This window comes from Nannospalax galili, unplaced genomic scaffold (assembly GCF_000622305.1).
Source record: "Nannospalax galili isolate Female #2095 unplaced genomic scaffold, S.galili_v1.0 scaffold550, whole genome shotgun sequence".
NCBI lineage: Eukaryota > Metazoa > Chordata > Mammalia > Rodentia > Spalacidae > Nannospalax > Nannospalax galili.
This window is the reverse complement of record NW_008329138.1, coordinates 448,902-512,864: the sequence shown is the minus strand read 5'-3', so window position 1 is coordinate 512,864 and position 63,963 is coordinate 448,902. Positions and strand designations below refer to the sequence as shown.

Below are 63,963 nucleotides of genomic sequence, written 5' to 3'. Positions count from 1 at the left end.
TGTTCTGATAGTTATCAAATGTGTAAATTTATTGAAATATATGTATTCATATACTTTAATAATTATATCATATGATATACTTTATAATAACTTCACCATTTTACTTATTTTTTAAGACAAAGTTTCCTGTAAACTGAGCTTTCATGGAACTCACTATGTAGACCAGGTTGGCCTTGTTCTCAGAGGGCTCTGCCTGCCTAATTCTTGTTCTGATAGTTATCAAATGTGTAAATTTATTGAAATATATGTATTCATATACTTTAATAATTATATCATATGATATACTTTATAATAACTTCACCATTTTACTTATTTTTTAAGACAAAGTTTCCTGTAAACTGAGCTTTCATGGAACTCACTATGTAGACCAGGTTGGCCTTGTTCTCAGAGGGCTCTGCCTGCCTCTGCCTTCCCAGTGCTGAGATTAAAGGTGTGCACTACACCTGGCATACTTTACTTATTTTTATTCAAGAATACATTTTGTTGAAGTTTTGTGAACTTCATAAAATATGGTTTGATTACATTTAGATCCCCTTCCTTATCTGTATCACCTTAACACCCTTCACCCAATTTCAAGTAGTTTAATAGGTTTTTAATTATTTTTCATTTTATCATTTCCCAGAAAACAAGAGGAATCAAAGCAACAAACCGAGGTGATGGCGCCACATTTTGTACTAAAAATGGAAATTTTTAAGCACATCTTTACTTTTCATTCTGATAGCATAATTTATTTTTTAGTTGCACATGTAAGCCAAAGGGCAAACATTACAAACCTGAGGTGAAAATTAATGGTAGTTTAAGAGACAACTTACAAATCAAATCAGCTAATAATATTCAGTTAAGTAATCAGTTAGATGAGCACAAAGAATTAAGCTGAAACTTTCAGAATTTGTGATCTACTGGGAAGGTTTGTCTGTTGTGTTTGTTTTCATGGATTGAATTTAAAATCTGGGAAAATTCATTTTCTATACTCTCAACAGGTGTGTTCTGGCTTCTTCATCTTTCATGTTTGTTTTAGGGAAGGAGCCACGTGTCCCCTGAGCCACTGCTGAATGTTCAACAGAACCTGGCTGAATGTGGCTCATGTAGCTATGTTGAACAAGCCCATCTTTCTCCTGCATGTTATAGTATGTTTCTTCCTGACTGCTCCCATATAGTATAAACATGAACACGCCTAAAACCCTTTCTATCGTTCCATGCATGGACCAGATCTATCAAATTACCTGAAAGCCAGGAAGAGCTTTCTTCCATGCTTTCTGCTAAAAGTTCCTGAGTGAGTTTCTGCCCTGACTTCTCATAATGATGGATTATTAGCTGGAAGTGGGAGCCAAATAAATCCTTGCCTCCTTTAAGGTGCTTCCGGTCAGAGTGTTTTATCATGCACACAGAAAGAAGCAAGAACATACACCACCCACTTCTCTCTTCCTTCTTTTCTGTCCCTCCTTCTCAGTGGTATTCATGGGATTTTCTGATCTCCTAATTAGATGCCATGGTCATGAACTGGATGCTGACCCTGTAGCATTTCTCAGCCATTTAGCTGTGTGTGAGTGTCTTAACAGCAACAGACAGAAGCGTGGTCAGAGGAAGCAGAGAGCCCAACCCCTTCCATCTTCCTCCTTGTATTCTTTCAGATCTGTGAGTTTCTTACATGTTCCACATTCCCCACCTGAAAGCTCCCCCTGTCCTTTTCTACAGCAGCCTTTAACATGCCTTTCAAAGCTCAATTCCATTGTTTGAATGAAGGATATTTTCCAGATTTTGATGAGATGGTTTTGATGTGCCTACTGTGTATTCTTAGCAAAACTAGGACTTTCTGTCAACCTTTTGTATGTCTTTTACTAAATTATAACTTCCAGAAAGACAGGAGTCAAGTCACAGTAAAATATATCTTCTACTACCATGTGTAAAACACAATGGGCTCTCAAGTGAATATCTAAGTTGAATGTCATTTTTTTTCATTTCATTTTTATTTTCTTAATTGTGGAATAATTCTTAAAACCAAAATTAGAAAACAACAGAAAGAGGACGTTTTTCCTAGTTAGTTTTTCCGCAAATTTTCATTAAATAAACATACTAAATTATGACATGCAACTCACATTTCAGTAGGATGCACACTTAACAAGTCTATTTTAAAATCCAATCAACACACTTGCTCATCCTTTGTAGCCTTGAAATTACCTTTTACAATCTTGTTTGCACAGATGTTCTTGTTTAAAATCAGTTTGATTTGTATATAAAATTACTGTGCCTATGATGAATTTGCATTTGGTTTTTATTTTGCCACTGGAGATTCTCTGTGCTGGTTTGGAAGCTCACAGAGAATGAGAAGCTATGTGAAGATCTATTTCCGTGTTCTATGTGTCAATCTCCATTAAACCTCTATAAAGATACTTTTTCCCTTCTTGAAGAATTGATCGCAGTAGCCCAGCTCCAGAACTCAGCAGAGAAAAGTCTAAACTCAGCTGTTCCTCTATTGAAATACCAATATACCACAGAGATGTGTGAAAACCACCCCAGCCTCCAGAGTTCATTTCACACTGGCTGTTATTTTCACCCTCATCCCATTGTCTGTCTGAGCAAAAGGCTAGAAGGCTTCCTGGGTGACCTCTGTGAAATACCAAAGCACAGAGATATATTCAGGCAAGAAATGCTATTGGTCTAGACTAGCTCAGCTCCAGCTTATTCTCACTATTTAGCCACAGATGCCTCATACATATCAGGCAGATAATTACAGATATTGTGTTATCATTAACAAAACATAGGAGTCTGGAATCCTGAAGTTCATGCACTCAGAAGCAACCCAACTTACAAATACGTTGACTTTAATGAGTAATTGTAGCCCTGTAACTTTGTGTGTCAGATAAAGAAGAATCATAAGAAAATACGGAAGAATTTTAAGTATGATGCTAGTGTGTTTATAAATGCTAAAATGCCGTGTAACTGAAGAAAGACAAAGTTATATCCATAAATAGTTTTTGAACCATGTGGTTTTTAAGAGCAAAGTTTTCCTTTGAGATCTATGCCACCTAAACTGAAGTGAAATTGTGGGCCTTTATGTTAAGTATTATTTTAGCCTGAGCTTTTACAGGCAGCTTTTAACAAAACATGTCCAGATTGAAGTCACTTCTCATTTTCTGTTTTCATAAAGATGTTGCCAAATAAAAACTTCTTAACCCAGCCTGAGCTTTAAGGCTTTCCTCAGCCTCATGGCACACCTGCCAAATATTAGTTTTGTAATAAAAATAAGCAATAGTAGCATCAGCCAAAGCTTATGGACCTGAGATCACTCTTCCTATGCATCCATTGCTGAATTATAGGGATTCTTTATTTTAACTGTTCCTTGTTTTGCTTCATTCTCGGCTCATCATACAAATTCCACATTGCATTACATGACTTTATCTTTTCCCAGCACTGTCACTGGTTCCATGGGTGCCTCTCCAGGCTGTTCATATCAGACATTTACTCTCTGCATTGAGCATGCAAAACCACACATCACGGTGTTTATTCTCCTAGCAGCATCGGAGGTTACATACATACGGGCTTTCATTGATTCTGTGCAGAACAGGTGCAGCCCACAGTACAATGTGAAGTTCTGGATGGGACAGTGCATGTCTGCACCATGATGTCTGTGCAGTGCGCTCTGATCTTTTGCACATGATACTCAGTTTTGTGTACATTTTCACCCATTTCCACTTATGAGCTGCCTGAGATCATGAACAATACTTAGAGTGGCAGCTCTCCTTACCCCCATTCTTCCAAAGTGTATCTAAGATATATTATCATTAACTTGCAGTGGTTCGGGTCTCAGTTGACATTCAGTGTATTCGCCACAAAACTGCACAGTTGCACTGTGACACCTTTATCAAGTCCACCAAGGTGACTGTGTAAGAAATCCAGATCACACTCAGGGGAGGCGTCTCTGAAACCATTTCAATGTTTTTCTGGCAGCGTTTTAGCACATTTGATGACAAGCATTTTGGGCTTATTAGAAAACTGAAGCTATTAAAAGTGGCTGCTCAAAGTGATGGGATGAGTGAGGGAATTGACATTCTCCAGGTCTGCACAGCCCCAAGGTGTGCAGGTTAACTATCACAATGAGCAGCATTAGGAAATAACCAAAGTTCACTTTCCCAAAGGCATAAGTAAATGCAGAACATAAGCAGTGTTCAGGAATCCAAGATCATTCCCTGGCCACTTCATGTGTCTGGATGACAAGTAGTTCCCAGCTGATTTCTATGAACAAGTATAGAATAATAATAAAGAGATGTGTAGTTTGAATTTAAATTCACCTGAAAGAAAAGCAAACCAGCCAAAGAGACATGTTGATTACTTACAGTGGGAAATACTGATGACTAGAACACAGTGAATGACAGTGTAAAAGAGTCTTTCTGGTTTTTAAAAGTTCAAAGTTAGGTAAGAAAGTGATTTGTCAGTAAACATCTTTAGAACTAAAGGAGTTTGTAACTGATACTGCCAATAAAACTTTTCTAAACAGAGTTGATCTATTTTTAACAAAATGATTGATTTCTAGGTTAGTTTTCATAGCAATTAATCTGACCAGGCTTATCAATTTAGCCTGGGTCTCCTTGTTCTCAAAATTTGAGTATTTTGGATAATTTTCAAAGATTTTTTTAATCTACACTAAGATCTAAGGCTAAATAAACAAAAGAATAGCAGGTATTTTAGTAAAAGAGTATTATAAAGTCTGGTTTCATTTCCCTTAAGTAACATTTTTTTTACTAATCTGATTATAGCGAATCCTGTGGGTGAAAATTTCTCTATAACTCAATTATTTAACCATACCACTGCTTTTTTTTATATAGAAAGTTACACTCTGAGAAACAGAAATTCCAATGCATTATCTCAGTTCCAGGAATTTTTTTTCTATTTAAAACAAAGAAGTCTGTCTTGAGTTTTTTATTGCGAGCTCTTAGATCAGCAAATGGGCCTTTTTACGTACTGAATGACTGATGGGAAAGGAGAGGTGGTGTAAAGATTTCATGTTTTGTGGTACAGTTGTAAGTGCTATTTTGGGAATTTCTGTGACATTTACAAAGTTTGAGATGACTCTTGAGGAAATGGGAATTCGACCTTCTACTAGTGAGCTCATAATGTTTGGGTTAAATATTTCAGTTTTATAATGGGCTTCCTGCATGAGGATACACCTCAGTGGTTGGATTCCCAGCGTGAGTGAGTGGGGTGTTCCCTTCTGTGACCCATCCTCTCTTAAGATAGCAGCATTCTAGCAGGCAGTGATATAGACTGGTTAAGATGGGGAGCTCTTCAAAAAAGTGATGTTCCTTTCCTCTTTCCCTACAGATTCTGGTACAATGGTGTACAGTACATGTAAGTGAAAGAAAATATTTTAGTATTCACAGAGATGTCATTAATTACCAAGGCCATCATCTGCTTCCCTTTAGTGTGTATCTTATTTTTCTGAGAAAAATGGGTCACACACACACATACACACACACACACACACACACACACACACACAAACACACATACACACAGAGATTTAGTGCTTAAAATGTGTATTACTGAGCTTTTTGATGGGTGTGTAGATGTTTACATTCATTGAACAGGTTTGTTTGGCTGTAATGGAAGTCCACTGGTATGAATGAAAATTAGTGTAGAGGCACTTTCCTTGCCATTCAAGGTATAGAGCAGCAAACCTTAGTATGATAATCACATGTTGGCCCTAGATGTGCCAGTGAAGGTCCTTATGAGGCATGATTGGGCACCGTGTCTGCCTCTATGGTGAATCCTACCTTACAGATTCGTTTCACCCTTTATTTTCTCATTGGAATCTCCAATAGTTATGTGAGGTGGAGAGAATAGCCTTCTGATTCATGTGTGAAAAATCAGAGGATTTGGAAGATCTTGGCTCACTGGTATTAGGATGGGCATTTTGCACTTTTTTGACAGTTGAATTCTTATAAAGTGTTAGGAATTATGTTCTGAATAATGTTTTAGAAATAGTAAATTCAAGACTCCATGGAATAGTCATAGAAAAGATGAAACAAAATCCCTTAAGAGGAGCTCTATTTTTACATGAAATTCCTGGCTTTGCATCAACTTTAGAAGCACCTCTTCAATCAGATTAAGTTTGTATGTTTCCTTGGAGAGGAGAAACATTTAACTAGTTTGTCAGGAGGGTAGATATTTAAATACTATCTATTTCACCAGACAGAAGCCCTGAAGAAATGGGGCATGAAATGATCCAGTTTAATTGTGTAAAGAAAGTTCTAAGTAATACCTGTATTATGTTGAAAATGGTTTTAAAACATGGTGCTGTGACACAAGTTCACTGGGGTAACCAGGTAAAACTTCTCAGGGAGGAGTGGGAGAAGGAGGGCCGTATTCAGTATCAGTATATTCTTACTTGAACATTGGCTAGATTTTTATGTAGTAGTATGACATAAAACAAGTACATGTATAAGCTTTAAATCCTCAAATGACATAAGAATTGTGTTTTTTTTTAAAGAGATAGCCTCAGTCTGTACATCTTGCTGGCCTGGAGGCCACAGAGATCTGCCTACATCTGCGTCCTCAGTGCTGGGATTAAAGGAGTGGGCAGTCACAGCAGGAAAGTAAGAATTGCTTGTAAGTAAGCTCTAACAACATGAAGGCAGTGACTCAGGCCCTTCACTGGCAAGCTAGTCGTTTACCACATGAGTTCTGTGGTTTTTCTGCTGCACTGGGAATCAGGTGCGTAGGGCTGCCTACAGCTCTGGCTAAACTTCAGATCTGAGCCATGCTGTTGAAGAAGAGGAAAGATTCCTGCACTGGACATGACCAGTGGGGAAATTTGTTAATATGGGGCAGGTGATATATAAAATAAAATGTTTGAAAAGAAAACTGAGCCAGGCATGGTGCATGCCTGTAGTCCCAGCACTTGGGAGGCAAAGGCAGGCGGATCTCTGTGAGTTCAAGGCCAGTCTGGTCTACATAATGAGTTCCAGGACAGCTCGGGCTACAAGAAGATTCTGCTTCAAAAAGACAAATAGAAAGAAAGAAAGAAAGAAAGAAAGAAAGAAAGAAAGAAAGAAAGAAAGAAAGAAAGAAAGAGAGAGAGAAAGAAAACTGGGGCTGGAGAGATAGCTCGGCAGTTATGAGCAGGCTTGGGTTCAGTTCCCAGCAATAACATGCTGACTATAGTCTGTAACTCTGGTTCCTGGTAATCCAGCAATCTCTTTGGCCCTCTACAGGTATGATAGTATGATACACATGTCATATTTTTACATACATACAGGTAAAACAATCATGCATATGAAAATATAAAAATATATTTTAAAAATTTGTTCAAAGGAAATCAATGAAAAATAAGAGGAGATGGGTGCCCTCCTGTCTGAGTCCCACTTCTTTCAGAGGGGGCTTCTCTTTGAGACAAGGTCTCTGTATAGCACCAGCTGGCCCAGAACTTGCTATGTAGACCAGGCTGGCCTTGATCTCACAGAGATCTGTCTGCCTTTGACTCCCAAGTGCTGGGACTAAAGACTTGCATCACTGTACCTGGGTATGAGTCCCATTTCTTAGCTAACTGTGAGAACTTGTGGAAATTTCCCTTGTTTTTACCAATTATCTCTCCCCGTGATTGGTTCTTTGGGAACTCATAACAACAAACACATTTATACTGTTAACACATGAAAATTAAAGCTTCACTGAACAGCAAACAGTCATATATAAAAATCTCTAAATCTTATCAATCATTCACTGTCTACTATGAAAATGGTTTAAAAGCTTGGCACGGTGGCACACACCTTTAATCCCAACACTCAGGAGGCAAAGGCAGGCAGATGGATCTCTGTGAGTTCAAGGCCAGCCTGGTCTACATAGTGAGTTCCAGGCCAGCTGGGGCTACAGGGAGACCCTGTCTCAAAAAAGACCAAAAAATGGTTTCAATATGAAATATACATACAGTAATACAGTATCAGTATTCATATATGAACCAACAGTGTATAAGAACATTCTTATATCCTGCAGATTCCTTATCTCATTGTCCAGGCAATTCTGCAATATAATTCCTTTACTCAGGAAAAAAAATGAAACAGAGACACAGAGACAGGGGCTATAAATTTTATATTTTGTGTGATCTCCCCAGTCAAACAAAATTGATAATATATGTCTGTTAAGGTGTCACTGGGTGTACCAAAACAAAGCAGAGGGCTTCTTTTGATTTTCACTTTTCTGTTTTGAGTCAGGGTCTCATGATACCCAGACTGATCTTGAACTTACAATGTTGCCAAGAATGAACTGATAGTCCTGCTTCCATCTCCCAGATGCTGAGATTACAAGATGAGCATTAATATTTATTTCACAGGAAAGTATAAAGAAGTATCTTGACTGTCAGCAACAAGAAGCAGTAAGAAGCACAGATCGTCCTGCTGCTACAGAAGCACAGGTGTAACCTCAATACACAGGCAGAGTATTTGTGAGGACTCTGTTTTAGGATGAGAAGTTATAGCACCACACTTGCATGAAACTCAGAGCAGACTAAAGCCAAAAAGTTAAAAAAAAATCATCCACTTGATCTATCCTTAGATTATGGAAGAAACCAAGAAAATTTAATCCAACCTGAGACTCTTACTTTGGTGCGAAATGAAGATGTGAACTCTTTCCAATCTTCTAGTTCACCTAAGGGTTACTTGAGGGTCAGCTTATATATTTCCAGTCAGAGTCCTCACAAGATCAGGGACAGAATTTGGAAACTGATGAAAGCTGAGGTAACTACCATGCTAGAAAATTAATTAAGCCAATATATGTCAAAGGGAGGAAAAGATTAGAAAAATTTTAAATAACTTCTAGCTGTACTCCCTCACTAGCATGAAGCCAGGACGCAGAGAATTAGAGAGGTAGTCAATTTTCAAATCCCAACCGAAACAAAAGGTCAAGGCAGGCAAGGAAACGAAGAAAATGAAAACAAACCAACAGAAATGCATGGTTTAATAGAAGGGCTAAAGTACAGCTCAAGAAGTTAAATCTAAAGAAATGTAGGTTAGTTTAGTTGATAAAAAATAAACTTAAAATATAGACTACATGAATGTCCAGCAAGCTATAGAGTATGAATAAACAACCAAACAAGTTCAGAAAAAATTGACTCATAAATAAAATAGAATGTCAACATTAGAAAGAAACAAAATAATTAAACAAAAGTCTTACATTATATTAATATATCAACTGAACTGAAAAATTCATTAGAAGTGTTCAATAGCCAACCTGAATAGTCAGAAAAACAAATTGGTAAGCTTGAGTACAGGTTATTTGAAATCAAATAAGAAGGAAACAGAGACTGAGGTAAATTAGGAGATTACTGGACACTGTCAAGGGAAGGAACACTCATGTCATAGGAATGTCTATTATAATAGAGCACAAGGTAGAGAGGAATGTGATGTACTGGTACTCAAATTAAGAGTCCTTTAATAACCAGAGGCCAAGAGTGGGCTAATGCCCAAAAGAGCTCTCAAAGACAAGGGAGACAGACTAGAATTTACAAAACATAAAATCAACATTACATCATGCCAGAGGCAAAGCCAATAACCTTAGTTAAATCAGATGACCACAATTTCATCAGGCCAGGGGTAAGTCAGCTAATAAAGATGTGTTCAGTTAATAAAATGTTTCTAAGCTCAGTTAGGAAAAGCAAGTTTTTCAGAATTGCGGAAACAATAGGCTCCCTCGAACTTCAGGCACAGCTAAATGAGGAAACATTCTACCTGGTGAGTTATGTTTCCCAGTGTTATAGAAACAATGTAGTACGTGCATGAATCTGTTCTGACTATATGCAGGCAGAACACATTGTGAGCAAATGTCAGCTAGAATAAAGTGGAGAAAGGAGAGAGCTTTGAATGGATAGTGACCCGAAATGTCCCAAATCTCAGAATAAAATGGATATACAGACTGAAAAATCTCAATAAAATAAACCTTCCTAAAACAAAACTAATAGAAAGCACAATGAGAATTACTATAAATAAGCTATAGAAAGTTAAAATCAAAGCAGAGTAGAGCTGGAGAGACATCTAAGCGGTTAAGATCACTTCCTGGTCTTGAAGAAGACCTGGGTTTTGTTCCTAGAACCCACATGGCAACTAGCAACCATCTGTAGCTCCAGTTCTAGGAAATCCAAGGCCAGGAAATTTGATGCCCTCTTCTGGCCTCTGCTGGCATTAGGCAAATATGTGATTGTACATACACATATGCAGGCAAAACCCTCGTACATACAAGTAAAACAAATAAGTATTTTTCTGAAAAAAAAATCAAAGAACCAAAAGCAGTGAATCAATTTTTCATGTAAAGGAGCTTTCCTTTCATAAAAGTGGAATTTAAATTGCAAAAGTCAATGCAACTTTAACATAAACTGAATCAAATAAATTATGTTCTTCCATTGATTGTTTCAAATGCAAGACCTAAGTCAGTGTGAGAAGAAGGCAGATGCTGGAATCAGATTGCCTGGGTTTGAATGCTATTGACTACTTTGCCACTGAGTATAAGCTTTGAAATATCCTTTGATGACTTTGTGTTACTCTGTTCTTTCATATAATGACTAATAGAACCAACTTTTAAATTTGTAGTAACTAGTCCTTAATACATGTTAGAAAGGGAGGGTATATGTACTAAGAAATATTTCCACTTTAGCTGACCACTGCTTCAGATACATTCTTTTCTGAAGATTTGCTACAACAAGCAGTAGATTTAAACTTTACTAAATAAACGTTTCTATGTATCAGAGAATCCACTTGGCTGAACAGGGGTCATAGAAGGAAACAGTACACACACCTAAAATCTAAAATCCTAAACATGTAGGGAACCATCAATTTTGGTATGAGAGACAAGAGAGCAAGCACGGTATGCTGGGTAATTGGGCAGTATTTGTGGGGTGACAGCTGAACAGATTCTTAGGAAATAGATTTGAGTCCACATATTTCTGGGAAAATCATTTGTGTTATCAGCAAAGAGTAGCACTTGAGCTATCCCTGGGAAGAGAAGCTAGCTATACCTGTGCATGACTTAGAATGAGATGAGGATTGATTCTAAATACAAACATTGACTTTAAACTAACAATACCAGAAGAAGCTACTGACTTATGGTCCTGGCCAGCTCCTGGCTCCCATGCACTCTGTCACGTTTGTTAAGTTAAACTAAATTCTTATGTGAAACTTTCTGCTGGCTCCCCAGAACATAAAATTCTAGTATTTCATTACTTTTTGGGATTTGTTCCAGAGACATTTTCTGAAGAGACTCCTCTGCCTCTTCCCTGCCCCCCACCTCTAATGGCTGCTACTTATCTCTCTCATTATCACTCTTAATGAAGCTCTTCGCCAGCATTAAAGGAAAGTCTGTCCATATATTTTATTGTTTCTGTCTAATGTTCTTTCTCCCACCTCGAGGCCCTTTTTCTTAATAAAATGCATCTTTTAAAGAGAATTATGAATCAAGTAGCTTTTCAGATTGACCTCTGCTACACTTCTTTTGCTGTATTTAACAATTTCTAAAATGATACCAGTATGGGACAGAGAGATGGTTCAGGTAATAAAGTACTTACTTTTCTTCCAGAGGACCCAGTTTCTATTCCTAGCACCCACATGGTAGCTGAGAACCATCCTTAATTCTAGTTAAAGGGATCCAATGCTCTTTTCTGGTCTCAGTGGTCATTGCGTGACACAGGCACTTACATGTAGCAAAACACTCATACACATAAAATAAAAACAAATCAATCTTAAAAATAAAAATAAATTAAAAAAAACTGTGACACCGTGTTGTGATTTCTGAATTATCCTTCTTAGTGTGGTAGCTCATCCCCAGGACTCTAGGCCCAGGAGACCCTGGAGGACTTTCTATCCGATGGAATTCCAAAGTATGCACATGTGCTGAGGGACATTAATTGTTTTCTTAATGTCCCTTGCTCTTTCTGAGGGTTTTCTAAGGTGGATGCTGATAATACTGTTTGTGTCTATATTTGTTCCGCTTAGTCCACCTTGCAAAGATTGTCAATATTCATGTAACTGGCAACTGTATTGTTCAGGTGCTTGGCAGGGAAAACAAAGCAGTGTGTAGATATGCTGAGAAGCCACCTGGATTGGAACTGTTAATGCCTGCTGTGGCATCCATTCAACCCTATCCAACTTTGAAGTGGTTAGTGGCTCCTTATTCCTCAAAGAATCTAGCACTTTATTTTAGACTACAAACACTTTGGAAAGTATCTAGATGATTTCCTTGAGATCATATTTTTTTCTCCTAATAACTGTTTTCAAAGGTATCTTGGGAAGGCAAAAGTGGCTAATTAGAAGGAATACAGAAGGTTAGACCCTTTTTGGAATTCAAAGGACATGAAGGAAGTACTTTAATATCTTTAGATGAACATCAACAGCTAACTTTTACAGTTTTGGTGAAAATTTAGTTTTATGGTTGAAATTTGTTCATCACTCCATAGGATAACAGACATTATCATTATCTGTACATATTGCAAAGAAATGATTGAATGCCAACAGTATACTGTGCATGTTATCAAATGCAGAATCTAGGAGGACTGTGACTTAGATGCTATTCTCCTAAGCCATGCCACAATAGGACTTTAACATCTCCCACTTCCTTTTCAGGATTTCTTTCCATCTTTTCTAACATCCTTTCTATAAATTATTGTCAGCACCTAAATTCACTTTTCAGTGTGTGTAAAGCTAGAAGCTTGAACAAGTGATTTTTCCTTAAGGACTGGCAGTATTTTCTATTATTTTCTATTTTTTTTAGAAGCTGACGTTCATAGAAAAAACTTCAAAAGAGTAAGTCCTGGTGGAACAGCTACTTAATGTCCTTTCAGACCTTAACATACATGACAGAATGCGTGAAATCTGGTGGGGGCTGTGAGGAAGTGTAGATATGGGATAGGGTCTAAATATGATTAAGATGTATCAATATAAAATATTCTCTCTATATATATATATTGTAAAAAATATTTGATTTCTTATAACATGGTGGCCTAGAATTCATCACAATCCTCCCTCAGCCTCCCTAGGTCTGCGGTAACAGGCTTGTGCCACTGTTCCTAGGTTACTCCACTGTTATTGTCCAACATCACTCTCTAGTGCCATGAGCCACTATTGGATCAGGAGGCCACAAAGCAACACTCCCTTATTCCGATATCCTGTTGTTATCAAATGTGAAGCGAGCACCCTTCTGCCTTTGATCATTTTCATAAGCTGTGACAGCTAGCCTCCTTTTGTCTACATTCAAGGCTTCTTTAGCCTTGAGGCAATTCATGTGGAATAAACAGAGTATGAGGTTGAAGAAGGCACATTTTTAAACTTAATTTGGAGAGCCAAAAACAAAAGAAAATAGGCCAGCAATGGAGGCTATGCATTAGTTATTTTCATTAAGATGTATAAATTATAAGAAAATTAAAATAGATAAAACGAGGAAGCATTACGACAATTCAATGAAACCAAAACAATTCACCTTTTCAAGATTGTGTTACTTTTACTCACTGTTCCTTGCTGAATGATGAGAAAATCTTGCTTTGTATTTTGCTTTATCCTAACAGTTTATTTCAGCACACTCACCGTTTTTCCCAGTTGATTCAGTCTAATAAAACAGACCTTTTGTGGATTTGCTGCCTGGTCCTTTCCCTCATTTCTTTGTGCTCAGCAACATATGACAAGTTCACAATGTAATTTCCCTTTCCTGCTCTGTAAGTCTATCTTTTGTTCTCTCACCCTTACACATTAGTTCAGGTCCTTCTACTGCTCTTCAGACATGCCAATCATATTTCCTCACAACATAGCAAACATCTCCACCCAGGTTCTTATTTTTCCCCTCTACATGTTAGGTTTACCTCTTAGCAGCAGCTATAAAGTGTGAATCATTGCAGTCTCAAGAAAACATTACTATATACTTTATGGACTCTCAAATGTCCTTCCCAAAGTGTCTCTTTGAAAGTCCTTGCCTCCCCGTATATGTTATCACCTCTCCTTCTACGTTATTTCCAGGATGTATCCTTAATTAGAAAGAACTGCATTTGACAGGCTAGATTAGGGAACTCAAAGTTAGACTTCTGAATTGATTGCCGTGGGCAGTGCTGAGTCGTAGAACCAGATGCTTCCCACATCTTCTGATCCACTCCAACTCTTTCCTCTTTATTGTTACCTTGATTGAAGCATCCCTGAGTGGCAGAGGAGGAGTGGGGAACACCCAGAAGCATATAAGACAGATATGTGTACAGCCGTATGTGTTATCCATGGGCCAACCTACTATAATATAGCTCATAAAATTCATTCAGAGAAAATATACCAACTCTGTATTTTGAACATCTGTGCTTAAAGCCGAAACTTTTTAGCTATTGTAAAACAAACATTTGGAAAATAACAAAAGCTTCAACCAACTTCTGCTTTTCTACCCTCCCCCAATAGCGAAGTAAAATACATCTAAAGAGTAGTGTATATAATTTCATTTTATAGATTTTCTTGTGTGCAGCCATCATAAGCAAATTTAAATACAAGAAAGTGGGAAAAGATGTTTGCAATGCAGCTAAGCAGCAAAACTTAGAATTAAGGACAGAAATAATTTTACAACCTTAGGTAGAGGAAATTCAATAGAAAAACAGATAGACATTTTAGCTATGTTCTCTGTGCTCCAAGTGGCAAGTTTCTGTCTAGATTCTACCATACCCACAGGCAGGTGGAAGGGCAGCTGTTCTGACACTCTATAAACAGCCTTGCAACAATGTACAGGTTTTGGCACTTAAACATCCAAACCATCAGCCTGCATTACCATTCCTGTTTATGCAAGAGGGAACTCAATTCTGAGGAATTCAGCTCAGAAATCTCAGGTTCAAGAATGGTTAGTCTGAAAAGGCACTCTAAAATCTTTCAGTCTCCTCTGAGTTAGTGGGTCCCAGTTGCCAGTAGATCCTATAAAACACTAAAAGATAAAAATGCATTTGGTTTGGAAGACCAACATTGAATACATATATATATATATATATATATATACTCTTTTTAAAAATATTGTATTTATTATTTTTATTTTATGTGTATGAGTATATTGCCTGCATGTATGTAATTCCACCCGTATCGTGCAATGGCGCGAGGTCAGAAGAGGGCTTCAGATTCCCCTGTAACTGGAGTTAAGGATGGTTTGTAGCCGCCATGTGGGTGCTGGGAATCGAACCCGGGTCCTCTGCAACAGCAGTCAGTGCTCTTAAACACTGAGCCATCTCTCCAGCCCCACATTGAATGCATTTTAAATTCTTTAAATGCTTTAAAATGTTCAAAGTCAGGCTTGGTGACTCACACCTTTAATCTCAGGGAGGGAGAGTCAGGAGGATCTCTGTGAGATCAAAGCCAGCCTGGTCTACATAGCAAGTTCAAGGCCAGCTGGGGCTACAGGAAGATTCTGGGTCCAAAAACCAAAAATAAATAAATAAATAAACAAATAAATACAAATGTTTGTATATTTGTTATATCCTTTGAATATATCTAATGTGTAATAATAGGATAAAATCAAATTTACCACTATGAAATTAAAACTTTGCACACTGATGTGAGGGAAATGCTATTATATTTTATGACAATTTTCTATCTATGCTCATGTTGGCAAGACCTGAACTATTGTCTGTTCACTTCTGATAGGGCATTTATGACAGAACAAAGCAATGAGTCCACCAAAGTCCAACTCAGTGAACCAAAAGCTTATTGAGCTTACAAGGCAGTGAAGGGAAATACAGGAGCAAGAACAACCCTCAAATAGCAGCATCACTTCTATTCCTACTCCAACATGCTTGGTGACCTCTTGGAAGTGGCATCATAGTCATTCACCCAGTTAACTGTTCACTCCCTACGTTCTAGCATCTCTCAATAATCACTCGAATCCAAAGTGAAGTCCTATGACCTTCATCTCCCTTTTGCTATCAGAGAGTGTCAAGAGCTTCATTGCCATTACCACAGACCTAGCACCACTCTTCTGTTTGTTCAATTGGCTGTATTGACGTATTGACTACCTGGCCAAGGTAATCTCTTGCTCTCAAATGGAATGGGATCATTATGTTATACCTGGAGGAAAAGGCCATAATACAATTATTTATTCTATTTTCTAGCTCTTTTTTTCTGTTCCCTCTTCGATGATGTTTTCTGAGCCTCAGAAACGATGATATTTGTACGATCCCTTTCTGAATATGGACTGCCATACCACACTTAACAGTTACAGTTATATATTGCCGGAAGTTTAACCACTTATGAGTCTCTCCATCAGTAACTGTTTTCCATTGTTAGAAATTTCCCTCCACAGCCAAGGCAGACAGCAGCAGCAATCTGTGGGTGTAAACACAAATGCTGAGAAGGCAATTTCACAGTCATCTCACATCCACATAGTAAAGCAACAGCAATTGCTCTGGAGACTATGACATTCCCAGCCACGGGTTTATGTCTTGGCTTAGAATATTAGACGTGAATTCCTTCCAGTGGCATAGGCCTTAAAACCATTCTTAAAGGGATGGTTGATTATAACAACTGTGCCACTATCTCCCCAACTGGCATATTGTGCCTAGCATTTTGGGTATGCAGCTTGCAGGGTGCACAGTTCTCCACAGCAGGCTGTATAGCACCTTCTAGCATGACAAAAGCTGGCCATAGAGAAAGGACTTCCAGTTCAGTCCAACCCTGATTTTGACATGTTCTATGACCAAAAAATGAATTGTCTTCAGAAATAGGGACCTACTATATAGCTTTGGCATCCAATAAACAGCAGTGGCAATGATCTTCATGGTTTAGGGACTCATTTAGACCACACTGATCAAACTACAGGGAGGTATCTTCTCCCTGGCATCAGAATTTTCATTTAATAATTTATGGCTTCTGGGGTGCTGAAAAGTCCTTCTCACACAAGCAGTTCAGAAGGAGAAAATTCTTTGTCACTATCATGGTCCCTTAACCAAGGCATCACTGCAGTTCCTATCTGCATGCTGATTCATGGATTCATCATTACAGCCCCTGTCTGCATGCTGAACATGGATATTTCTTTCTCTACCTCTTTTTGTTTCTCTTCACTATTCAACTCTTCCCTTAGGTTCCCATGTTTTTGGATTTCAGGAAGAGTTGTTTAACAAAGATCTAATTTGTATTCTTTTCCTGATAGGGTTCAGGTCCAGGCAACCCCAGACGCAGAAACCATAAGGCCCCTAGTAGGAACTAAGTCAGCCAACTACCAGCCACCTACAAACTGACAAAACAGCTCCAGGAATTGGTGACCCAATGCATTGTGATCACAGAGCATGCTCCACAGGCTGACAAACAGGTTCCTGGAACCCTATAATTGTAAAAGACATGTTTTATAGTAGATGTTTTCCTCAATAAGTTTCACCAGGTACAGACCCCACACCCTCCCTGAACAGCCCCCAAACAGCCCCAAGCAGCAGAAAAATATTCTCTTTTTCCTCATTCTTTTCCCTTTATAAGCTACCGCCTGCAGCCATTAGGCTGCTGGCTTCACTCACTCCTGAGCTTAGTCCCAGCCCTGCTAACCCCAAAATAAACTCTTACTTTGCTAGAGTCCTCTCTGTTTCTGTTTCATGGCGATCCCAACCCCTGCCACCTTTTTATCTAACACTTTCCTTTCCAGCCAGCTAACCAACCTTAAGCATGGCAAGCTGGCACCTCCATTTCATCATCTTTTATACAATTTACCTACCAAACTGAAGGCTAATATAAAGTGTGACAGCTGTGTATCTCGTGCCTGTTTTAATACCTCTGCTACACAAGCTAGTTCCTTCTGGGCAGCCATCGTACCTTGGTTGAGTATCTTACTATGTATAGCAAAAGTCACACAGAAGTGTGACAATTTACAGTGTTGCCCCAGGAACGGCAATGTATGCTCTAGACCATCAGCCATTTTCAGGATGCCCTTGTACTCATGTGGTAAACCCAACCGATCAAGAAGGTGCAGCCATTCCACACCACATGAAGATGACAGTCACCTGGAATTCCCTCATGGACCTGACTTTCAGGTGCCTTAGGCTTAGTTACACGCCTTACTATACACATCAGGGCTCATGTGACCATATACCAAGGACAGCTATGTGAGGGCTGCCCCCATGGGTGCTCACTTTCAGAGAGTCCTGCCTCTGTGCACACCTTACTCTCCAAAGCAAGGACTATGCAGTCACTCCTCCCACACTTATTTTTGATTCTGTAGCCATGAACTTTCCATGGGGACATGAACAAATGTCTGTTTACCTCAGACATGGCACTAATAACAGACCAAAATAATGATTACAACAAAGTTTATATGTGTGACTTAATGGAGTTATTAGGCTTATATACAGAACAAGGTTGAGGGGTAAAATTGAGGCATGAGTGAGCTCAAAGCAGCTGTATTACTAAGAAGTCTCACCCCATCGTGGGTGACAGCCTCAGGAAAACTGCATCATCACAGGTGGTATGGAATGGCTGCACCTTCTTGATCAGTTGGGTTTACCACGTGAGTACCCTGTCGTATACTCGGTCATGATTATTGTCAAAAAAAACCTTTTTGGATTGTAGTCGTGTATCACTTTCGTACATCTCCAAGGTATATGCAAAAACATGTGTGAGATTTGGGAGGCAGGGCTGATGATTGCCTGTGGATAATAAATACAAAGTATCAGAAATACGGGGAGAGAGAGAAAGAGAGAGAGAGAGACACAGAGACACAGAGAGAGAGACAGAGAGAGAGACAGAGAGAGAGACCATGACACCAGGCTCTTGAGGAAGCACCATGCTAGAGTCATAAAAGACAACCTTCAGATCTGTACTTTTAATCCTGATACTGGATGATTCTCCAGTGTAGTAGTGGGAGTTTTTCTTGAAAATAAAATGTATTTAAGCATACTGCATTTGGTGAAGCACAGTCATAGAATCTAATCATCATACCAAGAATTATTACTGACTGTTGGAGAGAATCTCAAATGTATCCTGGTTATTATCCTGCACTGTGGTACTTATGGTCTTAAGCAATTACTTCCCTCTCCATGTGTTTGAGTTGAAACAGCTCTGACTTTCTGCTAGCCATAAAATATAGGAATGGTCACAGGATGGTAATCTCATTATAGAGCACAGTGATATCCATCTTACTAGCAGACTTTCTCTTTTGCTAGCTTTGGTAAAATTTCCATGCTGGGTCCTTACATGGAAAGGTTAGGTTTGGCACTGATGCCTTTGAGCAACAACATGTGAGAGTCTCAAATTCTACCATCAACCACGTGAGCTTGGGCATGGACACCTCCCCAGTCAAACTTTTGCCTATAAGGCAGTGGGACCACATTTATGGCTGACACCACAGCTTTAATGGTATGAAAAACCTGGATTACAAAGACACAACTAAGCAGGCTCAGACTTCTGACCTAAAGAAAAAAATGAAATAATTATGCCTTGTTTTAAACCACTAGATTCATAGTAATGTGTTACCCAGCAACCAAGACTAATAAAGCACTCTAAAAATAACAAGAAAATATGTGTCTGATACCTAGTACCTGGTTATATCAAGACTGTAATTAAGTTTTACAGATTTTGTGATGTGTGACATCATTCTGATTTTTATAATTTTTATATTGCTATGTCTGTATTCATTCCAATAATTAATTAATGATTTATCAGCTCTTAGTAACTAATCTCTACACAAAATTGTTTGACACATAGTGAGTTCTTTGAAATTTTATCTGTCACCACACCAGGGGTAATATACTCCAAATTATGTTTACATATAACGGATTCCTAGCAATGTATGCCTCTGTTTCCTGTAGCTCACATCAATGTAATATAATGTCATCTCCTATCCCTTAATTGTCCTTATGTTCCACAATAAATTGAATTTAACAGCGTGAAAATTTTAGATGCCACAGTAATCAGAATGAATATGTAGTAAAAAGCCTATGGATACTTATTATCCTTGGACAATAAAAATCACCAACTCTCAGAGAACATTTAATCTCCCGAGTACGTAGCAAATATTAAGAGATGTAACTTTTGAGTTCTAGACACTAAATTATATACTGCCAATTTTATTTTTGAAAAACCTAAATTTGACCCAATATACTGCATGCAACATGCTATCTCTAGTTCAGCATAATATACCACTTAGGGAAACGAGTAGCTTACAGAAGGATTTGGCATTCTTCTTGCAGTATAAAATCCATTCTTTCATCTCCAGTAGCAGGTGTTAATGTAAATTTGCTGCACACTTTTGGAAAGGGGGAAGAAGCTAAAGGTTTGGGCTGTTTGCAAATCGCCTGCTATTGTACCTCTTTAAACTACTCTCTTTAACTGCATGAGGCTTTGATAGCTCATCTGCTTGCAATAGCATGAGCGTAATGCTGCAGGCATGAGGCGATTGGGGCAGTGTGTTATTGACAGAATCTCTTGAATGATGATTTATTAGGAACATCAATGGGAACAACACTTGTTCTTTCTAAAAAGCCTGTTTGTTCCTCCTGCCTCACCTGGGAGGAGCACTCTGCCCAGGACTGAGACACTGTTTGTACTGTTATTTAGCCTTTTCTGTAGCAGTTACATTTTGACTGGAGTTGCTGGGGTTTTTTTTTTCTTTCTGTCTCTATGGTGATGACTTACCAATCACTTAGAATTGTGACATGCCTGGCAATATCTGAAACCAAGACAGTTTGGCATGGAATAAATACAATAAACAAGAAATGGTCTCACAATAAAAAGCATTTTGCCTCTGGCTCATAGCTGGTATCTCAAAAAGAATAGGAAATGCTTATAGAATAAGAGCATCCATGCAAATATCATGCTATGAAACAAAGAATCTTATGTATCGTGTGTATTCAGGCAGGCCAAAATACCAAACTGATTATTACGTACTGAGTAGCTCTAAACACAACTGTCTTTGGCAACTTCCTGAACATTTAGTACATCAGTTTAACTTGGTTGCAACCTGTTAAGCATACATTTATTTCTCTCCTAAATCTGTTAGATAAATTGAAGAACCACATTTATTTCTCTTAAATCAAATTTATAAATCAAAGAAGAATAAATCTGTTCTTATATGTAAAGGCCATTTCTCACTTATAAGTAAATTAGGCTTTTATTAATCAGAATTGCAAATATTAAAACAAAGTGTGATGTGCAAAGTTGCAAATAATAGTTGTTTCAAACTGCTGAGAGAACCAAAGCAAAAGCAGTTTATGAAAGGAAGTAATTCATTCTGTGGTTTAGACACCATAAAAAGTTGGCTTATACACATGCACACATATTCATACCTTTATGCTTCTTCCCAAATGGGAATTATTTTTCTTTAATTTATTTATTATCATTTTGTGAATATGATGTGGGACATGTGTGTGCTACAATGCAAGTATGGATGTCAGAAGACAGCTTTGTGGAGTCAGTTCTTGCCTTCCATCATTTTTTTTTTCTTTTTTGAGACAGGCTCTCACTGTAGCCACAGCTGACTTGAAACTTACTGTGAAGACAAGGCTGGCCTCCATCTCATAGATATCTACCTGCCTTTGCCTCCTAAGAACTGGGACAAAAGACATGTTCTAACACATCAGACTCTCCTCCATCTATACATGAGTTCTGTAAATGAATTTACATCATCAGGCTTTGAATCAAACACTTTTACTTGCTGAGCCATCTCACAGGCTCCCAAATGGAAATTCTTTATTACATTATAGTTCAATATAAATGTCAATGAGGAATCAATGTTTTCTTCTGAGTGTTGATAACTGAGCATAAATGCTGGCCGAAAATTATAGAACTACTTATTTTTCATTCATCCTACTTAAATAGTTTTGTCAGGTGCTAGTTATAAGAAATATCACAGTTAGGAGAATGTAACTATTACTGAGTGAGGACTGTGAGGGTATCTATAATCAACTATTTGATAGAATTCATAGTTATGAAGTGTGCTCCCCATATCTATAGCATTTGGATCTAGCCTCAATATATTATTTTTTAAAAATACATCTTTTTACTGTTAAGTCATAAAGATGTATCAAAATTAAAAGCAAAATTCATAGGGTAAGACTTAGGGAAATTGGAAGTGGGCACAGGGCAATTATGAGTTAATAAACACAGGAAGGACTGGGAGAGGGAGAGCAGTGAGACTACTGAAGATCTGAGGGGATGCGATCTAGTACACTTTTGATCGCTGACAGGCGCCTACCTAGGTAAAGAAATAACTGCCTCCATCTTCACCATACCCTCATCTTTCTCCACAGAGATACTGCTCTCTCTGCTCCTCTGACTCTTCATTCTTCATCTCCACTGGGGATGAGAAGGGCACATCTACTTCTTTGCTTCTTTCTTTCTCAAGTTTGTGCAGGCTTTTCAGTAGAGAATACATGTTTTGTTTTATTTGAGTCAGCTCTTTCTTTATGGTCTGAAGGTCATCACCTTTCATTTGTCCAGACTTGCAACAAGATGCCCATTGTTCACTTTTAGATTTAAAGTCACTTTTGCCCCTTCGTGAGAGGTTTCCAGACACATGGTGGCATTTATAGGGCACTGCAGCACCAGCAATTGGAGGAGGAGGAAAACACACCGGGTAGCTACAGATCCTGTTCTAATATCCCGCTAAAGGTCACAGCTCACATCAAAGTGGATCTGGGTAGAGGGGTGGCAGAAGGCTGTTCTGGTCTGCACCCCCATTCGTGCCGTAGATCCTTTCACACCTTCATTCCTCGGTTCACTTCTGACTCTGCAGCCCAATTGCCATCTAAAACCTGGCCAGAAATGCTTCTGCCATCTTCTGTTCTAATATCCTGGGCATTTAGCTTGTGAACAGACTGGGCAAATATCAAGCCCTTATGCACAGAGAATCCCACATTTTTGCTGGACTTGGAGAACACTGTCTCCACAGTTGGCTTCTTAACTACAAGAGTGCTGAGATTCCCAAAGGATGCAGGAATTCATGGAGTGAGGGTCTGTCTTCCTAGCAATTTCCTTTGATGATAAGATGCCAACAAAACTGACAATGTAGCTGCAGATCATAAAAGTCTGTGGAGGAAGAGTGCAAAGACATTCTGGCTCTCCTACTCCAAGGGGGGCTCTACCTGGAGATGGGAGCTGCAGGAAGAACACTGAGAGCACCAAACATTCAGGCTTCACTCTTCACAAAGTGGCTGCCTCAGATATCTCAGTACAACCAAATGATGTTTCTAGAATCAAGCCTCAGATCAGTGAAGAATAAAGCTATGGCAAGTCACAGATAGTCACAGAAAAAAAAGCTACTTGTAAGATCCGCCTAATGAACATTTTTCCTTCAATATGTAGAATAATTCAATAAATAAAAGCAGCTTATAAATGTGATCTAATTCTGAAGGCAAATGCTTCTCTGGTCACATTTACCATGTTCAGCATTTCAACACTGAGTCAAGATGTGATTCAAATTGTTGCTCTTCATGAGTCCAAGGTATAATGTGTTGATACGGAGGGTCAACTTTTCTATTTATCAGGCAATGACTTTTTCTACATTTATGGTCCATTATTACAAATCCCAATTTTCCTCATGACTTGCTGAATAATCTTAGACTCACAAAAATCTTGTATCCCCCTTTATAGATGTTCAGTCATGAAATAAGATCCCAGCAAGCATTTCTTCCTCACAGAGCTACCCTCCTTTCGTTACAAATTAAATGAAATTGTATTGTTTCTCCCAATTTAGTATGAAGCATCTCCTCAGCCATATCTAATGGCAACTGTACTTTTTGTATTTTTACATAGTGACAGTTAATCTTTTTTTCTTTTTCTTCCTTCTTTCCCTCCCTCCTCTCCCTTCTCTCTCTCTCTCTCTCTCTCTCTCTCTCTCTCTCTCTCTTATTTTGGGACAGGGTCTCACAAAGGTCAGGCTAGCCTTGAATGTCACCAAGGATGACCTTGATTTCCTGATCTTCCTGCCTCCCCCTCTGAAATGCTGGGATTGCAGATGTATACCAGCACGACTAGTTTAAAATCTGGATTGTCCACTTGACTAGATTGAGAGATACCAAGGGATTATCAGAGCACATTTTTGAAGAGGACTGTAAAGGAATTTTCAGAGAGAACTGGCATATGTGAAAGTCACCAACAGGAGAAGATTCACTTTGAATAGAGAGGGCGCCATCCGTAGGTGACGGGCCTAGAAGGAGCAAAAGTGGAAGAAGTGATGGTCGGTCATTACATGCATGCTCCACTGTCTTGAGTGAATCTCTCTTCCTGCTGCCACTGCTTGTGGCCATTTAACTCCAGCATCTCCAGCTGCCAATCTGTCAATGCAGACTCACATCAACCACTATCCAGGGTGTATCTATGCCTTCAACCTTCAGCCTCAGATTGGGACTGCATCATTGATTCCCATTCTTCTGAGGCTTCATTTCCTGGACCAAGTAGCTGCCAGTTTCTCTGCCTAGTGTGTGTGCATCTCACTTGCCTGTTCATCTGGAGAATCCTGGCTAATGCTAAGTGCAAGCAAAGCACACCCTGGTCATGAGCATTGTTTGATGAAGACGCCTTCTATTTTGCTGTCGCATATTAACTTCTTTGTGCACTGGACTTCTGTAGTGTCAACATGTCAGTCCTCCAGCTTACAATGAATTGACACTTGCTATGGAAGACAGTGACTTACTTCAAGAGAAATGATTTTGCCTGACTTTAAATTTTGAAAAATCATTAACAGCTTTAAAATGTTGTATAATATTAGAAACTAGGGGGGTAAATGAAACTGACCCTCTAAAATTGAAGGTTTTTGATATTCATGTTTTTAAATGTCGACCACATTTTTGAGTGATAAGCATTATTATGTGTAGTTCCAACTCTCTCAGCACCTTCATCATATTCATGGTGCAGTCCTCCTTAGTATAAACATGAATGATGTCATTCTCATTTTTAATATCTATTTAGTAGCATTGTGTTAAAATTTATGTCTTTTAACTAAATAACTATTACCATGAATTGAGCATTGTATTAGCTTTCTGTTGCTACATAGTATGCTACCACACTTTGGAGACAAATCATAGACATTTATTATCATACCACAGTCTGTAAGTCAGAAGTAGTGGTGAACCTGGCTAGACTCTCTCTGCCCAGGGTTTTACAAGATGAAAATCAAATAGCTAAGCTGGCTGAACTCTTCCACAGACGTGCTGGGGGAAACACTGTACTGCAATCTCATAAAGGTTTCCTGAAGAATTCCATGGCTTATGCTTTCAGGACTGGAGTTCCTTTATTTATTTATTTATTTATTTATTTATTTATTTATTTATTTATTATTTATTTTTGGAATCGAGTGGCCTTGTTGCTTCTCAAACTTCCCATATTCCTTCTTATCGGCTTCCTCCATGTTCAACACCTGCAACAACACACCAGGGTTTCCTTGGACTTTGTGTTTCTCTGACTGCTCTTTCTGCTGAGAACAGGAGAAGCTTTCTGCTTTGAGGCTGCCATGGGATCCCCTCAGGCCACTCTGAAACATGAGGGTTCTCAGGCCAACATAAAATACACATATAGAACCATGTCATAAATGGATAGATTTGGGAGAATTTTGAAAGATATGCTAAGGAATGCTTTTTAAAATATATCTACCATTCAGATCTATCACAAAATAATAGAGGACACATACGAATACTTCAAAAGCAAACATCAAATGAACATGGTCTGAAAGTACTAGGTGAACCCAAATAATTTTAACCTCTGTGCAAGAAACTTCAGGTGTGACTAAGAGTTTCTGAGCAAATGTGCAACACTGAAGACTCTTGTATTTAGAACTTGATATTTCTGTAAAATTTACCATTGTTCATACATGGAAGGTTGTAGAATAGTCATAAAATTGTTTATCTGTCTTTCCAAAACAAATCATCCTCTATCTAACTTGGTAGACAAGTCTCCTAGAAACACTCATCTAAATATTCATGATCCATTTTTCTTGCTGATCTTCACTGTCTTTCAACATTCCTACTGATATTCATGGCTAAATTCTCACCTGTAAAGTCATGCTATACCATACTTATTTCTCTGCAGTGCCACCTAGAAAATAAAATTTTCATTTTGCAACTGAATTTTCAGAAGTTTTACAAGTCATACATTAGTTGATCTCATAGTATCTGCCAATAATGATACCTACTCTTATTTCTGATGTTAAATACAAGCCTCTTTCAAATAATCTTGATATTTCAATGATGTTTGTTTCAAAACTTCTTTTAAATATTTTATATTGAGGAAAATCCTATAGTAATATTTTCTTATTCATTGACATTTTAATCTGTGCTCTTTGGAAAATAATACTTTAATTTGATAGCCCTTCTTGTGAGGATTAATTATAAACAAAATAGAAGGAACTCTATCAACAGTGAGTAGGTGACATCATGAGTAGATGAACCACGTGTATAAGCAGTTATTTCACATGAAGATCAAAGGTAATTTTTTCAACCTACATATGACATAGTGCTTCATTACTCAGATAAAAATAAATGTGAATGAAAATTTTGTCAATCTCTTACCATCAGTGGAGAATTCACAGGAATCTGTTGACATTACCTCGGTACACCATTCACTACTTCTTTTACTCTGACACTACAGATCTGACACTACTAAAGTAGTTACTCCCAACAGTGACTCCGCTGGCCCCTCTTTCTAGCCTGCACAAAGGAAAGAGCAGAAGTGCCAGGAACTCAGCATCCTCAGGGGGATGGTAGTGAGAGTTCTGGAAAAAAAAATCTCTAAAGTAATGATGAGCCCAATTCTTTAACAAGATGGTGCAATTTCTATGATCAAGTCCACTCTCTTCATTTCATAAGCAGTTCAGAAAAAGGGGCTCTAAAGATAATATAGGCAAAATAAGTCATTGTATGGAGAATTGCTACAAACACGTTTGTCACTTGTTCAACAAAAAGACAGCATCTGCCTTATCTTGAATTATATACAGAGATGTTACCAGAACTAGCAAAGTGACTTTAATCCTCTGTAATAGTTATATTTTGAGTACTGTGATCAAATACATGATAAGAACAATTTAAAGGATAAAGGATTTCTTCTGGCTTGCATTTCATAGGGATATATTATTCCATGGCAGGGAAATCATGGTGGCAGGTGGAAGAGGCCAGCTGATCACACTGTGTCCTTAGTCAGCAAGCAAAAAGAAAACAGTAGGTGGGACTGGGTTATAACAGCTCACCTCTAGTGATCCACTTCTTCCAGCAAGGCTCTGCCACCTAAAAGTCCTAAAGCCATCCAGAAGTACCTGCTGGGAACCAAGTGTTCAAACACATGACCCACGAGGGACATTTCACTCTCAAACCACAACACTGTGAGACACACATCTCTGTACAGATCATCATATTAAGAAACTGATGTCAGTCCTACTGCTCACTAAAGGCATTGTAAGATGTACACCCAAAGTTACAGTATGCCCAGAGCAAAACAGGGCATAGGTACGCTATTTCTGCCCAATTACCATTATGAAACAACACCTATTCATAACATAATCAAATCTGTCACATGTTCAGTGAAGACGAATGTAGACAGAGTGAGCAGCTCAAGTTGGGTGCAGCAGGATTTTGTTTAAATATTTTCTCAGTTTTGTTTTGCAATGTGAATCACAAAGGCAGAATGAAAGTTTGAATAAACAGCATGTATTATGTAAAAGACTGAAACATATTTTGCTGTTTTGACCTTTTGGATATGGTTTTCACACAGTTCTATCCTCTATGCACTTCTCTATGTCAGTTTCAGGTAGATGGAACAGGAAGTGAGGCACCAAAACATGAAGTATGCAAACCCTGTTTACGTACAGTGTCTGAAAAGCCCGACACAGCCATAATCTTTCACAGATTCAACTGTACAGGTTAAAGGGAAATCAAAACTGTGAGATAGTTAGGCAGCAAAAGGAAGAATGGGGAGTCAGGCATTGAGAGTCCCTGCCGGTCTCTGAGAGATGATAACCTGATTCCATTATGTGTAAGACTATTGGTTACGCTTAGCCTCTGAGATCTCTAGCTTTTGGACAAAACAAGTTAATGTAATAAATCAAAACAAGTATTTTCATGAGGGGTTACTTTCTTTACCCCAAACTTTGCCAGAAGAAAAGAGGTTTGTCATCAGGGAGAGAGCTTGGAATCTTTAGACTCACTTGTCTTCCAATAGCCAACAAAATACATCTCTCTCAGAAGTCATCGCTGCCAACACAAATTCACTTCAGGCAGTATGTATTTCAATAGATAATAAACTGAATGGATTAGATGCTGGAGTTGCTACGTTAGGAAGCCAGATGGAAGCCCAGATCAAACACAGAATGGCCAGGAGGCATGGTAAAGACAGAGGCAGAGGAGACCTCCACCTGCCTCTCTCACAAAGCTATCAAAGGCAGAGAAGTCTTTCAGCTTTGGAGGGAAAGCCCAAGCAGAAGTGAGGGGAAGCCATAGCAAGTGCATGTACTTTTTCTCCCTTGAATTATCCTGTCATTTTCAAAGAACATAATGTTGTACAGTGAGGAAAATCCTATATATAAGGTACATATCATCAGTTAAAATTAAATCAACCTCTTAACCATCATTTTCAACCTCTACTTTAACCCATAGTTTATATTTTTCAGATACAAAGTCTCTTTTTTTTTCTTTCTTCGCCCCCTATATATTTTTGGGGAAAGGTGGGTTTGGATAGTAAAATAGTCAACATTATAGAACAGGAAAGAGAAATGGAGTGAATTGTAAAATTCAGAAGATAGAAACGTTACAGAATTTTAATTGGAAGAATATGTGCTCATAAGGAAGTACTAAAGGGAGCCAGGCATTGCAGGAACACAGGGTCTCTTTCAGCATCATGAATAATGCTGCTGTTCGAGTCTGAACACAAAGTGGAATTTCCCTTATTGACTATTCCAGTGGTCAGATAATATTTGCCACTGTAAGCCCTTCATGAGTGAAGAGGAAGCCAAATAATAGATTTATCTTAGACAAAGTACTCCGTTTATTAACTTTGTCTCCTGAATTGTGACAGTCAATCCCAGCAGATGTTTGAATTTTCCTTGTTATCCATCACGCAGACTTCTACATAAACCATAGCATCAAACACTCTACATATGCATCCATGTGTTTTCTTTTGACTCTTTAATTGGAATGATATTATTACTATACTCACTTAGTATTTCTTGAACACCCACATGAGTGCATCACACAGCTGCAGAATATAAAAAGGCATTCTAAATACTATACAGATATCTGATTTTTTTTTCAAATAACAAAACTGCCTTTACTCACATATAATAGGTTATTACCTAAGAAATGTTTCATTTGTTTAGTCTTGCATGGTTACTTATTTTACAAAATTAGATCAATTTTAATGACTCCATTAAATTGCAGTCTCCATTTAGAAAATGAACAAAATAAATCTATTTTTTAAGTAGTTAAAAAGCATGAAAATAAGACTTGGCAGAAGGCTCAGTTATTTCTATAGAGTGTGAATAAAAACAGAAATAAGAAAGAGACATGTAGTTAAAATCCAGATGTTAGTAGTTTCAAGGGAAAAAAAAAGTTTCCACAACAACATAATTTTAAGATAAAAGAAAAAAAAGTCAGTAAAAGACAAATATCACTATGATAATAATCAGAGATCCTTTTGCTATGTAAGTATCAAAAGGCATGCGGCTAACTGTTGGGTGCCACTCCTGGTATTTTACAACATCCACATGGGTCTCTTCCACCTCCTGTTAGGAGTACTCATTTGATGCCCTCTGACTCTTCACAGATCTGCAACCTGTGAGTTCTTTACCAGGGATTCTAGTTAAGCTACATCCAAGCAGGGATCTAGTTCATTATGTTGCACTTAATATAAATCATTTTTCATTATTTCTCCTTATATTAGAATACTGTCTCTTTTTTTCCTCAGTGATATATGAAGTGGCCTTATACATTGAACATTTCTGCCTCATTCAAATTTCTGCATGAAAACCTAACTGCCAATGTGACAAAGAATTCAAACAGGACTCTGAGAACTGACTAAGTAAATCTTAACAACTCCATCTCTGTGAATTATATTAACTCCCTTAAATATAGATTCAGGAGATGGCCAGCTCCTTTCCCCTGGTGGGGATGGAGCAAAGAGAAAAATCTATAAAAGTGTATGTTGTCCAGAAGAATGGCATCAGGCTTGTTCAAAATAAAAGTCCTCCAGTACCAGCTTTGTTCTGTTGGTCAGTTCCTGCTCATATCTTAGTTCTTGGGTCACAGATGAAAACTGAATTTACAGAACTATAAAAGAATATTCTATATGTTAAGAGATAGGAAGTCAAAGGGAGAAAGAAGCAGGTAAATTTGAATCCAGTGAGGGTGAGGGTGAGGGCAAATTCCACAGCAATGCATTGGTCACACAAGGATTTTACATTTTTATCTTCAGGGCTAATGGAAGCTGCTAAACCATTTTGAGAGAATGAATGATGTAATCTAATTTAAGTTTTAAGATCACCTGGGCTGCTGTGTGGAGAGGAAAGGGGATTTGAAAAGGAGAGAGAGCAGCTTGGGAGACCAAACTGGAGATTACTACAGCTCTCTAGGTGCCATAGCCTTTCAGGAGTATATCCTTAAAAATAATCATGAGCAGAACATTCTAATTTACAAGGATGTTCTTCCCAGGATACAAGGATTGTCAAGACCTCAAGAGCAAAAAGTGACTTATTAATATTCTTTAAAGTCATCATCCTGTCCCCTAAAATTCTCCATTATCTGGGCTAGGGATAATGTGCTTGCCCCTCCTGGAACAACTTCACTCTCCTCACCTGCTCTGCCTTGTTGACCGGCCCATACTAAGTGATTGTGGGCTCATCATTAATCCAGAGGGCACCTATGGCTCTTCTTTTCGGGGATTGGATAAACAGGGGTAGGAGGGATGAAGGAAACTATTGTTCATGTTTTCTCTTGCTCTGTCTCAGGGACTTTACAAGGTGAAGAATCTTTGTCTTGGGGTTAAATACTCTAAATGCACCTGTTCTGGCCCTGAGTGGGCCTTTTGCATACCCACAGAGGTCATCAGTAGAACAGATGGCTATGCCCAAAGAATGCATCCTCCCCATTCTGAACTACACTCCTGGTAAACGAGGCTTTGTGATTCCTTTGTATCTAAATCTGCTGTAGCTGGGCATTGTCATCTCAGCACTCTGGAAGGCTGAGGCAAGAGAACTGATACAAGCTCAAGGCCAGCCTTGGTGACACAGTGTGTTCAAGGCCAGTCAGGTATACTCAGCAAATCCCAATCCAATAAATAAATAAATAAATAAATAAATAAATAAATAAATAAAGCATCTCTAAACCTCCTAACTTCTCTATGGTTCCCAGATACCAGCCTACAGGGACAGAAAGTATGACTTAGAAAATCAGGAAACAACATCAGTGCACAGACTTGTTTTTCTTTCTAATTAAATACACATACATACATATGAAAATAAGTCTGTTAATATACACAGAAAGCTCCAAAACTATTGTCTGTAATATTTTTCTTTTATTTTCCACTGCATTTTTTCTGTTATTAAGTTATAGAATTCACAATCCAATTACTTTTAAGAACAATGGAGATTTGAAAACATTTTTAGCAGGTATTTTAGAAATATCTAGTACAGGAAAATGGCTAAAAAGAGACAGACCAAGAATACAAAGATGCCTAAATAAAACATTGCCAGGAAGCTGAGAATCAGATTTAGTAAGTGCTTGCCATCCAAGCATAAGGACCAGAATTTAGAGTCCAGAACTCACATATAAGAGTGGGTGTGGGGCTTGAGAGATGATGCAGCAGTTGAGTGTTTATTGCTCTTCAGAGGACTCAAGTTCAGAAACCAGCACGCACATTGGGTGACACACAACCACCTGTAACTCCACGTCTGGGGATTCAACACCCTCATCTGGCCTCCAGGACACCTACATACATTAAACATATAAAAGTACACGTGCAACATAAATTTTCAGTTTTTTTAAAGCCTGGGCATGGTGGCATGCATTTATAATCCAAGTACCGTGGAAGCATAAAAAGGGAGCTCCATGGAGTTCACTTCTCAACCAGCCTAGTTTACTCTTTATTTTTATTTTATGTGTATGAGTGTTTTGCCTGCATGCATGTAAATGCATGTGTCATACAACAATACCTGCAGAAGCCAGAAGAGGGCATTGAATCCCTTGGAACTGGAGTTATAGATAACTGTTAGCTGCCATACAGATGCTGGGAAATGAAACCAGGTCCTCACTGAACCATGTCTCCTGCCCTGCCAAGCATCCTAGTTTAAATCTCTGAACCTCAGACCAATGAGGGATCCTGCCACCGTATGCACATATATGTGCACACACACACACACACACACACACACACACACACACACACACTCACACACACATCCCACACAAAGACAGTCCAGCTCTATCATTTTAACAGAAAATGCCATTAGGGCTTCTAGCACTTCTGTAACACCAAACTCTGTGCTTAGCTTGTTCAGGATTCTATATCCTGTACATTTAGAACACTTTCTAAGCTGCTGTGGTTTAGACTCTCATCCCCACTGTGATGATGCATAGATCATTTAGGAGATGAGTCTAGAGAGATGGCCTTCAATCATTGGTGGTACTACCCTTAGAAACAGTGTCTGTACTTTAGGGCCACCCTTAGAAGCTCTTGTGAAAGGATAACTATTAGAGCCTGAACCTGGAGCTTCTCAACTCTCTGAAATATTATACGGAATTGAGGTCTCCTGCTCCCACCTGTGCTCCTAGCATTGCCACCAACCATGCTGTGGCTTAGCCAAGAGGGCTAGAACCCAACCTGAGCTGATTCTACAGCATGCCCTTGAACCTGCAAAACTACTTTTCTTTATGAAGTTAGCATTCTCAGGTATTTTATTATAGCAATGGAAAACTGACTGTTACACAAATGATACAGGAAAAATTTGGTTCCCCTCTTATGGTTCTTGTACATATTAAATAATTTAGTAATGAACTCAAACATGAGCTTGAGAGCAATTTTATTAAAATACAAAAACAAAATACTTGGGGCAGGCAAGCTGCAAGTTTCATCAGCTGACTGGAGGAGAAGCATGGAGGAGAGAAGAAAGAGAGTGCAGTCCTGTTAAACACAGTACACAAGCAGCCACAAGGTGGGAAGGGCGACTTTACAGGAAGAGTCAGGAAGCTCAAAATATTTAGGAAGCCCAAGTGTTAGGGAACACATGCATAAAATCCAGACAGAAAGAAAAGAAGTTGTGCCTTTCTGAATAATTTAGAAAAGTAGGCTGACTTCCAAAGCTGCATGGCTGGAACATGGTGAGCTAAGGCTAAGGGGTGGGAACTTGGAAGGAAAAGTACATTAAAAGTACATCTCATTGTAGGAAAAATTATTCTGCTATCTCTTCAGCATGACTTAAGGACTAATTTTCTAGGGGTGGTTGGGTCTCCACCCAGACCAGAGTTTCTGTTCTCTTGACCAGAAGGAATTTTCTTTTAATGGAATTTTACTGCTATTCTAACACAGGTATTATCTGAATAATGGAGTTCACAAAGTTCCCAAAATATTTACTTTCAATTAATTACATTACACAAATCATTACTGAGTGGCCAACTCGTATCAGACATGATTTTGTAGTACTTATAGAGAAGCAATGTGCAAATCAAAATTCTGCTTTTAGAGTTTATGTAATTTTTGAGAGAGAGTAAACAAGTAAGCAGGAAACGGCTAAGTTCATGTAGTACTGATTATAGTGTTAAGACAAAAGATTGAAGTGCCTGAAAAAAGAATGACTATCAATTACAGAGTCAGCAGAGTCCTTTTCAATTAGCTGTCATAAGTTGAGCCTACAACATGAATGTTTATGGTAGATAGAATTATGAATTCAAATTTTCTCAATGGAAAATGAGTTTCACTTTTGTAAGCATCACAGAGAAAGGATATGAGAATAGGATGCATATTCTGGGACTAACTCACAATTGGTTGTGGAACCCCAACAGGAGTTCAGAAATCTGAAGTCTTTAGTAAAACACCAAAGATTCAACAATAGATCATAGAAAAGATAACTGGCCACATCCTAGGTATCAACAAGATTATATTGTACATTGGATTCTCTCTGTGCCAACAATCCCCAAAGCTAGTGGTATGGAAAGAGGCTGCAACTTGCTTATTTATGTCTGAAGCATGACACGGAGCCAGCTTTAGCACCACATCTAGGTTTCACAGATTGTTTGATGGCATGTAGTTATCTACCAGTGTGGTTAATGGTTCGGATAAAAATATGACAGATGACAGATTCTAAGGGCATCAAATGGGTTACATGAAGAAAGGGAGTCAGGCTGACTTAAGGATTTTATTGCCCTGGGAGAGGATTTATTTCTGGGGTTGAACTCAAAATTCATGTACATACATATGAAATGGATCGATTATTTCATAAAGATTTTTCTTTTGCTACAGAGCTGTGAATTATAATATTGCCTTTCCTTAACCAGTTTTTCTCAGAAGCTACATTTGAATGGAAGGAGGTGTCTTCGCAGATGTATGTATAAACCCTTCCTACTAACAGCCTCAGAGGAAACAGTGAAGAGCTCCTGTCATCCACTCTTCCCATTTTGCCTTTGTGTCTTTTATTTCCACTTTGTGCCTGCAGGCTAGACTTGATAAATCAGCACTGTAGATTGAAGATAAGAAGATACGGCCAGCTGATAGGATAAAACTGACTGTTTTTCATTTTCATGTATTGAAATTCATTTAGGATGTAACTAACTGGTCTCATGGACATGGAAAGTTTCTTAGCAATTGGTTCTAGATTAATGGGCTGTTCTGCTTGCCAAAACATATTTATAAAGATTACACTGAATTTCATGCATTGACACATCATCTTTTTGATAGGCATATCTAATGTGTATGCTTTTTATTCAAAGGCAGACAAATTTGAAAAGGAATAAACATTTCCTACATTGTCACTTGGTGATACAGTATCAATGTTTAACTGTAAGTGATGAGCTTTTCTTTGAAGAAATGATACTACTTAGAAGTGCTGTGTTAAAGTCATATGAAGTAATTCTGATAGTAAGCTTTTTTTAAAAGATAGAAAGTGTTAAAGGGATTATTGTAAAAGTGATCATTACATAAATATAAAAACATATCACTGAATTTAAAATACACTGCACAGATTTTTAGAAATCATTAAATACATGTTCCAGAAAGGCCCCCAAATTAAACAATAAATATATAAATAAATAAAAGCATAATACATGAATGGTTATGAAACCATTAGCCTCTCTTCTTTGATCAGAGAATATTATGAGACTTAAAAGAGCAGTCGACAAAGTACTCTATGGAAGCGTCTCTGAATTAGGACACAGGTGGTCTTTGTCTCTTCTTTATGGGTAGTTAACAAATTAGTTATATGTCCTTAAGAATTCTATTTAATCTAACTGCAGCACAATTACCCATATCTATAAACCATCTGGGAGTAGAATTTAGTCAATTTTTTTTTATTTCACATTTATCTGGTGCTTCCACCTTCCCCTAAAAAGGTCACATTTGAAATGTATATCTTATAGCTCACAGTCAGATCTGTTGTGCCCACAAGCAATAATATGTGCAGTAGTCTTCTAGGGTTGCCATAGCAACACATCACTGAGTGAGTAGCTAAAGAACAGACATATGTGCCTCACCATTTTTCAACTGGAAAGTCCAGGAGACGGATGTTGGAGGGCCCAGTTTCTCCAGGTGTCACTCCTGCCACTCTGTTGGACTTTTCTCTGTTTACACATATACACACATCCTGGTTTCTATCCTTTCTATTGTTAGTGAATAAATCTTACTGAAGTAGGGTCCACCCTTATGATTTCTGAACCTTAATTAAATCTTTAAAGACTCTGTTTTCAAAGTCACTCACTTTGGAGGTTACAGATTCAACATCAGAATAACTGGTGATATATTTCAATGTATAGAAATAAACTTTAAAAAACATTTTATTTACTATTTTTATTTTATGTGTATGTTAGGAAGGTATTGCCTGCATGTAAATACACCCATGTTGTGGAATACCCACGGATGTCAGAAGAGGGCATTGGATTCCCCTGGAACTAGAATTAGGGATGGTAGTTAGCCTCCATGTGGGTGCTGGGAATAGAACCTCGGTGTGCTGCAAGAGCAGCCAGGGCTCTTAATCTCTGAGTCATCTCTCCAGCCCCAAGAAATGCACATCTTCTTTTTTAATTACTTTTTTTAATTACTCCAAAGTGAGGCAATTTTTAAAACACATTTTTCTAGAAATAACTGGAAGTAGGTTACATAAATTATATATATATATCCATAAATATTTATACACAATGAAGTTTAAGGAGGGGAAATAGGAATAAGAAATCAAAGACCAAAGGATTTGGCAACATATGGTCAACTTCGATGGAATAATGAAAGTTTCCATTAGCTCTGTTTTTTTTGTTTTTACATCCTAACAAGTTTATTGGGCTTGCTAACAGCATGGGGTGGGGGCTTATTTACAGAAGAGTGGGCATTCCCCCATTTATGTCTGCACTGGACTTCTAATAGACCAGGGATACCATAAAATTTCCAAAACTCTATACTTAGGTATGTAAAAAAACTTTTGTATTTCCATTTTATGGTTCTGCATATGTACATACAAGTGCGCACACCCATTTTCACTTTACAATTGTAGATCCCTGTGTGTGTATATGTATATCTGCATATTTTATTTTTGGATTCAAGTTAGGATTCCCAAATTGATCATCCTGAGATCCTTGAAGTACTGCCTCCTTAAGGGACTTGACATATGATCCTAAATTTCATAAGTTCCAGTTTCAACATATGAAAAAGAAAAAGAAAAGCATCCCAAATCCACAAGTTATAATTCAATCCTAAAATTACCTGATTTGCATTCTTATTTGTGTAATGTGGCAGGACGGGAAGCTAACCCCTACAGTATTTGCAGTAAATACATTCCAGCAGCTCACCTTTCTCTTCATAAGTCTTGTCTGTGAGGCATGGTGGTCTAGCATCTGCCAGAGGTTCTGAAGAGTGAATCTTTGCCATACTTCAGCATTATCTTTGATTCTGGAATTCTTCTGATTTTGGATGCCCTTCGTAGTGGCATTACTTTGTAAGGAATAATAGTTGTCAGCTTCATGGTCATCAGCTAGAACTCTGCACCCTCCCTCTAGTCCTGTGGCTTCGGGCATTAGTGTGCACGGGTGTTGTCATCCTTTCTACATGTCAGAAACACTAGTGAATATTCTTGTATCCACAGAATTTCAAATGGAAATTCTCAGTAGTGTTCTCAAGCCCCTTGAGGAAAGCTCTCGTTTATGCACACTTCTCAGAGACCTGCTCTGGGCACCTGAACTGTTCTGCTTCAAGTGATGGTATGTTAAAAGGCAAGCTGATTGTAGTGCTTCTGCTTTTTAAAACAGCACAATCTCATAGTTCTCAAATGTGCTCCGAAGTGTCAAAGGATCTCACCTTTTGACTGAGATGGGGGCAGAGCCCAGCGCTCAGTAACAGTGAGCAAAGACACAGATACTACCAAAGTTCTGCCAAAACCTCAACTCTTATCTAAATGAAGCCATCCCCCCAGAGATCCTCTTTATTCTGGTGAATGAAATTGGCTAATGAGTAATTATATTCCCAATTTCATGCTATCATTACAATTTGCACATTGACTGTAACCTGTGTTATGTGTGTAGTCCTTGAAATGTGTCCAATGCAAAAAATTTTTAAATGTATAGCACTGTCCAGAAGCTGTGATATGTCATAATTCACAGATTTCTGTGGTAAGCTCTGTCTAGGCAGTTCTGCCCTAATGCCAAGCATAAGGGAGGACGCCATTTGAGTTCCGGTTTGGAGAGCTAGGATTCACATAGGTCACTGTGCCTGAAGTGCTAGTGGAGAGAAGACTCTTCGTCTCAGAACATAGTCTCCGACTATTTTTTCCCTTGTTTTTTTCATCTTGTAGTTGTGAATTTATTACTTTTGCTTTATGGTAACATATCTATCTATAAGGCAAAAAGAAATGAAAATTAAGTTATATAACAGCAGTTATATGCATTCCTACCAATATTTCAGCCACATCATTCAGTTTAAGATCATGTTATTGGTTCTTCTCTATTAATTACTTTTTAGGTACTTTTTCTACAGTTTGTTCTTTAGCAATTCTGTTCATGTGTATAATGCAATCTGACTGCTCTCTCCTTCCAAACTCTCACCCCTAGCAATCTCCCCTCATCCCTACCATTTCGCAGACTCATGACTGTTGGTGCTGTTTTGTCCCATTGGGTTGGGACCATCTGTTGGAACCTGATGGGGTCAACAGTGAGTTCACAACTGAAGGCAATAACTTCTCCTCCCTGAATGTACCAATATCAAACAGTTCAGAATCTATCAGTATCAAACAGTGAGCAGGAGAGTCACAAATCCCTCCTCCACCCATCCAAGACTGTTGATGGGCAGCTGTTGTCTGCAGCTGCTGGGAGTTTGTGATTGCAGTGGCTGTGTCTTGCCCAGAAAAATGGTGTTCTGAGGCCTTGCTCCCTGTCTTCTAGCTCTTACATTCTTTCTACCCCCTCTTCTAGAGTGTTCTCTGAGCCTCAGAGGGGATGCCGTAAATATCTTGTTTATCACTGAGCAGTCAGCCATTATTCTCAAGACCTTGTATACCATATCTATAGGTGTTTTCATTCACCACCACTCACAGGAAGGAGAGGCTTCTCTGATTAGGCTGAGAGTATTAATCACCTATGACTATAAGCATATTCAGAAGGCGGCATGCTGCTATGTCAATGTCGCTACATAGCAGCATTCAGTCCCCCTTTACCACAGCTTACCCTCCATGATTTTTTTATTACACTTTATTTATTATGCAGCTGTATTTGTGCAAGTACCATAGTGGATGTGTGAAGTCAGAGGACAACTTATGAGATCAGCAAGAATGTATTCTCTCCATTTACCCTGTGGGGGTGCTGGGATCAAACTCGGGTCATCAGGCTTGGGAGTAAGTACTTTTACCCACTTAGCCATCTCAATGACCTTTGCCAAGGGTTTTTAACCAGGTTTACAGTTCCAGAAATGGATTCTTTCCTATGGCAAGGTCCTCAAATTAAATCAAAGAACAACTGGTTACTCCTAAAACAGTAGAGCCACTATTGTCTTTATAAGTTCTTTGCCGTCTCTACTCGGGGGAATGAAATCTGAAACTGAACCAAAATAAACTTCTCCCAGAAGCAGTTTCTGTCAGAGATTTTGGTCCCAATAACCCAAAAGCAGTTAAAACAGTTTCCATTTAGTAAAGAATTAGAGAAGAGACAGAGAAAGAAGGAAAGAATATATAGAGGGATATTTGCTGAAAATTAAAATACAAATATTTTAATCTCGGCTACATTTGTTTATATTATTGAGACCTGTACTTTCATAGCATGAGCCTCACCTTTCGGTCTGTATTTCTGCCAGATGTGTCACACATCTGAGAAGTCTTTGCATCCATAAGACAGAGAGGCAACCCAGCTTAGAGACAACTTTAGTGATCGGTGGATTTCCTTAATGAACATGACACTCTTTGGCTTCATGGTATAGTAGGCATACATAGGACTTTTTCATGGAATCCAAGACCAAGTTGATAAAATCTACCAGGAGACATATATGAACAGCTCGTCACCATGGAAGATCCTGGGAACAATCCTTGTGCCTCACAGAAATGGAAGAACGGTCTAATAACTTGTGTTTTGGCATGCCCCACCAGTGAATAATTGCGGTCACAAACCCACCTCAGAAGTTGCCAGTATATAGCAGTGTGGCCGTGTTCTTACTCTGGTTCTGGAGTGGTCTTGGCAGGTGGCCTGGTTAGTTTTGTGGTCAACTTGTGAGGCTGGACTGTTTAAGAAAGGTAGCCGAGTGAAAAAAGAGCGAGCCAGTAGACACTGTTCCTTTTTGCTTCAGTTCTGGCCTCCAAGTTCATGGCGCATTTCCTGCCTTGGCTCCCCTTAGTGATGAACTGCAGCACATAACCCAAGATGAACCCTTACATCCACAAGTTGCTTTTGGTCACAATGTTTATCTCAGTAACAGAAAGCAAACTAGAATAGTGAAAAGCAATGTATGATCTCAAGGTGTTGCACAATTTGTTGACATGGATAGTCCCAAGCGTGATGTAAGATCCTGGGGCTGACTTCTGATTAGGTCTGGGTTGTAGCCTGAAATGCCTGACCACAGGCCAATGACTTCACATATCTTTGTAACCCAAGCCTCAGGAAGAGGCTTAGTGAGATGAGCATTTCATGTTAGATACTTCCTTACTGTATACATAAGGCACAGACAAGATTTTGGACAAAGCTGGCTTAGAACATCATCGAGTACTAAAAGAGTAACAATATAGTAGCATTGTACTGTAGAGTCTGGACCTCTGGTGCTATCTAGTGATATATTATTCAGAGACTTCTAGGGGAACAGAACTAATACAGTGAATATATACTGCAAAGGGATTTGTTAGGATTGGATTACAGTATGGGCTGAACAGTCCAGCAATGGCTCCATGCTAGAGAGGGCTGAGAACTTGGTAGCTGCTCAGTCCATGAGGTTGGGTGGTGTCTCAGCAATCCCAATGTGGGGATTGAGATGCCTGAAGAGCTGATGGAGGCCTACTTGTCCACATTGGAAGGAAGAAAAAAAAAAAAAGGTTCTCATCCTAGCAAAGGATGGTGGCAGTGGCAGTGGCAGCAACAGAAGAGTTGTGCTCGCCATCAAGGCAAGAAGGTGGGAAAACAGGCATAGCAGCTTTTCCCTTGGACCTCCTGCATTTGGACTGTCACCAGAAACTGCTGCCCACTTTAGGAGAGGGTGTTCCTTTGTCATGCTTAACTTCTAAATTAAGACAATAGCAAGGCCATAAATCCACCTAGCATGGTATAACTATCCTATCTACAACTGAAAGTGCACTACTTTAAACAAAATGAGACATAAATACTTGTGGTAATTACAATCCTCATCTCTATAACTGGTTACATGGAGCTAAATGGTATTTTTAAATTATATTTATTATTTTTATTTTATGTGTAGGAGTGTATTGCCTGCATGTATATAAGTGCACCCGTGTCATGCAATGCCCATGGAGGTCAGAAGAGGGTGTCAGATTCCCTTGGACCTGGAGTTACTGGCAGTTGCTAGCACTATGTGGGTGTTGGGAATTAAACCAGGGTCTTCTGCGAGAAGTCAATGTACTGGGCCATCTTTCCAGCCCCAAGCTAGCTGGTATTTATAACTATCTTCTTCTACTCATTCTCCATCCTCTCCATCCTCATCAAGCACCTCAGGAGGTCCTTACCCGGAGGGGTGACCCACATTTTCATTCCTAAATGGTCTAGGCTATTTATCATTCTGGCTGGATTGGGTTGTTATAGTTAATTACGAGGTTGATAGTTAATTATAAGTAGTTATTATAAGGTTGTTGACTTTAATTACAGGATATAACAAAACAAAAGATGTGCTGAAGGCTCTCTTGTACTCCATACATAATCTTTACTTCCTTTATGGAGAATCAGTCCTATTTCTCTCTGGTAGTCTAAATCATTCCCCTCTCCTAACATTATGACTCCTCTCCTAGCATGTTGACTCCAAGCATCAGGAGCCTAACATGGTCAAGGGGAAGTCTTAGCATTCATTTCAGTGGAATGCTGGTTGTGTCTCCTGGAAGAAGCACTCCCCTTCTCAAACCCAAACTTCTGGGTGAGCAGAGGCTTTGGTGTCACTTTTCCTTTGACTACTCTAGGATCCACTTAGCCCCATTGTGTTTAAGTTCTCAAATTGAGCACTATTGGATTCTAGTGTAAATTCTGCCATACACAGGAAAACAAATCTTCAAGTATTCTGGTGCCCCTCTCACAAATCTGTTCTTGTTCTACTAGTGAAAAGCATGTCTTCCAGATCCTCCCATTGTGGAAGATTAAGCTTTATGGCAAATCAATTCAAGCATTCCAAATTTCCTAAACCTTGGAGTCCTTTCATCAATATTAAGCAAAGGGATACTCGATATTTCCAGCTCATTCACAGTAGTCCATCTTTTAACACATACTTAAGCTAAATAATCAAACTGCTGGCCGGCCCCTTTTTAAAGTGTGGAAGCTACAATGTTATAACCAGAATCTCTGTTTAGTGGACCCATATCAATAAATTAAGCCTGACTTAGTTTTATGTTCCTTCTATTAACCCACATACTTAAAATACATCTTCACATTTATTCCCCAGACTTCTGCTTGAATGAATTAGAAAACTCATTAAGTTCTTTAGGGGTAAAGCACACTTCCTCATGGATCAATTTTCTACCTCACCTCATAGAGCTTGCCTAACCCTGAGTCTGGTTATATGTGTACACGCAAAGAGGAGTGGGCACTGAGTCACATCAGTGTTGTCTTCTTCGATATCTCCAGGAAATGACATTACAGGATTCATAGAAAATGAATCCTGCATTTTCTGTGCACGATTCATTTTCTCAGGCAGAGAGACCAATACTACAGTGGATAAGAATTGGAATTCTGATGTTGCAAAGGGTGGGGGATTATTTCTGTATGCCAAATGAGCCCATCAGAAGCTGAGTGCTCAGTGCCCTTGGTCTCATCAAGTCCTCCAAAACGTGTTCATCTCAGTACAGATAGCACTCTTCAAATCAGTGTCTTAACTTTAACTCTGGACACCCTTCCAGTCTGGGACTTCAGCTTGTATTATTAGTCAGCCAATCACATAATAAGGGCTTGGGTTTGGTTTTCAGAAACATGAGCTCTGTGATTGCTGGAGAGAGTCTATTCTAGGGCATACCTATAAATCTTTAGATTGTTTATGCTTACCTGGTGCTGGGAAATTACATCTCTAAGTTCTTTCTTTTCCATTGTTGATTTAGCTAGAGATACTAGAGGCAATCAATCGGCATCATTATATTCCTTATGTTTCTTTATTAAATTTCTCACTAATCCCTTCTTCTACAAAGGAGGTGAATTAGGAGTAATAAACATATTAATCTTGCTTAACTCTTTAAACAATTCATCTTACAGATTATCAGTGCTTGTCATGCTACCAAAAAATCTTTAGCAACCACAGGTTCCATTGAGAGGGAGAGTTGACTCTAGATACCACCAAGCCTTCTGGATAAATTTACCCTTAGACTTTTGTCTCTCTAGAACAACTCCTAGTACCATAATCTATATTAGGGCTTTCTAGGGCAACATAGTTCATAGAATGATTATATATTTAAGGGGGGTAGGTTTATATGCTACAATCTGTGTACTCCAGCTATTGCTTTCTACATATCAGAGTGGCTGAGATTCTGGTAGCTGATCAGTCTGTGAGGCTAGGTTCTCAGCAGTCCCAATCTGACACTGAAGGTCTAGAGGAACCCTGGAGAGCTGCTGGGCTTTAGTCCACATTTGAAGACTAAAGAATTTAGGTATTGATGGCAGCAGCAGCAACAGCAACTGGGTAGATGCCCTCATCAGCAAGGAACAAGGATGAGCAGGTCAAAGCATCAGCTTCTTCCTCAGATTGGCCTCAGAAGGTTCTGCCTCTCAGTTAATTTGAAATCCAATCAAGATGACCACCAGGATTAATCATCAAAAGGAGAAATAATTTCTAGCTCATGAACAATAAGAAGACTCTTTGCCATTTCTAGAAAGACAGGTGTAAAAGAAGCCAACTTGAAGACTGTAGTCAGTATCTGATCCTTCAATGTAGGCGATTCTGTACATCACGCATCATGAGCTTTAGACAAATGGTGTACTCATCTAACGGTCAAAGTAAGATACCAAAAACTCACCAAATAGCAACCATTATGAGCTAAGTGTCAGAGAATTTGAAGTAACTTTTCTAACAGAACTCATTGAGCTAGAAAAAAACACAGAGAAACAACTTAATATTCTAACAACAGAAAAATTTAATAGAGCAATTAAAAAATAACAACCAGAAATCTCTGAACTGAAAAATACACTAAAAGAAATTAAAAGCATGATTGATGGTGCAAGACATAGGTTACCAGGGTAAGTTAATTCAGCCAACTGTATCCCAAAACATGTAATCTCACGCTCATATTTGAAAGATGAAGGTAAGAGTTTATAACAGCACAAGAGAGAAACAAACATTCTACAATCCACTATTGAAATTTTCAGGATAAAACCCAGGGTATTTTTTCAATGACCTAAAAGTACCTACATTTTCCATCATCTTCTGCCAAAGGATGTTCGCCATGCCTAGAACACGTGGAACTAATGGGAACAATTGCAATTCGCTGTGAGGGGACTTTAACATTCTGTTCTTAACAATAAACAGATCATCCATACAGAAAATTAGTAACCATTACAGCAAATTTAAATTTTACTGTAAACCAAACAGATCTAACAGACAGCTGCAGATCACTTCATCCAACCATTTGTATTTTATTTATTTGTCTGTTTCTTTTGTTTTTGAGATAGAGTCTCCCTGTAGCTTTAGCTGGCTTGGAACTCACTGAGTAGACCAGAGATCACCTGTCTCTGCCTTCTGAGTACCTGGTTAAAAGGCATGTGCCACCACTCTTAGTAGTTTAATTTTTTATGTGCATGTGTGTTTTACCCATGTTTGTACATGCACCACATGAACACAATGCCTACAGAGACCAGCAGAGAACAGCAGATCCCCTGGAATTGGCATTGGCTTTTAAAAGCCGTGTGTGTTCTGGGAGCTGAACTTGGGTCCTCTGCAAGAGCAGCCAGTGCTTTTAATTGCTGAGCCATCTCTCCAGTCCCAACCATTTGCATTCTTATGAGCACAGGGAGCACTCCTCAGGATAAATAATATGATAGACTAGAAAAAGTCTCAAAAACTTAGAAAAATCAAAATGATATGAAGTATATTTTCTGACCACAAAGCAATTAAACTAGAAATCAGCAACAATAAAAATATGAGAAATTATATGTGTGGGGAACTATATAACACACCATTGAGCACCCACTGCTGGATAAAGACAATTTTGCTGAAACAAGTGAAAATAAAAGCCCAATAAAAAAAATGAGATAAATTAAAAGCATTACTAAGCCAGGCATGGTAATGCACACCTTTAATACCAGCACTCAGGAGGCAGAGGTAAGCACTTCTCTGAGATTTCCAGACCGTCCTGGTAAACATCGCAAGTTCCAGGCCAGCTGGGGCCTACAGGGAGACCCTCTCTCAAAAATAAGATAAACAAATGAATAAAGAAATAAATACATTTCAAAGAGTAAGTACAGCACCATCAGGATGCTTACAGCAACCAATAATTATACTAGAAAAGCAGAGATCTCAAATTAACAACTGACTGCTGTACCTCAAGAAACTAGAAAAATCATGATCAGCCAAAACCCCAAATTAGTAGAAGGAAAAACAGAATAAAGGTCAGAGCATAAGTAGATCAAATAGAGCTAAAAGCAATGCAAAATATCAATGAAACAAAGAGCTGTTTTAAACATTTAGATAAAGCATTAGGCTAAGAAAAATAGAAGATGCACATAAAATTACAAATGAAAAGGATAATAGGCAACTGATACAGAAACACAAAGGCTCATTGGAGATCGTAAAAGCCACTTGCCAAAAGCTTGGTAACTTAGACAAACACATTCCTACGTACACACACATCTCATCACATTGAATCATGAAGAAATAGAAAACCTAAACCAATTATTAACAAGTAGTAATATTGAAGCAGTAATTAAACAATGTCTTCCACCAAAGAAACCCAAGATTTGATGATGTTACTACCAGGTTCTATTCAGCTTCTTAAAAAGAATTTACGCTAATTCTTCAATTATTCTAAAATAAAAGGAAATCCTTCCAAACATGTCTTATGAAACCAGCATATCCTAAACATCAAAGCCACCCAAAGACACAACACAAAATTCCCAAGTGCTAACAAGCTGAATGCAACAGCTTTCCAAACACTATTCACTGTGACCAAGTGAGCATCACAGAAATGCAAGGATGGTTCAACATATGCAAAACAGTAACCATGACAAGCCATATCAAAAGAAAGGACAAAGCTCTGTGACTATATCAACAGATGCAGAAAACACATTGATAAAATTTAGCATCACTACATGATAAAAACAACAAACAATTAGCTATCAAAGGAATGTCCCTCAATATAATGAAATCACATGAAATAAGACACCAGCTGGCATCATTTACCTGTTATCAGAGGCTGAGGACACCAGGAGAGACAAAGAGAGGTGGTGAGCTTTTGTAAAATATGTGACCATATAAAATTATTTTCTTGTTGCTATGATTAAAAAAAAATTACCAAGGCATAGCAACTTAATTTGGTAAAGGTGCAATTGACTCACATTTCAAGATTATTCCATCCCTGAAGGAACTTGAAGTAGCTAGCCACATCATATCCACAGCCAAGAACAGAGAGCAATGAATTAATGCATGCAAGCTAGGGCTTAGCTCACTTTGTCCACTCTTACCTAGTTGAGATCCCCCTGCCTAGAATGCTGCCACCCTTGGGGGTAGATGTTCCCACCTCAAGATAATCACCTGCGGACCTGCCCACAGGCCAAACTGATTGAGACAGTCTCTAATTGAGACTCCTTTCCCAGGTGATTCTAAATTGTGTCAAGTTGACAACAGCAACCAGTGACTAGATAAAAATGGATGATGGCTCAAAAAGACTGAAAAGGGATTTTAAATTTTTTTACCATAAGAAATGACAAATGTTTGAAGAGCTACATTTGTTTAATCTGATTTAAACATTAAAGAACTGATACATGCAGTAAATATACAGGGCATCCTATCAAGATATACCATTTTTATATTTTTATGAATGAGGTAAAACATAATAATGAAAATGGTAATTTCATGAAAATCCAGGAATAATAGTTGTTTCATATTATTTTAACTATGGGTTATTTTTATTATTTTCCTTTTTGAATAAAAATCCGGCAAAAATAGTTGTTTCATAATATTTTAAATATGGGTTATTTTTTCTATTTTTTAAATAAATTCATTGTGAATTTCGTATATGCATATAAGGTGTTTGGATCAAATCCATGCCTACTTCCTCCCGTCCAACTCCTCCCATATCTCCCCATCACTTTTTTTCTGATAACTCATGTACTCTTTCTTCTACTTTAATTTTTTTTTCTATTGGGGCTTTTGGCTACTCTATTTTGGTAACCTAAAATCTTTTAAAGATTAGATAAAAGCTCCCAAATATTTTTGACACTTTTGGCCTTTGGAATGGAGTAGGTTGCTAAGAGGTCCAAGGACATTGTGAGTTTTAGCCAAGAAGCTGATTACTTTTCTTTGGGGTCTTTTGACCCTAACTCCCTAGCGAATTCCTGCCTCCTATTCTTGTCACACCACCCTCTGAAGAGGTTACCCAAATTGCCAATAGGGAATGGGGACACAGACCTCTCTGGCTTCTTCCATGCTGAACAGGGATGCAGGGTGAGGCAATTGGAGTACCCTGTCAGTGGGTTTATCTAAAAGACTTCCAAACTGCGTAACTCTTATGTCAAGGAGGAAAAGAAAGTCTTTGAATTGTGAATAGGAGACATGAAGGAGACATCAAGGCAAGAGTCATTAGCATTATAAGTTCTAGACAGGGAACCAGAAAAAAGTCAGAACAGGGCAATTTTCAAATGTTCATATGAGAGTCCTCTGGGATTTCTTGACAAGGACTTCTGAAAGTATCCCTCCATGGGGTTCCTCCTAATTTTTCTTTTGTCTTCCAAGCCTGGACTCAAGAGTGACAGATTCAGGATTTCCTTTCAGGTATTTTCATAGCTGTTGGAGTGGTTAGAATCAGTGTCAGTTCTGTTTCAAAGCATTCTAGATGGGGGGAGGGGGGGGAATTTATCCATCATTTTAGAAACATACCTGGTTGTCTCCCTTAGCTGCAGGTGGGTACTACTGTGTTGAAGACCAAGATTTGAAGTGTTACATCTGAGCAGCACTTTCTGATGAGGAACAAAATCATTAATGAGAAATAATTGTCTAAATAATTTTCTATAGACTTAAGTCTGGGAAGTGTAATCACATGGGATATTTTTATTATTTTACTTTTTAAATGAACTACAATTTCATGACTGTTGCTTTGGCTCCTCCCTGCTATAGAGACAGAATTCAGAGGGGGTTTCTGTACTTATTAAGTATAAAGAAACATAAGAAAATGTTTCAACTCTGCCTTTGTTTCTTTAGATCCTTAATGAAGACCAGGTCAGTTCAATGCACTAATGAATAAGTAAGCAAATGGAAATTTAACATAACAGGTGGGACCTGTTTAAGATCCAGTCTTACTGTGAAAAGGTCAGAATATATAGCAAAACGTTTCTAATTCTTCCCATTGCTAAATCTCATTGCTTGAGAATTTGCTTACACCCTTAGCAAAGAATGCCAGGGCACATGTATACCTGTGTAGATTCTGTGATTTATGTTTCCTAGAAGTCAGCACTGTGAGTACCTCGGGAGCTCATGTTCTCTGCATTTCAGCATCTGCTGGGAAAGCTGAAGACAGGGTGAACTCAGGAGCTGCCATCGTCCCTTGCTCATTGGAACTGTAATGGCTTTAATTAGTTTTCATTCGAGTTAAACAACTAGAGATTTTATTTCCTAAATCCACTAACCTTTATTTGTTATATATTTGTAACAATAGGAAAATATTTAATTTTTTTAATAGAATATTTTTATTGTTTGTTTCTTAAAGGTTATTAAACAATCTGAAAAAGTGTCAGTTTTACCCATCAAACACCTATAATCTCTATAAGGAATCAGAAGAGGGTGTAGAGAAAGAACAATTGCAGAGTCTAGTTTAAATCAGGTGACATAGTAGAAAAATATTATAATATTATTCTTATTCAAGGGGAAAATGGGAGAGGTGGAAATGTTGTAATTATAGTGATCAAATTCAAAAAATAACTAAATTTTTTCATTCACAAAATAAGCAAGCAGACACTATTTCTCATAAGTAATAGACAAAGCTCAGGAGGATATGAAGCACACACAACGTACTCCCTTTTCTGCCCAACTTGCCCTATTTCATTGTGTTCAGGAGCTTTGAAAAGACTCGTTGCTAGGACTAATGGAATATATGAAATTTCAGTGACACTGAGGAGACACTGGTCAGGATTTAGTTTAAGTCTTGTGTGAACGCTTGGTCTCATTAAATTGGAGGATTAATAACACTCTCCACTAGAGCTGAATATAATGCAGGCAGGTGTGCAGGTGTCTGGGCTGATCTGCAAATCCACCTTCATTTTGACCTGCTCACTGCTTCTCACTACAGCCTTCGCCTTGGAGAAGTCTCCATATCTTGCCAGATTGCTCAATGGACTTTGTACAAAGTGGATATTTGCCAGAGAGCAGAAAGTTGCAGGAAACACTGATTTGTTACCTGAAATTTAAAAGGAATAAAATAAGTAATAATGCTATTTTCTCTAAGATGATAGAGGGAAATGCATTCTTTACTGACTAAAATGGTTGGTCTTAGCTTACATCTATTCTAGAAATTCTGAGACTTGCATTTTTCTTCTATATTAGCTATAAAAAATGACACGGGTACACTTGCACACATGCAGGCATACCATTCATACACATAAAATAATAAATAAAATATTTTTTAAAAGTCTATAAAATACTTATATTAATTGGTTGTAGAAGATAGATGATATATCCAGAAAGTGTTTGAATGGAACTGGGTTAGCATATTTTTTTGTGTGTGTGTGTGTGTGTGTGTGTGTGTGCACAAAAGCCCAAAAGGGAAATTTCATTTGAGTTTTAATACCTTTACGGACAAAATGTTGCCTGTTCATTGTAACATTTCTGTTGTGTATCAAGTCTCTTGAATATCCTTGTTAATTCTTTTATTGCAAGACAGGAAAGGACTATAATAGAAAGACTGACCCCCTCTTATTACCTCATAAGGAAAAGGACTGAACCCTGTGGAAATTCAAAGCCACACTTGTAGGGCACATAGGATCCAGGAAGACTGTGGCTGCCTTTGGTCCTTGAGTTAGCTGAATGTAATCACAAACAAAACCCAACCACAAAATAAATTCCACAAAATTAAACTGCAGATAAGGAAATAAACCGAATCAATGCTGTCTGTAGTAACAAAGATTTAGAACTTACTTCATGAGTCGTTTTTAAGCTTTTCATTACTTGAAACTCTAAAACCAACAGAAAATAAGTCAAAAGAAGTTTGAATCAAGAGTTTTAATTGCAAATCTATACTATAAAATTTGAACTGGATTTAGAATGTGCATTCTGAAATATTAAAATTTCCATCCAAGTGAAGGGTTGCTTTAAAAATGAAGCCTAGGGGGAAAACTGCCTTTTTTATTTATCTTTTTTTATTCCCTTCAACAGGAAAAATAAAAGCGAGTGGTAGTATAGAGGATTAAGAGGGATCAATGCAGGGGAGTCATGGCAGGGGCAGCCCTGAGTGACAGCAGAAGTCATTTCTGTTGGTTGCCACCTCCCACGCAGCCCTTTGTCTCTGCCCCACTTTCTCCTCTGCCCACTCTATTGTATTGTGCTGCTTCTGTGTTTCTTTTTACACTACCCTCTCTTTCTCGTCTCTGTGCCTTCATCTTGAGCTGGATAGTAAACCACATGAAATAGTCGTCATTCCCTTTTCCTCTCTTCTCACACCTGATACACCCATAATTGTCTTTAAAATGATCCCACGGAAGTATCCTAGCTAAACCTCTGCATTCTGACCAATATTAGTTTCTACCTGAATTTTAATCTTGAAATTAAAAGAAAAACGATGCTGGATGCTGTATTATACAATATATGAAGTTAAATCAGCTCAGGGGATGAGAATGTTTTGTGCTTTAGAACACTTTTGTTTTCACTAATTTTCCCCAGCTACTGAATTGCTGGACTGCTTCTGATAGGAGATTAACAGAAGATAATTTCCACATACTGGGAATTAATTTGTTTTTCGTCATTTTTCATATTCTTATTTATTTTATTGGTGGTGTGTGCATGCCACAGTACTGTGTGTGTGTGTGTGTGTGTGTGTGTGTGTATGTGTGTGTGTGTGTGTATAGGTCAGAAGATAACTTACAGGAAGCAGTTCTCTCTTCTAACATGTAGGTCTTGGGAATCGAACTCAGGTCCTTGGGTTTGGTGACAGGCACCCTACTCACTGAGATATCTTGCTTGACCCAAGAGACAATTTCTTTTAAAGCAGCATCATGAGGCTCACTCCTGTGTACTCAGGCTGTGAGACAATGAGCTCACCAGAGTGTGAGGTCATCCATGAGAAAACAGGCTTCCTAAGGGCCCTTAGTTTCCTGGTGTCTCAGATGAAGTAGGTGGCCATAGTGTTTTCCTGAATGCCAGACATATGACCACATAATTGAAACTGTGATATGCTTAATAATAGCCTCCAGTTCCAGTTGCCAGAGAGGCTGTCTGTCCACCCAGGCACCACAAGAGCAATGTTTTGTGACACTTCTTAGGGTTAATAATGCAAAGCTAGAGAGTAGCAGTATCAGCTTTCAGTTTCCGTTCTGATGAGGGGGTTATATTCAGTTATAACAGATCTTCACCAGGTTAAGCCATTGTAGTGTATTGTGGACTGTGTCATATACCTAGCCCTACAACCCTTAACAGTAGTCACCCAATAAATCTCTTAATGGCATCCCTCGACTTTTTATGCCCAGTTTCAATCACTTGTTATTTGACCTAAGAACTCTGATGTTATAGTATTCTCTATGTCTCCCAATGGATGGTAAAATAGCTTAAATTAGCACATGAACAGGTAACCAAAATGTGCTATAAATGTCTTGTTCTTGTAGAAGCTGCAAACATTTCAGTAGTAAGATAATGCCAAATGTTTTGCCAACTCAATATACTTGTACACAACTCTGTACAGTAGACTTCCCATTATATCCTTTCAAACCACTCAGAAGTTCGGATCACTAATAACTGAAATCACCAGAATCAGAGCACAAGCTTTCTGACACCTGTCTGCAATAATGTTTCTACTTCAAAATGTTGGTAATCTATTTAAAGTATTAATATGAATTTCACACTTTTATTGTTAACTTTAAAAATATTACATGGTTATTTGATCTCTGATCTGACACATCACATTTTTATATAACTTTTGACTTAAATAGGACAAAACTTCAATTTACCACTTTCTACCTCATAGACTTCTCCTAAATAACTTAGTAAATAAGTACATATTTTGCTAAAATTTTGGTGAAATTATGAAGAAATGCCATTTATTTTACATACCGGGCCACCCAGAGTACACAGTGAAAGATATTCAAGTTGACAAAGGCACTCCTGTGAAATGTCCCTTCCTGGGTGTACTCTCATCTCATTGCACACAGCATCTGAAAGATGTCACACACTGAAGATGTAGTACAGAATGTCTGCTCCTGTTTAACAAGCTAAGATAGTATTCTTCACTTAGTTTTACTTTCTAATGAATACTAATTTATGAATCATTTCATTTAAGATTATGAATCACTTCATTTAAGGTTTTTTTTTAGGCACAAGTCATTTATTATTATTTTTTAATTTTATGTGTACGAGTGTATTGCCTGGATGTATGTATGTGCATCAGGGTTGTGTAATACCCACAGAGGTCAGAAGAGGGCTCGAATCCCCTGAAACTGGAGTTATGGATGGTTGTTAGCCTCCATGTGGGCACTGGGAATTGAACCTGAGTCCTCTGCAAGAGCAGTCAGTGCTCTGAAATGCCAAGCCATCTCAAGTCCAGTTTTATTTAAGATTTTTCTAGTGTCTACCATCCTATCACCTCTCTGCTGAAACTGTGTGAAGCTTGAAATGTTTGGACAAGTTTCCCTTGGGACCAACACTTCTAAATATTACATCAAAAGCAATAAAAGGCTTTTACTTAATAGGTTGTTTCATATTATAAAATGGCTGAATTCAGACAGAAAGTCACTCAAAAACACACATAAACATGGAATATTAGGCTACATCATAAGGATTCATTGTGTCATTTTCAGTGAGAGCACAGACCAAAATTTCCCTATTGTTACAATTTTCAGTTACTGAAAAAGCAGATAAACTATGTCACACTCCAAGTTAGTACCTGTGATTTCTCTAAAGTTCTTCTTTACCCCGATATATTATCTGACATATAGGGCATACTTTACGGGGGTTGTAAGCTGAAATGTGAATCTTTTGAATATTATTGAAAGCGTGAAAGGAGTATTCAGAAAGAATTCATTACTATGCATTCTAAGTAGACCAAGAACCTTTGAGCACAACCTTTCTAACCAGTAGGCATGCTGCTATGCCATAATAAGAGAATCTTCTGTTGAGAACAAGCCTTTGGGAATCATTCATTTGGTCAAACACATATGCTCTCTATTTCCTCTTGTATTTTGAGTGAACCAGTGACATCTCTAAAAGTCATGTTTTCCCATTGTTTTAGAAACTTTTGATTTAGCATAATATTTTGCAACTATCACTGGTTTCTGGTTTACCATTATTGCTGTTAATATCAATAATACACTATTAGTGTCGTTACACAGTGAGGACAGTGCTGTTACCCAGAATAACGTGACTACTGCAACCATATGAAAATTCTCCTGCAAATAACTCCTGTCGGAATATACACCTTTGTGACTGATCTCACATGCCTTGAACCTCAACTGGAAGGCTTCATTCTTCTGCAGTTCCATTCTGACTTGCCTTATCACACAATTAGAAAGCAAGGGTAAACATGGAAAATGGGAAGCATGTAGCCTGTAAAACACTGCTGTCATACTTTCTCACTTTGCCCTCTGCTAATGAAGTTTTATACTTTCTGTTGTTTCTTGTGGTAAAAATACAATGTCTTTCCTTTAATACCTTGAAGAACTTAGCAACCTAATGTTAATAGCAGAAGGAGTCTCTTACTTGACACCTATACTGATATGTTTTGGGGACAAATAATTGTAAAAAAAATAAAATGAGTTTGTTTATATACTTGTTTATACACACAAAGGAAAGAAGAATAGTCTTAAAGTGACATTTCTTTAATGAGAATAGACAGATTTCATGAATAACAAGGGCAAAGTGATAAAGTTATAATTTGCTATGAATGTCACTTTAATTAATGTGAAATGGGTCTGAGAGAGATGAAAGATGAAGAAAACTAAAGGGCCAAAGGTCGGTCTGTGAAACTGAGGTCATAAAGCCTTCCCATGCTCTAGTCATTGGTAAACCTGATAATTCAGTATCTAATCATTTAAGCATGTGCACTAACTGACACAGTATTGTTACTCTAATTATGAGGACCTTCAATGTACAAGTTGTGTCTTATAAATAGCAGCCTGTTTAATCACTGAGTATATCTTAATAGCTTGGTTGAAATCGTTTGTTAGTTAAGTCTATTTCTGTATTATCACCACAATGTACTCCATTGCACAACCTGGTTTCATAACACATGAAAAAGAAGAAAAGAGAGGAAAATGCATGTATCCATTGAATTCAAATGTAAAAGGTCACTTCACATGCCACAGTGCCTATAGAATTATTCTTGTAAGAAACATTTGATGAAAAGTGTTGAATGCATGGAATAGGAGTTGGATGAATCTGATTGTCTATAAATGGTATTTTTGATAGCATTTTTCACCTGTTTTTCATGGATAGTGTCTCTTGCTAGAGTGAGAAATCTCTGACATGTTAGCAGGTGATTAATCAAGATTTTAATCAGTGGAGTAGTCTGGCAGTTCTAATGCCTGGTGAGAAGTCAATAACAAACCTCCATATCACAGTCTATGGAGCTACTAGATTAACCACTGTAGTCAAATTCTTGTTTATTACAGTGTTTGAGACAGGAAAAATATTGCACTGTCAGATGATTATATTTTTAAGAGCAAAAATAGCCATGCAGCAAAATTTGGAATAGTTATCTTTACTTTAGGCCACAAATCCAAACTATTAAGCACCAAAATGGAAGTACCACTTCCTCCAATTTCATCAACAGTTCAAAGTGCCAGGCAATGAGGATTTAATTGGAACAAAGTGACTATTTGAAATTCAGAACTGAGCTTTATCATCAAGACTGCTCAGATAGTGAACACTTGGTGATGGATGGGTGGAAGGGAATATACATGCTAATAAAGGGTCAAGAGACTTTAGGAGTCCTACTATGTAATTACTTGATGCACTAGTGAGATGACACATGTCAAATAAGAAAATTGCAATTCTATCACTGAAAACCATGGGCCTCATACACAAAGAATAAATGTAAAATAAAGAGATAACATCAAACATATCCAAGCTGCTTTATTTTGCAGTAGGCTTTTAGAGGGTTAGCTTCAACTGAAGCACAGTGGAACTTTTTTATAACAGTCACACTGTGTGACAGAACAAACAGTGATGTCATGGACACATTTAGCCATAGTAGGTTCTATCCATAGTTGTTTGCAGGGGCAGGGCTTCAGTTTTTGGTATATTCAGTTCCATGTAGGAACAGATGGTATATTTTATAATATTCCAGACATACAGTTTTTAATTGTGAATGATCTATGTTGGTAAATGCAGTCAGAGTTTACATGGTATAATTATGATATGAACGAGACATAAAAACATGGTATTAGTAAGATTCTTCCAATGAACTTAGCACTATTCCACTTAAGTGTCAAGCAGCAGAGATTCCCTGAGGGATGGCACAGACAGGCAGTTGTCCCGTGAAGCATCCACCCAAGATACACCACTAAATGTGCTCATCCTTGATTTGTTTTACATTATTTTGAGATAAGCTGTAATTTATTAACCTTGACATTCCAACTTGATAATCAAATAATCAGCTCTAATATTAACTGGACTATCTGAAACTTAAAATATAATTAGGCTATAATACATTTAAATCACTTTTTCAAAACTCAAAGGATTTTTTATACAATTAACACTAATAGCTATTAAATTGTGAAACTAGTTCTCATAAGACTAATTAAGAACGTCCTGGAAGAATGAAAGTGTTTGATATAATACAAAGTATATTCTATATCACGACTCCCTGTGTATTAGTGCTTCTATGCACAATTTAAAATGGAATGATAAGAAGCAAGTGGACAGTAAAGCTTCAGGGATAAAGATTGGGTACTAGAAAACCAGATACTCTGAAAATTATAGTAGTGTTTGAAGTTGTTTTCAATTTATTTAGTGTTAGTATTTCAGACAGTCATATTCTAAATAGGGGAAAGTTAATGGGTCTACAAGGATGTTGTCAGGTCATGTTCATGGATATAACAGAATTCAGGAGCCTGGATGCTTTGCAAAGTACAGAGATTTAGGACAGTTCAACAGGCTAGGACGTTTAAAAGCATGGTGCTTACATCTGCCAAGGTCCTTACTGTGCATGGGAAATTGGCAGTGAAAGAATAAATAGCACTAGAGAAAATGCAGGTGGAGCTCATGCCATAATCCAGAACCCACATAATAATGGACTTAATCTGGTCTAATCACTCTTATATTCTCATCTCTTGATTCTTTTATACTTGTGATGAAATTTCAGTAAGAGTTTAGAAGGGGACATTCAAACAGTAACAAGAACATAATATTCCTATACTTCACTTGAACTGGTAAATGAGGGTGCCAATTACTGAGCTAAACTGCATACATGCAATACAATGCAAAGTACCTGCAACTATCCATACCAAGACATATAATAAAGTAACTCCTTACAGATAAATGGAATGGAAGGATACAGTCTTGAGATTTTCATATAACTTCTTCATTTAAAAGCAACAGTGACATCCTCTTTTCTGTCATCTTAGCCACTTTACAGGGCCTGTGGACTATGTACTGCCCATAAGGAGCTGAAGTGTTACCTTACAATAAACAAAAGAGCATTTCCTCTCCATCTGGCTTGCAGGGTTATTATTATCAGAACTTTCATGAGCTTTTATTGCTTACTCTCCTCAACCTGATTATATATTACATTGACATAGACACAGTGCCTGCCAGGCAAACTTGATCTAAGAGAAGCTGCAGCAAAAGTGACCTTAACTCAGGGTGGTCATTCATGCTTTGAAGATGTAACAAGATCCTTCTGACTTGATGGACATTGTATCATATACTCTCATTTAACATTGATTTGAAGCATAAATATGTAGTATATTGTACATATGTTTTTAAAACACCTATTGTAGGGACTGGAGAGATGGTCCAGTGGACAAGAGTGTGGACTGCTCTTGCAGAGGACCTGCATTCAATTACCAGTACCTGCTTGGCAGCTAAAAACTATCAGAACCAGTTCCAGGAGATCCAATGCCTTCTTCTGACCTCCATGGGTATGGCATGGCACAGGTGCTCTTACACACATGCAGACAATACACTCATACACATATCATAAAAACAAATTAGTTTTTAAAACGACCTATCTCATAGTTTCACTTATATAGCATTCCTAAGATGACAAAATCTGTACATGTAATAAAACATAACACATATTTTCAACAACATATGGCATAATGGCATAGAACTATATACACATTATTTCCACACAAATTTCTGATTGGTGAGGTACATAAAGTGTCACTATTAGAAGAGAAAGAGTGAAAGTATCAATTAAACTTCACAGTACAATTTTTACGACTTTCTGTTCACCAAAAATTATTTAAAAACATGAAGACAGAATTTTATTCACAGATTCGAGGGCTTTATGTTGCAGAATTCTCTCAATATAACTTCTGGGAAAAGTGGATCAATAGAGCTGGAGAGCAGCAGCAACCTACTGGGCCCAGAATCAAAAGGAGGTAAGAGGGATCAGCTGCAAATGGGCCTATGAAATTTTAAGAAGAAATGGAATAAACCACACCTGGATTATGTAGATAGTTTTCATAACTCCATTAATTTATAAAAAGAATCCTATAGTAGGGGAGTAGGGGTTGGGGATTTAGCTCAGTGGTAGAGCGCTTGCCTAACAAGTGCAAGGCCCTGGTTTTGGTCCTCAGCTCTGGAAAAAAAAAAAAGATCCTATAGTTGAATGCTTTCAATGGACACAATTTAGAGTACATTAATTGCACCTCAACAAAGCTGACATAATCATGAAATTGGGACAAACCATGTCAGAGTTTTCTGACTCCTCTTGTAGAAATCTGTATTATTTACATTTTGATTTTCTTAATGTTTGGATAGCAGCAGGAGGAGGCCATCAAAGCTAATTTGTGTCCTCGGCCTGTCAAGGTCCTGTCTCAGGACTCCTGTACATGTCAGGGCTGATGGCACCAGGCAGGGTCAAAACAGATGAACTGAAGGGCATTTTTTTTTATCATTACAGCTGTGTTGCTTGAGAGTTATTAGCTGTTCCTTACTGAGAGAGGAGAGACTCTGATATCACCAGTTACTATCTGTCCTCTGCAGCTTGTTGTCTGTGGATATATATTTTATACATAGAGGAGGCTGTAAAATAGTTGTCACTACAGAATGTGTGCTTACTCATTGTCAACAAATCATTTTGTCATCCTCACCAAGCTCTAAGGAAAAAGAAGAATGTTCACAGAAGCAAACACAAACCTTCTAACCTCCATCATCAGGGCTGACTCTCTCTGACTAGAGTCATGATTTCAGTGCTCAGCATGAGAAAATAAGGCCAGTATCACACTTTCCAGAATTTTCCCTGAAAAGACTTATTTCTGCCCAGATGCGTTACACTTAAAATTTCAACATATCTGTGCTTTTATCATTTATGTATTACCCTGTACTGTAATACTATGCTTGTTTGTGAGCTTCCCTAGACTGTTAGATCATGTAGGGTGGCAGCTGCATCAGGTAGGCATGAGGATCTCCTGTGATCCTAGTCAGTACCTGCAAGAGTTTTTAGCACCTGGAACTTCCTTGGGACATTCTTGCATAATTAACTGGTGAAGTGATTAAAGGCTTTCCCCTTAGTGAAAATAGGTATTGAATGGCATTTGAACATCAAGAACTCACTGTTGATTTCTAATCTATAACATATTATTTGTGAAATACAAAGTTAAAGCGAATTCTTGGGCTTTTAGCAGGTTAGATTGAACTAATCTATATTATCATTGAAGAATTTATGGGCTAGAGAAAACATTTGAACTATAAAATTTGATAAAAGATAAGTAATGTATCCAGGCATGTTGGGACATGACTAATCCCAGTTCTTGGAAGGCTGGGAAGAAAGATCAGGACTTTAAAGTCAAACTAGGCTGCAAGAGACCCTATCTCAGTTTTATAAAAAACATAATTAATATGAACTTCATCTAAATGTTGTTAAAATTCGAGTAAACCAAATTCAAAGCAACGAGTTAATAAGTCCACTACAGGTAGAGTAAGGGTAATATGAGTCTGAAGCAGTCTATACATCTCTAATATTAAAACCCTTCATGCCCCTAAATTGAAGTTTCCAATTATGTCTACATATTATGTGTATAGATGTAGAAAGGGGATAGATACTTATTTATTTTATTACATTTTTACTTTATTTTGTTTCTGAGGGTCAGTTCCATGTATCACAGGAAGGCCTGAACATGCTATATAACCAAGGATGACTTAGAACTTGGAATTCTTGTGCCTTCATCTTCAGTGTGTTGGGATTACAGGTTTGTATAACCATGTCCTGCTCTTGTGCTGCTAAGGATAGACCTCATATTCTAGTTTTTTCTAGACAACCTCTACCATCAGCACTATATCACTAAATGGGATATTTTAATCTGCTCTCTTCTATAACAAAACACCATAGACTGGGTGACTCAAAGAGTATGTGTACTTTCTAAAAGTTCTAAAAGGGCTGTCAGTCTAATATCAAAATTTGAACCAGTTTTATTTGTGATAAGGGGTCTTTTCCAGGCTTACAAGTGGTCATTTTCTCCTGTGCCTGAGAGAGAGAGAGAGAGAGAGAGAGAGAGAGAGAGAGAATGGCAGAGACAGATACGACAGAGACAGAGACAGACCGATACCCCTTCTTTCTATGAGGACATAAGATTAACTTTGTTAGGGTCCCACAATTATGATCTGTTTAATCTTCGTTACTTCCTGACAGGTCCTACTCCCTACGCAGTCACGTCAGTTACCTGGGAACCTGAGACTCCAACATATGAATTTGGTGTTGAAGGAAGGCTCAATTCAGCTACTAGGGATAAGGTGGAAATAGAAGTTTCCTGTTTAAATCCCTATCATGTTCCAATACCTGATGTGTGCACTTTCGTTTCAGATTTCTAACAGAATTCAATATATTTTAATGTTCTGTTTCATTAAGAAGGCATGGTGACAAAATCAGATGTACCCACAATGACAACACTGCTACTATTAGCTGGGGTAAGATTAATATCTGTTTTTTTTTTCTGTCTTAAATGCTAGTTTTCATACTATAACAAATATTTGAGGGAATAAGCTAAATAAGCTAAACATTCTTGTATATCATTGAGCTGTTTAGCATACTTTTTCTAGCTTTTTTAAATTCAAGTTTGTTTTATTTCAGATTTTTCCATTAATATGCTCCATACCACTTCAAATAGCCTCTGAAACAAGCTATAACCAAAGAAAACAGTTCTGAATGAAAGCGATAGACTCCTACCCTGATCCCCAGCATCTCTGTACGCATGGGAGTTTGCTCTAGCTCTAAGAATCTGCTGAACTCAGTGGTGAGACAACTGAGATATAACAAGGATTTAAACCTCTGAGGTAGAAAAGTCAAAAAGCCTCGAAGGAATATTTTACTACATTGTCTCTATAAAGGATGCCTCGTCAGGAAAGCTCCACAGAATTCCTCAGAGGCTCCTCTGGTGGCTCAAACTCCCAGAGCTCTAGGCACAGCATGTGTACTGTTTTCCCAAATCCTGAATTGCTTGTTTCATGAGTTTAACTCCAAGACACTCCCTACACTTAAGTTTTTATCACATACTCTACTTTCAAGAACCCAGATATATTCCCTGAATATGTCTTCATCATCACCTTCATCACCCCACACACAACTCAGAAAAACTGCATTAATTCTGAAAATGTAAATTATTCTTGGAAAAAAATACTAGATTCTTTATGACAACTGGATTACAAAATAGTATTGTATTATACTGCATATTTGAGATAAAACAGCTTAAAGCATATACCATTTAAATCAGTAATAGTGTCTAAAGAAAAAATCATTTTCCTCCTCATCGTCATTCAAAATGCTAATGTAAGACTATTTTGTAACTTTTTTCTACCATGACTTTCTTTCATAACTTCTATAATGATGGAATTTATAATATCAATCAATACTCTCCCATGTACATCTGTAAAGGGTATTATTAGAAAGCCCTGTTGCTTTCATAGGCATTTTTTATTTGTACTCCTTAGCTATGAGTTAAATAAGAGAGGTATTATACTCAGGTTTTATATGTAAGTAGATAAAAACTTTCTCAGAACTACATCAAACTCATCTACTGAACTCTGCTTCTTATCTAAACACACATTATGATTCATGATCCATAATTCTAATTTTTGGCATGGTTTTACTGTCCTACTTATGATTACCACTTATTTTCTGGTTACTATAATGCTAATTTACACTGCAGTTCCTCTACTCTGAATGCTAATGCCAATGTAATTTCTTCAGTGTAAATGTCTTTCTTTAAGTCTACAGTCATTTTTTTAATAGTATTTAAATATTTCAGAAATACTCAACTTTGTGTGTAGTTACTCTTTCTTGTCCAATAGGAAATGTGTCAGTTCCATCAATTTTTATATGTATCAAGGGACAGTCACTGATTAATCTCCCTTCCTTCAAACCTTGATCTCCCTTTCCATCAGCTCTCTGAGTGCATCTGCAGCACTTTGCATATCACACCTTCTACCTCTTCCACCTTCTAGCAACCAATCACTACTGCTTAGTTCCATTCTCCCCTCTGTCTTCCCCCTACATCATCAAGTTCTTCATAGTATATCTATGTCTTGATAACTATAGTTACTGAGAGTCCTTCTTTACAATAGTACCATGTTTGTTCTCAGCCTTCTCGTGGAAAGGACCGTCATAGACTGCAGGTAGAGAATCAATCAATTAATGAAGAACCAAATACAATTAGGTACCTAATTCATGTATTTGTGATGATGGTTAACATTAAATCTACAGATATGTTCAAAGGGAAGTTTATGTCAAGTACAAGTCTAGTGTATAATTGTGTGATTTTGAGACAAAACCATGTAGTCACAAACATCTTGCTAATCTGTAAACATACCTGATAAAGGAAAAGGAATCCATTATTTAGAATCCAGTTTCATCAATAATATACTGAAGAGTATGAATAAAATACGGCAAACAAGAATCTCTAGAGCCTTCAGCAGGTACCTCTTATCCCCAAACCTGATCCTTTGAACTCAAAGAAAGTATTCATGTTATTGTTTTGCTCATGTTGTTTTCATTAAATGCATTTATACTATAAAATTTTATTTTTTGGTCTTTTTGAGACAGGGTTTCCCTGTAGCCCCAGCTGTCCTGGACCTCACTATGTAGACCAGGCTGGCTTTGAACTCACAGAGATCCCCCTGCCTCTGCCTCCCAAGTGCTGGGACTACAGGTGTGTGCCACCACACCTAGCTTATACTATAAATTTTGGTGATAATGTAATTTACAAAGAAACTGCTCAGAAAATATTTTTAAAAAGAGGTTTATAAGAAAACTGTTTTGGCTACTGGTAAAGTCATCCTGGTGTCATCAGTTTCCTTGATATTTCTAAGACATCATAACCCTGTTGACCAGTAAACCAGAGTAAACACCAGATTGATGTCACTCAGTATAATTTTAAATACAGTTTTCATTTAAATAATTTTGTGTCATAAAATATCTTCAATGGGCTAGACCTAGTGGTACATTCCTTTAATCCCAGCACGCAGGAGGCAGAGGCAGATGGATCTCTGTGATTTCAAGAACAGCTTGGTATATGCCTGGAGTTCAGGCCAGCTAGGCTACAGGAGACCCTGTCATAAAAAGACAAAAAAAACTTCAATGGGAAGAATTATATTTGTATACATTTTCAGGTACAACAGCATTTATTTTAAAACTCTTTTCTTGATTCATCTAACTACTAAGACTTATTACCAAACATGTCGTTAAAAGATGTGTGAATGGGAAGAGGGTGGGTTCTGACCTCCATTAGTGTAGCAGGATTGATTTCAGCAGACCACCAGAGAATGCCCTGTTCTGGTCTCCCTCTGGCCTCCCTCTGGTCTCCCTCTGGCAGAAGAACTGCGAATGCAGGGGACTGCCTGAGAGCCCCAGATTGACATGGTGAGGTTCCCCTACCTGCACCATACCCATCCCCCTACCTGGAATTTGTGAGGCCCAACCCAAGGCCCCAGGGCAGATCAGGCTTTGGTAGCCTGAGATCCTAGCAGACAACCTGAGAGGGAGGGTTCTGACCTCCATCAGTGTAGCATCTTTGATCTCAGTGGACCACTAGAGAGTGCTGAGTTCTGCCCTCCTTCTGTCAGAGGGCCTGAGAACACAGAGCATTGCCTGAGAGCCCCCAGATCCTGCCTCCACATGGTGCAGGAAGCCTGAGTATACCTGACTGGAACCTGAATTGGTCTTCTGTGGGTACTCCTGAATAGCTGATCTGAAGCCATCAGTTCCCTCCAAATTAAACTTGAGAGAACTTGAACCCTGTACCACTCAGCTTAACATAACCAATAAGAAAGAATCCAGGCACACGGATAATACAAACAGAACTATACTTCAGCTTAATTCTCATGTTAGAATCATAAACAACAAAAAAAATTCACATGCCAAAATCACAACAAAAGAATAATAAAATGGAAAGCCAAAACACCATGTCCCCACCAAACTCCACCAATCCTGTAGAAGAGTTCTACAAAGAGAAGCCCCTAAGATAACCCAGGACACTGAACTTGAAAGAACAATCATAACAAGGAAGTCAAGGAAGTCATCAAATTTAAAGAACACATGAACAAACAAATAACTAAAAGAAGACAGGGATAAACTTCTGAATGAATTCACAAAAGAGAGAAACATTGAAGAAAACTCAGGCAGAAATGAAGAAGGAAGTGCAAAACTCAATATGCCAACTTGAAACAACAG

At 38.0% G+C, this 63,963-nt stretch overlaps 1 pseudogene; it reads right to left on the bottom strand.

Moving 5' to 3' along the window:
* Positions 1 to 22,142: 22,142 nt before the first annotated feature.
* LOC115070337 lies at positions 22,143 to 37,135 on the bottom strand (annotated as a pseudogene).
* Between the last annotated feature and the right edge of the window lie 26,828 nt (positions 37,136 to 63,963).